Raw genomic sequence first — 58,695 nt, forward strand, 5'->3', positions numbered from 1 at the left:
GGGAAGAAATGATGAAGCATGTTACTGCCCCGTTAAGGAAGGGAGCCAACACAAGGGAACATAGTTGGAGTCGGAAAAGCTGCATTTTCAAGTTATATCTTTTAGGGGAATTAGGAGTTCATATACTTGGTGGTAGTCCCATCATTCCTCTCATCCTCAAGAGAAGAAACAGGCCTAGAAAAGGGGAGGAAAGCCATCAGGTTACACAGGCAATGAATGGCAGAGACCTAGATTCCCCAAAGTCCAAATTTCTGGCCCTTTCCATTATATACTCCCTACTATGCCTCCCTCTGTCTAGCTGAATTCTCTTCTCTGAATTGGCTGGATATAAGACTGTCACGAAAACTTTAGGGTGGGGCAGGGGAAAAAAAAGGTCAGCAAGACTGGTGGGTTGTTTTGAGGTTTTTAGATAGAAATCTGTTCCTGCGCATTGTCAGAGTTGATCACATCATGGAAGCTGCTCATCTGCCCCTTTTCCTACAAAGAGAAGGTAACCAGAGCCAGAGCCCGAGGAGTCCCAGCTGTGTAAATAACTACTTAGTGTAAGTAACTAAGGGTAAGTTGTCCTTTGGAAGAACGAGGACCCCCGAGGACCCCCATATCCAGGAGGTAGCCGTTGTCCCTGGGGCCAAGCAGCACAGGGTGAAGCCCAGAGTGTCAGGAGCATGGGGACTCCTGGACTGGAAATGGAGCCAGAATTTCTTAGAGCTGGCAGGGACCCTAGAACTCCGCTCCACCCCTGTCATTTTACAATTGGGGAAACCATCTTGCCCACAGTTAGAGTTAACTGCTGTTCAGATACAAGTTCTTGTTGGTTTCCTGACTCCTAGTCGGGAAAGTTAGTTCCTGTAGAGAATACTGACCCAGGGAGTAGAAAATTTATTTTCAAAAAGAATAATAGGGAGAAGGCCTGGAGTTGGAGAGGAGAGGAAGGGGGGAGGGGTGGTGGAGAGAGGAAGAGAAGAGACTGGACAGAAAGGAGACAGAAGTGCTGAGGGGGATAATAAGAGCATTCCAGCCCGGGGTAAATTGTTGGGGCCCCTGCAGACCCATGACTTGCTCCGGCGCTTCGGCAGTAATTCTAAGGAGACCGAGGAGGGTGTGCTCTGTAGACACCCTCCAATCCCCTCCCCCCACCAAGTGCCTGGACTGCGAACGGGGACATGAGGAGCAGTCATGGGCCCAAGTTCACTCCAGTTCCCAGGAAAGAAGTGGTAGGCTTTCCCAGAAGCCTGCAGTGGGGAGTGGGAGGGGGGAGGGGGCAGGGCTGAGGAGGAAGGGAGCTTCGCTGCTGCATGGGTCAAAGCGAAACTAAGCCGGCACACAATGGAGGCCTCCAGGCCTGCCTGGGAGAGGCCAGCGCAGGCTTTGGAGCTGCCAAGCTGGGGGAAGCGTTATCGGGCTCCTTAAGTCTGCCTCAGCCCCAGCCGCAGCCCGCCGGGGCCGGGGGAACGTCAGTGCTTCACCCCCGCTCCCCACGAGCTGGGCTCCAGCAGAGAAGGGACTTGTCCGAGGACACACGTCCAGGCCAGGACTCCCGACCTCTCTGCGTGGCCCAGGGCCAGAGCCAGCGTGACCTTGCAGAGAGCCAAGGCTAGCGGGGAGGACGCATCACGGGGGGAGACGAGGAGAGAGCCACTGGGAATGATAGAAGCCTGATGATCTAAGGGCTTTGGGGTGGCCGGTTTGGGCAGCAGGCCCCGGAGGTGGAAGGTGCGAGGCTGAAGCTTCCAGTTCTGCCACAGGGCTGGGCTCAGGGCAAGGAGGGGCTGGGAGAGCAGGGAGCAGAGGGAGGAGCCCCGGGTCCAACAGCCTACACATAGACCAGAGTCCCCAGTGCCGGGAAGTGACTTCCAGATCAAAAGAACAGCAGCCGTAAATCTAAGTAGCATTTTGTAATTTAGACCTGGAAGAGCCTTGGAGATTACCTCCCCTTTCATTTTTCATTTTATAAATTCAAAAACAGGCCCAGAGAGAAGTGGTTTATCCAAGGTCACACAGCTAATAAATAGTAAAGATGGCAATAGAACCCAGGTTTTTTGACCCCGAGTCCAATGTGCTGCCTCCTGGAATGTGAAAGAGCTAAATGGCATTCAAGGAAACTGAATGTAGAATGCTGGATGTTGGAGGTGGGAAGGACTTTAAAGGACATTATCCCTATTTTGCAGATGGAAAAGCTGAGACCCAGAGAGGTTAAAAGTGATTTGCCTAAGACTACAAGGGGAATTGTAGGTGAGTGAGTAAGGAGTAGGTGGATCTGGAGTCAAGAAAACGAGTTTAAATCTGGCCACAGTTATGTGATTCTGTATGATCCTAGGAAAGTCACTTAAACTGTCTTAATCCATTGGAGAAAAAATGGGAAACCACTCCTGTGTCTTTGCTAAGAAAACCCCAGATTGGGTCACCAAGAGTCAGCTACAAGTAGACAACCAAATAACAATTATACTGGAAAATTAAGGCATCTCTCCACTCACCAGACATTAGGGGTGATAAAAGTCAGATCTTCTGGGATAATGGAGACAGTTTAAAACACCTGGTTTAGAAGCCATTTCTCCTTGGTTTGGGAATGTATTATTCTTCCTTGGGTTGATTACCTTTTTAATTGTGTTTTCAGTCTATCAATAAATAATAGTAATAATAACTAGCACTTATAGATCAAGTGCTTAAATTTTTTTTTCAGAGCTCTTTATCTCATTTTGTTTGGTATGTACAAATGCTCAGTACACTTCTAAGCTGTTTAACTTCCTTTGACCTGTAACCAGGTACTCTGAAAAAAAGAAATGAGATTCTGGGAAACCATCATACTCTGAGATTATGGAGCAAACACTGTAAGAGACTGTGGCAGGTAGAAGTTAATAAACTTTTATTAAGGGCATATTAGTTACCTGCTGTGTGACCCTGGGCAAGTGGCAATAATATTTGTCTCGGTTTCCTTATCTATAAAATGATCGTGAGAAAGAAATAACAAACTACTTCATTATCTTTGCCAAGAAAACTCCAAATGGAGTCATGAAGACTTGGACACAACTGAAATGACTGAACAGCAAAAATGTTCCAAGCCTTTTGTTAAGCACTTCGCAAGATTCAAGGTATTATGATCTCCATTTTATAGGTGAAGAAACAGAGACAGAGAGGAGCTTAAGAGCTCAGGACTAGGCGGTAGGGGCAGCTAGATGGTACAGTAGATAGAGTGCCAGCCTTGAAGTCAGGAGGACTCAAATCTGGCCTCAGTTACTTAACACTTACTAGCTGTGTGACCCTGTCTGGGGATACAAAGAAAAACAAAAAATAACTCCTGACCTTGAACTTACCATCTAATGAGGGAAGCAACATGCAAATAACTAGATACAGAGAAGATAACATATAGAGTAGATCAAGCGGTTTTGAGTTTTTTCTTATAGACCCCTTTGTCAGTTTTGTGAAACATGCATCCTTTCTCAGAATCATGTTTTTAAATGCACAAAATAAAATACATAGGGTTACAAAAGAAATCCATTATATTAAAATAGAGTTAGCAAATTAAAAAATAATAATAAATTTAGATTAAAATTAAGAGCTTCTGTAGTAGATGGAGGTTGTTTGAAAGGTGAAGGAATTAGCTGCTAGGGTCTCTGTCTTTCAATAAATCCTTCATAGAGAAGACACCCAACACCCTGCTTCTCAGACAGGTCAATATATAGGCCTGATTCAATGGCTTTCCTGCCCCTCCAACCGAAGGTCACCATTTGGACAACATTCTTTCTTCACTTACTGTGATTCAATTATCCACACTAGAAAAACAACATTTTTTCTTTTTAAAATTATTTTTCAATGAAGAAAAAATGTACCTTTTTTGCCCTTCCCTAATGAAAAACAAAGAGAAACAAAATCTTTTTTTTTTTTTTTTTTAAACAAATATCCATGGACAAGTAAAACAAATTCCCAGCCTGTTAAAGTCCAGAATTGTTTATCAACACTCTATACTGAGTCCATAACATCTCTGTTAGAAGATGAGTTTCTCTGTGAGTCCTCTGGAATTGTGGTTGGTCATTTCTTTGATCAGACTTCTTAAATCTTTCAAAAATTATTTTTGAATCAATTCAGAAAAGTCTTCCAAAGTTTCTCTGAAACCATCCCTTTCATTCATTCTTTCCATTTATTCAGTTTTATTTTGTGTATGTCTTTTTTTTAATGTGTCTCTAAAAGAATAAAACTCAAAGACCTTGAACATAAACAGATATATCAACAAGAAAAATACAAACAACTAACACAGCTTCCAGATCTAGTAAATGAATTCAAGTATCTATGATTGAAAAGTTTTGTTTTCTTATTCAATCTATCACTCTTTTTTTTTCATTGGATCCTTTAATTCATGAACATTTAAAGTTACAAATTAAGTTTATATTTTCTTCTGTTTCTAATACTGAGATTTTTTTCATATACTGATTCCCCCTCTCCTTTCTGCTGTAAACACAGCATTATATTCCTTCAATTACATTAATCTTGTTGTTTTTTTTTTTAAGTGACTTTGTTCTCACTGGATTCATCAATGCTAACCTCCTCCCAACACCAAATCAAGATCTCCTTCCTTTCCCTCCTTTTCAATCTTTCCCTTTTCTCCTCATCCACTCTCTTATAGGTTCTTCTCTTTCAGAGACTACAGAGATCACTTTCCTCTTATTGTTAATGCTTGATTTGACTCTAGTGCATCCCACACTCTACTCTTTGCCCTTGCTCTCTCTTCCCCTTTCATGTCCCCAGAATGTTGTAAGGTAGTTCCACAAAAAACAAACAACCCATTGATTTACCTGTACGCAAAATGTTACCCGATTCTGCTCATAATGGTTCCTGACTACCTCATCATTGTTACCTCTGCCAGATTTTCTCCTTCACTTCTATTACTTTTTTTACATCTAGAAAGAAATCTTTTATTGGTCTCTCTGTTGTCACTCTATTGCTATCCTTGCCTTCTGTATCTATTGGCTCCTCCACCATTTCTGTTGTTTGGGGTATTCTAAAAGCAAAAAATCTCTTCACTTCTGATATACTTTTAAAAAATGTTTTAAACTCATCTTTCATATTGAATGTCCATCTATTTCATATGTGATTAAGCTCAAATTTGCAGGAAAGTCACCGTAGGCTGCATCTTGAAGTCCATTGCTACTGGGAACACATTCTATTCCACTTACATTTTTAGTGAGTACAGAATAATGTTATATTATTTGAACATCCTTTACTTGGTAATTGAAGTTCTCTTGATCAGTTGCAGAATTTGCTGTTTCCTATTGAATTATTAAATTTAACTACTATGTGTTTTAGAATGTGAAGCCTTGAGGGTTTTTTCCTGGAAATAATCTTTGAGTTCTTTTGATTGATATTTTATTTTCAATGTTCAGAAGCTCTTTTCTGTTATTTCCTTCATCATGGTGTTAAGTTTTTTTTTTGGCTTGTGGGAGACTTATAATCCTTAGGTTGTCTCTGTGCATCCTGTCTTCAAGATTAGTATATTTTGCTTGCATAGTGAACATAATTCTTTTTATTGTTATTGGTTTTTGTTTCTTTTCTTCTAGATTGTGTTTCATTTCTATGTATTTATATTCTCAATATATTGTTATCTCTATTGTTTCTTTACTAAGGCTTGCCATTACAGATTCCAGTTTTTCTATTCTATCCATTATTTTTGCTACAAATTCTGCTTTCATAATTCTCATTTATTTTTTGAACCACTCAGGGATAGGAGTGTTTCCATGTTCTCTTCAAATTCCACAGGATCCTCTTCAATTGTTGAATCATTTTCTTTTTATTTTTTTCCTTTATTTTATTCATAGGTCTTGAACTCATTTACTAGATTCAGAGGCCATATGTTAGTATTTTTCTTGTTGATTTATATGCTTGTTTCAGGTCTTTAAGTTTTATTCTTGAAATCTTTGATGATTTTAGTCTTTGAAAATTTTTCCTTATTTTCTTCTGTTGCTCACTTTCTGACTCTCTCCTCTCTTACTGTGATTTCCTTAGGGGCTGGATCTCAAGCTTCATCCCACACTGGGCAATACATCATTCACCAGCCTGAGACTGCCCCAACTAGATACTTTGCTCTTTTCCCCACAGGCTTAGTGGAGTATTGCATACCACCTCCCCTTGGTCTCTCCCTGTTGTCTTGTTTTGGTTTTCTGTGGCGCTCCCTTTTTTTTTTTTTTTTTTTTTTTAATTATTTGACTCAGCACTAGCAGTTTGGTGCTTTGCAGCACTGGCACTACATGATTCTTCATCCTGGCACTGGTTCTGCTAGTTTTACAGGTTGTTGTCCTAACTCTGGCTCTGCTGATTTTACTGAGTTGTCTACTCTGTCAGTAGAACTTCAAAGATTTGAAGCACTGGTGCTCCAGGACTTTGGTTTCTGGAAGGCTTTTTGTTACTAAGGGACTTCAACCCACTGCCTGACTGTTGTCACCATAGGTACCATAGGAAGAAGGGTTTGGGGACTAAGTTTATGTCTAATAGTGTAGGATTACTACCAGTATTGTAGGAGATAGAAGGATGATGCTTGAACTCAGGGTCAATGAGTATCAATTCATAGTTTCATAGTTTTATTTATTTTATTTTTTACCTTTTTTTAAGAATCTGGATGTCCTAAACCATAGAGATAGCTGAAGTTGCTTTATCTTTGACACAAAATTTATGTTTTAGAGAAGTTTGAGAGGCTGTTGAGATAAAAAAAAAAAAGTCTAGTTCTCCATTTTGTTGCTCATTCAGTCAATCAATCAATAAACAAGAGCATATAATCTGTGCCCTCGAGGAGCACATGTATAATCTTGTGAACTTTCCATTTTCTTGAAGGAGTGATTTGTGCTGTCTCCTTAGGTTTCTTCAAGTCATGCTTAATCTTTATAATTCTGCTACCTTTTTTTTTTTTTTTGGTGTGCAGTTATTCTTTCCATTTACATTGTTTTAGTTGTTGTGTATATTATTTTCTTGGCTCTTTTAATTTCACTTTGCATCAGTTCATATAGATCTTTTTGTGTTTCCCTGAATTCACCATATCCATCTTTTCTTACAGCACAATAATATTTCATTATATTCATGTGCCACAATTTGTTTAGCTATTCGTCTATTTGGTTTACAATTTTTTACTATCACAAAAAAAAAATGCTGCTGTAAATATTTTAGTTTATATGAAGACTTTATTCTTATTGCTACCTTTCTTGGGGGATAAGCCTAGTACTGAAATCTCTGGTTTAAATGGTATGGACATCTTAGTTATTTTATTTGCATTATTTCAAATTGCTTTCCAAAATGGTTGTATCATTTCATAGTTCCACCAACAATGTATTGGTCTGCTTATCTTCCCCATTACTTCTAACATTGAACATTACTATTTTTGTCATCTTTCCTAATTTACAGATTGTAAGATGAAATCTTAGGGTTATTTTATTCACAGTTCTCTTATTATTAGTGATTTGGAGCATTCTTTTATATAGCTGTGAATACTTTGTAATTCTTCTTTTGAGAACTGTTTGTTCATATCCTTTGACATTTGGATCATTTTCAAAAACAATCTTTCAAATGCCTGTGAATTTTACTGAAGAGACCCTGTAGTACCTCATTTATATTATCTCATTTGTTCTTTTCAAAAACCTTGGATATATCCTTGAAAGTATTACAATCCACATTTTACAGATGAGGCAACAGATTTAGAGAAAAGTGACTTGTTCATGATCACATAGGTAAGAAAGGGTAGAGCTGGAATTCACAAATCTTGGTCCCCAAAAACCAATGCTTTTTTCTACTGTGCCTTTGAAAACTAGGTCGTTGAACCCCCAACCTATTGTTTGTTATAAGCCTTGAGTATTTCAGTTGTAAAAAGATTTTAGGTTCCAGATTTGCAGAGTTAATCAATTAGGGTTTATAGAACACTTAGGCATTATTAGAAGCTATGAAAAAAAATTACTATTTTCAATAGCTTTTCATTTTTCCAAAAATATGCAAATATAATTTTCAACATTCACTTTTGCAAAATCTTGTGTTCCAAATTTTCCTCCTTCCATCTCTCCACTCCCTCCCACAGACAGTAGGCAATCTGATATAGGGTAAACATGTACAATTCTTCTAAATATATTTATCATGGTCACAAGAAAAAAAATCAGATCAAAAAAGGTGAAAGGAAAAAAATGAGAAAAAAGCAAAAAAATCACCAAAAGTGAAAATTCTATGCTTTGATCCACATTCAGTCTATTGAAAAAAAATTATTAAAAGTTGACTTTTATGGAGCTTTCAGTAGCTTAAAAAATGAATTCCCGAGACTAGCCCTATGAAATAGGTATCTCAAAAAGGATTATCCCCATTTTACAGATGAGGAAATTGAGGCATAGGAAGGTTTTGTTTTTTTCTATTGGATTGCATCTAGTAAAATAAAATCTAGTAGGGATGAATATAAAATCTTGCACTTGGTGCAAGAAAATTGTTTTTAAGTGCAAAAGAGAGAAGACACAGAAAGCTGGCAGTTTGTCTGAAAATGACAAGGAGATTTTAGTGGAATGAGTTGATGTTGATATATTGGCAACCCAAAAAGTGATAATGAAACTCTCCTGAACGCACTATTAAAAGAGGCATGGTATCCAAAACAGGAAGGCGATACTTCTGATACCCCCTCTCCCTTTGTCAGACCCCATGACGGCTGTATGATCCTAAACAAGTCACTTACCTTCTATCTGCCCCAGTTTTCTCAACTATCAGATGGGGATTAATAAAAAAAAAAAAAAAAAAAAAAAAAAAAAAAAAAAAAAAAAGCACCTATTTCGTAGGATTGTTGTGAGGATCAATCGAATTAGCACATTGTGTGGCATATAGAAAGTACTTCACAAATTCTTATTTCCTCCCTGTACCTGCTTTTCCAGTGGACATATCTTCCAACGTCTGAGTCTAGCCCTAAGTATTCTCTTCTCCAGGCTTACACATTGCTAGTTCCTGCCTTCAATTCTCATATGACATGGTCTCAAGACCCTTTGCCATCTCAGTTGCCCTGCAAAGGAAGCTGTCTGGTTTACTAATGTCTGTTCAAAAATACGGCACATAGAACACCACAATACTCTTATGTGGTTTAATCACATCAAAAAACAACCTTCACTGGGACCAATGTAGAAAATTCTGTGACATGTAAAATGTAAATAAACATTTCTGTGACGTGTGTAAAACATGTAAAATTACCATGTGAGTAACATTTTTGTTTTTATTTTTAAAATGTTAACTTTTTTTTTGTCTGAATCTGTGATTTCATCTATGTAGGGAAATGTTGGTGTGGAACTTCCTTTCCCTAGTATAGATCAGGAGACCTCTGTAACTTATAGCTATAAAGGCTTTCCTGGGGAACCAAGAGGTGAAGCAGTATGCACATGGCTAAACAGTGTCCACATGCTAAGATATGTCAAAGGCACAACCTGAATCCAATTTTAGGGCATCTCTCTAAAATCATTGCCTAGACTATCCATACTTTCAATTTTTAAAAGCAACTTGAAGTAAACTGTACTTTAGTATAGAAAAAAACTGAACTAGATCTGGTCTATTTATCTATTTATTTATGAGCCCTTATTTGCCTTATCTACAAAATGAAAGATGGGGAAATCCATATCTTTTGAATTCTTCATCCTCTCAATATACATTCATTTTTTTAAAAGTATTTTATCTTTCCAAATACATGCAAAAATAGTTTTCAACATTAAGCTTTTCAAAACCTGGTATTCCGAATTTTCCTCCCTCTCTTCCTTCCTTTTCCCCTGCCCAAGACAGCAAGCAATCTGATATGGGTTAAACATGTTAATGCATATTTTAAATGTCACCTCTTCCATGAAGACTTCCTCTTTTTCCCCATAGGTAACCATCTTTCCCTTTTCTGATTTTATGTAGTACTTTGTGCTTTGCTAATCTTTTCTGTCTAATTAGGTTGTTGTCTGTAACTGTCATATTCCATTAGTAGTTTATGAGCTCCATGAAGACAAGGATGAGTCTTACTTTTTTGTATCATCTCTGGGGGCAGCTAAGGGTCCCAGTGGATAGAGCACCAGCCCTGAAGTCAGGAGGACCTGAGTGCAAATCTAACCTCAGACATTTAACACTTCCTAGCTGTGTGACCCTGGGCAAGTCACTTCACCCCAATTGCCTCAGCAAAAAGCAATAAATAAATAAAAGGATCATTTCTGCTTTGGCCAGAAACCCTGAGGGTCTTTCTTCCCTTTCCAAATTTATTTATTTAGAATATTTTTTTTCTTGACTAGGTGAAAGAGGCCATTCTTTGCCTCAGTTACTGGATGGGTGCTCTCTCAATCAAACCGAGACCTGCTGAAGAGCTTAGCTTAAAAAGAAGATGGTCTCCCACTGCATCCAAGATGGTCTCTAATTGTCCTGATCTGTATCTGATCACTGGACCCAGATGGCTCTGGAGGGGAAGTTGAGGCAGAGGATCTTGCATAGCCCTTCCTCATTAAATCAAATTCACTTGCAGTCATGCATCCCCTCCCTGATGTCATGGGTGTCTTGGAGAGCAAAGGACAAATAACAACAATAACAATTTTCCAAAGTAGTGTGGAATTGTGAAAAATTCAGGCTCTTCTGAATTAAGTTGGGGCTGAGTCCCAATAGTCTGACTTGAGCAGGTCACAACTTCCCTGACTTCTTTGACAAGGATAATATTCCTACTCCCCACCTCATGGGCTTGGGGTGATTTACAGTGTAAATCATTAGGTTTGACCTAAAGAGGATTGAAGGGTCTAATGTCCTTTCCAGTTCTGACCTTCAAAGATGCTTCTTCCTCCTCTCACCCATAACCACCCCCATTTGCAATCAGCATTAAGGCAAGTCACTGGACAGTTCCGTTCTGTGGAATGACTCACCATGAGGGTTAAAATGTTCTTACCAGAATTTTCACAGCCCCTCGGAAGGCAACCTCATGAAAATGGCAACTCACATTTCTGTATGACTTCAGAGGGCTTTCCTCATGAGCACGTGAGGTGAGTTGTTCACCTACTGCCACCACCCCTGTTTTGCAGCATCTCAATCAGTTTCCAAGAGGCGAAGTGTTCGTTCGTGATCATACAAGAAGCGAGCTGGATTCAAACCCCAGCCTTTTAACTACAAGTCTGGAGCTCTCTCCATTATATTCCGACACCAGTTCTAAAATTATGAAAAACCTCCTTCCAAGATTATTCCACATACCTCTTAAATTGAACTGAAAATATTTCCAGGATATGAGGTGTCATTCTCTCACTCATGTATAATCATGCATCCCAGAACATAGAGCACAGAATATTAGAACTGGAGAGAACCTTGTAATGCAGAATCCTGTGTGACAGAGCTGGATGAGGCCCTTAGAACCTAGGATGTCAGGGCTGGGAGGGCCCTTAGAACCCAGGAGGTCAGGGCTGGGAGGGCCCTTAGAACCCAGGGTGTCAGGGCTGGGAGGGCCCTTAGAACCTAGGGTGTCAGGGCTGTGAGGGCCCTTAGAACCCAGGGTGTCAGGGCTGGGAGGGCCCTTAGAACCTAGGGTGTCAGAGCTGTGAGGGCCCTTAGAACCCAGGGTGTCAGGGCTTGGAGGGCCCTTGGAACCCAGGAGGTCAGAGCTGGGAGGGTCCTTAGAACCCAGGAGGTCAGAGTTGGGAGGGCCCTTAGAACCTAGGTAGGGTGTAAGAGCTGGGAGGGCCCTTAGTATATTGAATGTCAGAGCTGGGAGAGACTTTAGAATTAGAATATCAGTGCTAGAAAGTACCTAGAACATAAAATATTAGAGCTAGAAGAGCCCTTAAAACCTCATTTTGTCAATCACTCTCAGGAAAATTGAAATCGAGAGACTTTTTTTTTTTTTTTGGACAAAGGTGGGTTTAGTATTGGGTTTTTTTGGTGACCAAAGCAGCTGATATCTTGTTCGGTTCATAGATGAAAGATGACAAGATTGGGGAAGGACAGGGAGAGCAGAGGAAGAGGAACAGTGGTTGGGGAGATGAGGAAGGAAAAAGGAAGATATTAGGAGGCGGATGGAGCTTTTCTTAGGGAAGGCATTATGGATTAAGCTGTTGCTGCTGCTGCCCTGACAGAGACAGACACACAGACACACACACACACACACTCCTTCCTTCCTGAAAGTGAAACTAGCATGATACCAAAATGAAACTAAAGCCGAGGATGGCCTCCTGGCCAAGCCCAGGCTGAATATGACCGGCCCACGTGGCGGTGGCTGCTGGAAGCAGGCAAGAAGGAAGGAAGACAGAAGTTAGCTTTTTTTTCATGGCCGTTTATAATGATAATACATACTATATAACTGGTTCAGTCTGAATCCTGACACACGAATTTTCTTTCTGGGCCCCAGGTCTTTCCTCCCTCAGAATTCTCTTTGAAACTGAGTCTTGATTCTGGGATAGTTCCAAGAGAAAGTGGGACATGTGCTCACAGAGAACTATTTTGAAGGTTCCGCCCCTAACTTTCGGAAGGGGTGTGGGTCATGGACTAAGCTATTCAGCATGAAGTCAGGAGATCTGAATTCAAGTCTCAAACATGACACATAAGCTGTTAAACTGGGAGGGAGCAAGTCATTTAATCTCTCTGACCCTCAGTCTCCTCATCTGTAAAATGGAGATAAGAATACCCATATCACCTATGTCTAAAGGCTATGGTGGTGCTGTTGCTGCTCCAATGAAAAGATGTATTTATAAGATAAATAAGATTTATAAGAGAAGATGTTTTGTAATACTAGGTTTTGAAATACTAGGTAAATAGCAGCTGTTATTTTTATCTTCTTTATTATTCTCAGTCTCATCTTATATTCAATGGAGTTCAGATAGGAATGTTCCAGGGACAGGTCACTAGCCTACTATTGTTCTTTTATATTCAAGGTTCAGTGGCCTGTGTGGCAGGGGGATGAAATGATGGCTCTTTGTAGTTGAATATGAGCACTGGGATTGGAGCTTGTGCAGACTTACTTAAAGCATCTTTGGGATAATTTACTGACAACAGGAGAACAACACGAATGTTCTGTGTTCTAATTATTTCATTGTGGTCCCATGTAATTTTGATTTCTTCTGCTGAGTTTCTATGTTATGGGGAGTTTTTCATTTCAAATGATTTGAAGGTTATGAGTATTCATATGACACCATCTTATGGAAGAAGACTGTAAGATCTAGAAAAGCTGATAATTTTGCCTCCCACATGAATTCTCACTTGATTTCCCTCTATTACCAATAAATCAGACCTCACATAACACTTTATTTTACTCTTCTCTTATACATTTAACTATAATATAGGCAAATTATAGGCAGCCTAGAATAGCGAATGGGGAGCTGGGTTCGGGGTCACGAAGACCTGTGGACTCTTCCCTAGCTTGGCTCTATGGTCTCTTACTGATCCAAAGCAAATTTCTAAAAATTGGAAAGTCCAGATATTTATTGGGAGAGTAACTTCCCTACCCAGAGCTCCCTGCACTGATAGAATCATGGGTCTGGTAAAATAAAACAAAACAACACAAAACAAAATAACAATAAAATTACATGATATTGACCTTTATAGCTTTCTCCTACTAAATTTCATGAGAAAAGATACTGTACCTAATTCACAGAATCTAAGAGTTAGAAGAAATCTCAGTCATCATGTTATCCTATCCATTAATGAAAGAATTCCCATGATAATATTCTGGACAAGTGGTCATCCAGATTCCATTTGAAGATTTTCAAGGGGGAAAACTGTAGTCTTTCCAGGCGAGCCATGCTACTTTTGGACAACTCCTATCCTTACAAAGTTTTTCCTAATTCCAAGCCTAAATTGGCTTCTTGTTCCTGGTTTTGCCTTTTGGGCAGGACAGAACAAGTGAACCCCCCACTCCTTATGATCAATAGAATGTAGGCTCCTTAAGGAAGAGATCATTTTATTTTTCTCTTTTATCCCATGTGCCTGGCATAGTAGCCGCTTTGTACATAGTAGGTGCTTGATTTGACTATAAACTTATTTTTAGTACTAAAATATTTAGTACCCAACAATGGATTTTAACAAAGATTTGTCAAATTTAATTGAAAAGTAGCTGAGGAGATGGATGGGTCAGAGTCACCTAAGAAAGTGAGAAGCTTTAAAAGATGTAAGAATGTGGTGGGGTATCAGTATTCTGATCCTTTCCCTCTTCCCTTTCCATTGAGGACAGAAGACGGGGAGATTCGATAATAGTGATAATAATTTTGTTGATAACTAGTTTCTATGTAGAACCTTAAGGTTTATGAAGTTGTTTCATTTGATCCTCACATCTAACCCGTGAGGTATTATCTCCATTTTACAGATGAAGAAACTAAGTGTAAATGAGTTTTAACTAACTTGTTCAGGGACATACAGCTAGTAAAGGGAACTCATCTCATCCTATCTCTAGATCCAGCACTCTATCCACTGCGTCAGCCCCTATAACATGAAGGATTAAAGTTGGATCTAAGTAAGTTCCTTGGTACCACATCAATCTGTGGACTGTCAAAACTACAAGATTACGAGTCAAGACCAGAATAGGTGAGGCAGAAGCCATGGCATGGAGGGACAGAGTGACTAAGTAGGAAATCCCTGGAAGTCAAAGGTTGAGATGGAATCCAGGGCTCAATGGCAACCATGCATTCATGAGCTAGGGCCATCCAAGTCATGCTAAGGTCCAGGTAAGTAAGTGGACACTGAGACATAGTTCATCAGTGGGAAGTCTTTTACACTGTTCCTATTAAGTGTTGGTAACTTGCAGGGGCCAGAAAGATTAGCAAAGGGAATAGAGGGGACCTACTCCCTTTACAAGAAACATGAAGTTAATAACCATGTTATAATAATCATGTAGTCCTCCCTACACAGGGGGAGGTGAGGCTTGATGTTCCTTCTGAACTTACAACAGAACAGAGAAGATAGAAGTTTGGAGCTGGGAGAGAACTTTGAGATCATCAGATCATAAATTTAGAGCTGGGAGGGACCTTAGAGGTGATTAAATCCAACCTTTCATTTTATAGATGAAGAAACTGAGGTTGGGAAAGAGAAAGGGATTTGCTCAAGCTCTCACAGTGAGTCAGTGGGAGAGGCAAGTCTCAGTAGTCTACCTCCTGTACCAGGGCTTCCTTCATGACATGATTTAAATCAGAAGGGAAGCAAACTTTGTGATATAATATGATTTTGTGGTCCCCTGATTTTAAGGGGGCTTCTGTTCTAACAATAATCCAGGAAATCCTAATTCTTCTGGTTTTGAAATCTGCCTCAGGGACTTCCTACACTCCCAGTCTAAGAATAACCCTCTGTCTGATTCTGAATAGACCACTCCTCAATTCATTGCAGACTGATAATCTTGTCAATGATAATCAAGTTCTGGAGACCACTCCTCAATTCATTGCTGATTGATGATCTGGTCAGTGATAAACAAATTCTGGAAGACCATACCTCTGGGCCATAGAATTAACATATTAATGATACAAAGCTGGATAAAAAGGGTCTTTTCTCTTTTTTAGGACTTTGCTATTTCTTTTAGAACTTAGCCCGCTTATAATGATGTTACAATTACAATAAAACTTTGCCCCTTGACTTGGAATGGGTTCAAGCCTGCAAATTCTTTTGAGGCACCTTGTGACACCAGTCTATGACCCCAAACTTTTGGGGTCCCCTTTGCCAACCTCAACATTTGCACATCCTCAAGTACAACTCATTGTCTCTTGAGATTTGAGGATCATGATTCTCCTTCTTTCTTTCCTCCTCCATCCCAGAAAGAAAGATAGAGGGGAGGAAATAAGAAAGAGAAAGACAGGAGGAAGGGAAGAAAGAAGAAAATAAGGAAAGAAGGAAGGAGGGAAGGGAAAGTGAAAGAGAAAAGGAAGGAAGAAAGAAAAGAAGAAAAGAAAGAAGGGAGGAAAGAAAATGAAGGAGACCAGGGGGAGGAAGGAAAGGAGGAAAAAAAGAGATGAGGACTGTAAATAAAAACTGAGACAATGTTCCTCATTCGAAAACTTTTTACACTGTTTGTATCAAGCTTTGGTAACTTGACACACTAGACAGATTCTGACATCTTGAGATAGGGGAGGAGGAAAGAAATAAAGTAAAGGGCATACTTTAAGTGCTTACAATGTGTGGGGCATGGTTTTAAACAGTGGTGATACAAACATTAAGCAAAACAAAACAAAATAAAAATTTTAAAAATAAAAATAAAACATCTCTGACTCCAAGGAGCTTACATTCTAATCAGGGAAGGCAATACACAGAGCGGAGTGGTGACCTAAAAGGAGTGTTTTGGACTGGGAAGTCAAAGGCTATAGTGATTGGAGTCATAGGGCAATGAATTCTCATGTCCTTGTAGTTTCTTTTACCCTTTGGAGCTGACTTTAGGCAAAAATATGAATTAGGTGATTCTATAAAATTCCTCTGTAATTTAGAATTAAACCTTATAAAGTACTTTCCTAACTATTCCTCAGAACAAGGGCTAGGGGACCTTCAGAAAAACCCTGGGAGGAAAGTCAAAAACCTGAAAAAATTAGCTTTGGCCCTCTCACTTACTAGTTGTATGACTTGAGAAAGTTGTTCAGTCTCCCTAAGTCGATTGTAATTCAGGACTGGTAATATTTGTATTGCAGTCTTTCTCCTCTAAGGACAGAGCTAGAGGAAGTGGAGGGGGGTTGCACAGGATAAGATGATAATATATTTAAGAAGCTTTGTAACCATACTTCTCCAAAGTGACTGCAGTCTCATTAGTGGAGGTGCAGATGTCAACCCCTCTTCACCTTTTAATAGGTGGTCTTCAGGATTCAGCCCACCAGTGGCCAACTTGTGGAATGACTTGGTGATGAGCTTTCTTACCATAAGGCACTATGTGACCATTATTTTCCTCAATTTTGTTTGGTTCTCACAATAACCCTGGGGAGTGCTTAGGATGAGGAATACTTTGTAAATCTTCCAAACCATTGATTGGGGGAAATGACTGAATGAACCATGGCAATTTAATGGAGCACTATCATATTAATCTAAGTATTGAGGGATAAAGCAGCCCAACAATATTTGGGGATCCCCAGGGCGGTATCACAGGTATAGTGAAAGAATTCACAGACCCAGTCTCCAAGTTAAGTGGGAAAGGGTTTATTAATGCTGAAAATATTGAGCTAGGTTCCAGAAGGGAGTAGCAGAGTGCTAAGGGGGAGAGGACAACTTTATCCAGCTTTTTTTTTTTTTTTTTTTTTTTTGCTGAGGCAATTGGGGTTAAGTGACTTGCCCACACAGCTAGGAAGTATTAAGAGTCTGAGGTCAACTATGAACTCAGGTCCTCCTGACTTCAAGGCTGGTGCTCTATCCACTGTGCCACTTAGCTGCCCCTTTATCCAGCTTTTTATCATTGACATGTTAATTCTATGGCCAAGAGATAGAATGGAAGAGTGGTCTCCGGAATTTGTTTCTCACTGACCAGAGAATGAGTCAGCAATGAATTGAGGGGTGGTCTCTAGAATTTGATTATCACTGAACAGATCATCAGTCAACAATGAATTAAGGAGTGGTCTCCCGAATTTTATTATCACCAAACTGAGGGGTGGTCTATTCAGATTGTTGTTCTTAGATTGGGAATTGTGGGAAGTCCCTGAGGCAGACTCCAGAATCAGAAGATTTAGGCTTTACTGACTTATTGTTAGAACAGAAGTCTCCCTATAAAATCAGGGGGCCACAAAATCATATTACACCATAACATAATGGACCCTATAAATGACTTTGTAAAATGGACCATGTAATGACTATAGTCATCAAATATGATGACTATAAAAAATTTTGAACCAATATGGAGAACATCTGTATAGGATTATAGATATTGAAGTGGAAGAGACTTTAGTGGTCATCTGGTTCACCAACCTCCTCTCCCAGACAAGTAAGACAAGACTTGGAAAAGTCAAACGTCACATAGGTAAGTGGCAGAGATGGGATTTCAACCCAAGTCTAGCATTCTTTCCACTAGACCATAGTCCAAAGATGTCTCCAGCGAAGGGGCCATTACTCTGCCCTTGCTTTTCCCCACTGTCTCCTTCTTTTCTCTTTCTCCTCTTGAATATCTGTCAGTTCATCCTCTGATCAAAAAACATTGGTGGCTCCCCACTGCCCTTGGGATACACTACAAACTCCTTACCCTGGAATTTGCCTCCCACCAGGATCTGGTTCCAACCTACTTTCCCAACCTTATTTCGTATCATTTTCTTTCATGCATTCTACATTCCAGATACACTAACTAGACTACTAGCTGTTCTCCATCTCCTTCCTGCCTCTGTGCTTTCAGACAAGCCCTCCCCCATGCCTGGAATGCAATGACGAACAAAGCAGAGCTAAGAGAACAATATGCACAATTACTACAACTATGTACATGAAGACAACTTTAAAGGGCAACAAAACTCAGACTGAAAATATCAGACAATGTTGGTGCTAAATTAAATAGCATGGATTTGTCATTGCTTTTAGCAAAGGGATAACTACTGGAGTATAATTTGCCTGTGCTATTGGCCCTAGACTCAATTTCAAGATGTTTCATTTAACAATTTTGAAAGATTGCACATTTTGGGATTTCAATTTGAAGTACTGAGGACAAGTGGGGGGCAGGGATTCAAAATTGATCATAACAAACATAATTTTAAATTCTATGAGCATCTAAAATATTATTATCCCTGTTCCACAGAGGGGGTTAAATGACTTACTCATGTGTCATATAGGCAGGCAAAGGAAGGATTTGATTCTCACTTTAACCACTGTCCCACATCATTTCAGATCCCACTTCCTCCCTGCAAACTTCTTTGGCTCATTGTAGGAATGGGTGGGAATTCCCAATGCCTATAACACAACTCTGAATGTATTTTGCACTCATTGTAAATACTGCCCTTATTAGGCAGCAAACAGCTGGTGCTCTTAAACCACCGAATGTTAGCTCCTTGAGGGCAGGAACAGTTTTTCATAATTTTTTTTTCTTTCCTGGGTACCCAGTACACTGTCATGAGCAGAAGATGCTTGAGATATGTTTACTGAATTGAATTGAATGGAGATGGTTCATGCTGAAGAAACAACTCATAGCCTTCATCTTAGATGGGGAGAAGTGGCCATCATATTCTTTATACTTAAGGAAAAACTTATTAAATAATAATGAAATATTGTCTGTCTTAGCTTAGAAATCCTTTGAGCAGGGATTCTTAACTTTTTTATGCCTTGGGGCCCGTTAGTTCTCTTTGATGAAAGCCATGGACCTAAAGAATATTTTTTAAAATTTTCAAACAAGATAGGATTTAAGTAAATTTAAATAAAATAGGATTTTAAAAAGAAACCAATTATATTGAAATGCACTTATCCTGATATTAAAAAAAAAAAAAGTTTATGGCCTATAAGATAGGTCCCATGGTCTGTTCTCTCCATTCATTGTCACTTAGCATATCCAGACTTGTTTTCTTAATGTGACCTTTCTTTATGTATCTTCTTATCTCTTCAACTAGACTGTAAGACCTTTAGGACAAGGTCTCACTTGTCTTAGACACAGAATCAAATATTCTTGGGGATAGTAACTTAGACATCCTCTAATCCCTTTCTTCCATCCCCAGTATATTTCTGAAGGGTAACAGTCATCACAACTTTAACTTGACCATTTCTGATAATAGGGAACTCAAAGCAGCCCATCACCTTGTTGGACAACTAGGTCTTGGCCCTTCTCATTAGTTCTTCTGTTCCCTGGGGCCAAAAGGGACAAGTTTCATTCCTTTTCTCAACATCTCCAGATTCTTCTACAGCATGGTTTCCCATCCATTCAGTCTTGCTCATCCTCCTCTGAATATGCTTTAGAGGGTCAATTCCTTTCATGATTGACCCAATAGTGGACAAGAAGTCTTTTTTGGTTGCCCCAGCATATCAAAGGTTCAGTCTTATTAAAACCTTCAAGTATTCTTCACAGGAACCTACAATCAAGTCAGGTTGTCTCCATCATTTACTTGTATAATTGATTTTTTGTAACCAAAATAGAAATCTTTACACTGATCTTTGTTAAATTTCAGTGCATTTGGTGTCAGCCTCTTGTCTTAGTCTGCTTGTATCTGAACTCCCTTACCCAACACATTTAGAGATCCCTCCTAGTTTCTTGCTATCTGATAAGTGGATAAGCATATCATTTATGTCTTGCCTCAGAATTTTTTAAGGATCTGTGTTTTCTTATGTGTATGTGGGGTAGGGATGGGGAAAACATAATAATTTTCCTCTACTGACACAGTTCTCAACCTTTGCAGATAGTTTTTGAGATTCACTGTGGCTGACTTGGCGATTCATCTGCTGGTGATGGGCTGACTGCATTTGGCTGGGCTGGCCCCCAGCCTGCAATCACAGATCATCACTGGGCCCACACTTGAAGTCTTTCTGGCTTGGTGGAACCTGCCAGAGCTTTGTGCTTCATTAGCACAGTCTCTGAAAATTCAAGGTCATATCCATGCTTTGATGGAGGATTGCAAAAAGAGCTTTAATGGAAGTTTTCATTCCTCATGAAAATATTAAATAAAGCAGGGTCAAAAACAGATCTCCCTTCAGGTTGATACCTATTCGTTCATTAACCAATACCTTTGAGGTATACTTATTCATCACCTAGACATCCATCTACACTTAAAGATAGCAGAATGCCACAATGGATAGACTGCTAGGGCAGGAGTCAAGAAGACCTAAATTCAAATCCAATATCAGATACTTGCTAACTGGTCAGATTTCTTAATCTATGCCTCAGTTTCCTTAACTGTAAAATAGGGATAATAATAGCAACTCTCCCCCAGGGTTGCTGTGAGGATCAAATGTTGCAAGAATCACTGTATTTAGCACAGTGCCTGACACATAGTAGGGATTGTGTACATGCTATTGTTATTCTTTTTCTTAATGAACCCATGTTAGTTCCTAGTGATCCTTCAATGATCACCAATCATCTAGTGACTAACATACTGTGGAATTTGGCAGGTAACAACATTTATTCTGCCAGTCTGTTGTTTCCTGAATCCACCTTTTTCTTCTGAGAATTATGAAGGTTTGAAAGATGTGTCTGTCCACATTTTTTTTGGCACATCTAAGATGAAGTTGGTTGACACACAGGTTAACAAGATCAACATTAGCCAATTTCATTATAATCTTTTGCTGACATGGAAATTTCCTGGTCATATGATAGATATATAGAGGATTCGCCATAGAGGAAGCTTAAGGAAGGCTTCATTATGACAATTTACTCTCAGTCCATTAGCTCCCTTGTACTAGAGTATGTTGTAGATGTACCTGCTTTCACGTTAGTAGAAAAGAAGGCAGGGCATGATGTATTCCAAAATATTAGATGATCAAAAATTCCATTATAATGTAATTTTTGAAAGCAATTAGTGATTACTTTGCTTGTACATAGACTGAACTCCCTAATTGTATTTGCCTGTTTCCTATTCAAAATGAGTTTACATTCCCTGAGTTGGAAAGGAACATGTAAAGAGGAAGGGGAGTTGCTTACAGGGACAGGGTCAAGTTCTTCAAATTCATTATTTTGCCCAAAGACAATGCTTACCTGGCTGTTTAAAAACTCCTCATTCCCCCATGGTGATCCTGATATTAATACTTTTATCTTTCTCCTGTCTTAAAAAATTATTTCCTTCCTGTTTCCATCCTCTCATATTTTTTTTGGCCCATCCTTTCCCTGACACCTTGAAGCTAAGTGAGAGTATTACAGAAGGATAAATTGAGGCACTAGAGGATGCTTGCCTGTAAGTGACAGTCAAAACTGATACTTCCTGGGGTAGAAACATAGACCATCTGCCAATGAGAGTTTTGGTTATTGTTTGAATAAGGGGATTGTAAACTCTTGATTAGATTATCAACTCCTTGAAGGCAAGAAAAATGTTCTTTTTCTATCCCCAACACTTAGAACAGCACATAGTACTAGGTGCTTAATGTTGACTGATTGGAGGAACAATTCACCTAAGCTTCTCTTTAGCCTTCTATTTCTGAGGCTGATTAAAAAAAAAAAAAAAAAAAAAAAAAATTAGCCCTTCTGTCCTGATCAGCACAGTTCCTAGAGGAAAATATTTTCATTTCCACAAAATTTGGGTATTCACAGCAGAGAGTTGAGTTTAGTCAATACTCTGGGGTGGCTTCCCACAGCAGAGGTGGGGCTGGACAAGTGTGGAATAAACTCTTGTCTTGGTAGAAGGCAAGGAAGCCTGAAATGGTAGTGGCCCCTGGGGGTGCCACCTGGCACAGTGGAGAGAGTCTTTGCTGGACTCTGCTCTTCAGCTTTCTAAGTATAGCTCAGAATAAGAGCCTGAGCCTAGAGATTATAGCTTCAGGGATGCTGATTTCTCTTCCCCCCTCCCTTCCCACTCTCCCCTTCCACTCCCCCCCTCAGGCCATCTCAGGTGGTATCTCTCCGGAGCAAATTACCTTCTTCTCTGGATCTGTTTTTTCCCCATCCAAAAAAAGGAGATAATGGTTTCTTTTCCCTCCCAGATTTGGTGTTGGGATAACTAAGTCAGTCAAGAGACCACAGCACTTTGCTTATCTGGAAAGATGCATCCAACATTTAACATGTGACTGGACGTGATTGGTCCACCACGCTCAGCCTCAGTTTCTTGAGGATAACAACACTTTCCTTCAGGATCGTTACAAGGATTAAGTGTGATCTTTTAAGGACCTTAAATAGCTCTATAAATGCTAGTCCTGAGTCCAGAGATCCAGGTTGAAGCCCATTTATTAGTTGTTGCACTTATTTGTGCAGCCCATATCACAGAGCTGGGCATGAGGAAAGAACTTTGTAAACTTTAAAGTGCTATAGAAGTGCATTATTATTCTTATAGACAGAGTTAGGGACTGGGCTTGTGATTTTTCATATAGGGAACTCCTGCTCAAGAGTACTCTGGCTCCCAACGAAGCCTTGCAGCTTCTCTGTCTCCTGCAGAAGAAACAGTAGGTTGCATAGATCCCTACGAACTGAGATGCCCAGAATCACTCAGCAATCCTGTGACAGAGCTGACCCAAGTCTTTCTGGCATCAAAGGACGGCTGCCTTTTTGCCACTTTATGTTGCTCTTCTGTCAGACTCAAATTTAAGGTTGGTAGCGCTTCACGCTTCCTTTTACATATTGGGAAACTGAGGCTGGCAACTTTGAGGAGAAGGGGCTCGGTAATATTAGCAGAGGTTATCCCAGGTCTGAGCTTCTCATTCTCACCCTGTTACCTTCCACCTTCTTCCAGGGCGCTCATCCCTCGAACCCCTACTTCCAAGAATCTCAAAATATCTGTTGCTTTTCCTAAGGTCTTTCACACCTGAGAAGTTCTATAATGTTAAGGCTCTCTGTGTTTTCCCGCAGAAGGCATTGCAGGGTGAGGCTTTTTTAAAAGGTACCGACGGGGAAGAAAAGCTCAGCTGGGAGGTGAGTGCCTCGGCTTCAACCTGCCTGACCACTTGAAAGAAGCCGGAGAAATCACCGGCAATAAAGGTGCCAGATGACTCCGACAGCCGGGGTCTTAGCACTCGGAGCCGGGAGTTCGCCGGAAAGGTTCCGCCCTCCAACCCCTGGCTTTCGCAGTTAGTGAAATGAGGGAGCCCCGCGAGCAAACGACCGGTCCAAGGTCACCCAGGCAGCAGGGAGCGAAGCGGGGATGCAGTTGTGAAGCCCTCTCAGAAAGTTTGCAGACCATCTTTCCTTTCCTCCTACAAATCCGGCACCTCTCCTCCCCATCCCATAGGAAGTCGGGCTCGAGTCCTGGCTCTGCCACCGACTCGCTGTGACCTTCCCTGAGGCAACGCCTCCCCTCGGCCCTCAGTTTCCCTCTCTGTAAGATTGGTGGCTGGATAGGAAAGTCAGTCCCCAGGGAAGGCTCTTCCAGGGCTGACATATTGTGGAGTCGATAAACTGCTGAGTCTTGGGTGAGCAGAAACATTGAGGTTCTTGGTTTCTGTCCCAGGGCACCAGGGCCCTCCAAAGGCCCTCCCCTTCTCCCCCACCCCACCCACCAGTGGTTCGGTTGGGTGGGGGAAACTTTGAAACCAGAAAGCCACGAGGCCCGCCCGCCGCATCCCCCTCCCCTGTGCTCCCCATTCCAGTCCAAGCAAAGGTGGGAAATTTTATATAATCGCGGGAGACCAGCTCGGGGCTGGGTGGGGGGATGGTAGAGTCCTTGCCCGCCCCCCCCCCCCGCCCCGTAGATGTCAAGGTTGAGATGGGGGGAAGGGCCCCGAGCCGAGCCGCGCTAACTTGGAGTCTTTTCTGCCCAGCCTGTTTATCGGCAGGGCCCGGCGCGCCCCCCCTCCCCTCCCCCGAAGCCAGATCTGCCCCCTCCCCCCGCGCGCTCAGGGGGCAGATAAGATGGCAACATGGAACGGAGCCACGGAGGGAAGCCGGAGGTCAGGGAGGAGGAGGCGGCCGCGGAGGGGAGGAGGAGGGGTGCAGGAGGCGGTGGGGAGGGGGCAGAACCCGGCTCCCCGCCACCCCGGCTTCCCCCCTTCCCTGCCCGGCTCTCGCTGCACCAGGAGCCCCACCGGGCGCCGAGCGGGAGGGCTAAGACGTGGCAGGAGGGGGGTGTCCTGCCCTTGGCGAGGGACCTGCAGAGCCAGTTCCAGCCTCCCCGCCGGGGGGGGGGGCATAGAAAGGGGGGGAGGCGCGGGGGCCGGGAGCGGAGCTGCGGCACCTTTAAGAGAAGGGAGGACCCCTCTGCCCTCGGAGAAACCAGGAAGGGAGCGGAGAGCATCATACGGGGCTCCGCACACCCCGTACAGTTACAGTAGGGGCCGCGGCGCCGCCGGAGCGCGAGAGGGAGAGCGGGAGGGCGCGGGCGCAGTGAGGGACGGCACGGCCCGGCCCGGCATCCACTGACCGGGGGAGGCAGCCAGGGCCGCCCCCTCCCCTTCTCCGGCCCCCTCCCCCGCCGGACCCCCGCTCTCCTCCTGCTTCTCCTCTCCTCCTCTTCCCGGGACCGGCGAGGTAAGAGCGGGGGGCGCGCGGCGGCCGGGGCGGGGGGTGCATCGCCCCCCCTTCCCGTGCCCTCGCTCTCCCCCTCCCTCCGCGCCCCGGGGGCAGGGGAACAGCCAAGTCTTTGCCCGGAGACGGGGGGGGTACCCGTAAGTTTGATCCCAAGGTTTTATTGGAGGGAAGGAGGGGGGGAAGATAAGCAGCTGCGCGGCTGGAGGGGGGGGGGGGAGGTTCTGCTCAAAAGTCTAGGCGCAAGGAGAGTTGAAGGCTTGAGGGGGAGGGGTGTCGCTAGGACCCCGGCTCCTTCCTCTGCCCCGTCTTCGGAAGAGGGGCTCTGGCTGCATTTCGGAGGCTGCTGCCCGCGAGGGACAGGAGTGTTTGCATCGAGGTGGTAGTGTTAGTAGGGGGCTCGGGTTAAGTTTGCAACTGGTCTATTTTCTAGGGGGAAGTGGAGGTGGCCTGCGGGAGCCCCTCAAATGCTTATTCTGTGCTGCGTGCATACGTTGTAGTTGGCTGGACTGAAGCTTCATGGGGGCCGAGGGGGGAAGGGGGGGCAGAAAAACAGGGAGGGGGGCTTTGCAAAGAGGGGAGGGAGGGGGTGGAGGGTTGGGGGTGGGTGATTGGAGTCGGGGGGTCTCTGGGTGTTGTAGTTCTTCCGCCGCCTCCCGCCAGCAGGTGGAAGGGGTTGTTCAGACTACCAGTCCCAGGGTACCCCGCAGGGGCGGCCGAAGCCCAGGCCAACCGAGGCTCGGGGGAAGGGGCGGTGCGGAGGAGGGGCGGTGAGCGGCGGATGAGGGGTCCAATTGGCGTAGAGGGCCGGGCTCGCCGGCCGACCAATGACAAGCTGAAGGGGGCGGGGAAAGCGGCGGGTCACAAGTCCCAGGGAGAGAGGAAGGAGGGGAAGGGGAAGGGGAAGGGAAAGGGAGGGGGCGGAGCTCACAGGCCGAGTTCCTCTCGCCAGAGGCCGGTGGCGGTCCCTGACTTCCGGCTGTGCGGCCGCGGGCCGGCCCCCTCCCCTTTGCCCCCTCCCCCGGGGCCCCTCCCAACCCCCCCCCTCCTGCCTGGTTGTGTAACCGTCCTCAGCCGCCCCCCCGCTCCTCCTCAGCCCCGGGGGGAGGGGGCCAGTCCCCCGGCGCTCCCCGGGGAGGGCCCGGGCCCCCCGGGTCACGCCTCTCACGCGAGGCCGGGGCTTCGCGGCCTGGCGCGGGGCGCGGGGCTCGGGGCGGGGGGGGGGGGGGGGGCGAGTGCGGGCGGGATTGGCCGCCGGCGGCGGCGGCAGCGGGGGGCGGGGGGTCGGGGCCAGCCCCAGCCCCGGCCCCGGCCCCGGCCCCGGCCCCGTCCTCAGCCGCTGCCTCCCCGAGCGGGCCCGAGCAGAGCTGCTGCCGCCGCCACCGCCATCACCACCGCCAGGGAAGGAGGTAGGAGCCCCCCGCGCCTCCCCTCCTCGGGCGCCCCCCCTCTGCGGGGAAGGGGCGGGAGGGGACGCCAGGGGTGGGGTCCCCAGGGCGGAGGCCCCGGCCTCCCTGGCCGACGGACGGCGAGGCCACTCCCTGCCAGGCAGCCCCTGGGCCCGGGCACCCTTTGGAAAGGGGGACCATCGGCACGGCCCCGGAGGCCTGGGCCCAGGCCTGCTGCGTGGGGGTGGGGCCGGGGCCGGGGCCTGGGGCCAGACTGCTCTCCGCCGGGACGCCCCGGCCTTGCCCCTGCCTTGTCGGGGCACGTAGGCCCCGCTGGGATCGCCAGGCTCCGGCTCGCGGGCGGCTCGCCTAACCTTCACCTCCGCGGCCACCTCCAGTGGACCTCAGTTTCCCCCCTTCTCCCCCCGTCGTGCGAGGGGCTTGGGTTAGGCGAACTCCGAGGTCTCCTCCAGCTCGGGCCGTCAGTGTTTATAGCTTGTTCTGTGTTCCGAGGCCCTCCGGGCTCCGGGCTTCGGTGTTCTGTGTTCTGTGGGTCCTCCCAGCTCTGACATCTGGCATTCTACGCTCTGACCCTAGTGGAGGTACTTGCTGCCCCCAGGCTTCCTTTCTCTTTTCCTTTCCTGCCCTCCCCCACCTCAAGCCCTTGCGCCTTGGTTCTAGCCCCTCTGACTCCCGTGGGAGTGACCTCTTCCTTTTCCATTCTGGACCCCCGAAGTTCCAGCCCTGGTGGGGGTCCTCGGCTCCCTAGCTGTGGCCCTGATTCTGCCCGGGTGGCTCTGCGCTGACATTAGTGTGGGAACCTCGAGCCCCAAGTGACTCAAGAGTGAGGGGGCTGGAGCCTGGCAGCCGTCCTCTCCCTCAGTCCTAGGCAGCTCCGGCAGAACCCATTCCATGTTTTTGAAGGTTGTCAGACAGACCCTTGCCTGAAGAGCCTTCTTCTCCTAGGGCCAGCATTCATTCCGCCTTCCCTCCCTTCCACCCAGTGCTAGCAGGATGATAAGTCAGGAGAGAAAGGGCAGGAACAGCTCAGCTCCATTCCAGAGACTTGAGAATATCATGTTCCTGAGTCAAAGTGGGTTTGAGACACTCAGTTAGGAATTCTAGATCCTCTGCTTCATTAGTGCCCAAACATTGTATTCCCCCAACCAGGTTACTGGAATTCGCCAGGTAGGCAATGAAATGTGAGGGCCGTGCTTTTTTCATGACCCATTCCGAGAAGATCTAGGTAATGAGATTTGAAGTTGTAAGTCGCTGAGAACCTTCTGGCTCTCCTGCACCCCATTTTTCAGATGAAGAAACTGAGACCCAGAGAAGTGACACATTTGGGGTCAGTTACATAGATCAGTGGCAGAACCCCTTAGAGCCCCTCCTTCACATTCTTTTCACTTCACCACAATGTCTTTGTGGTTGTGAAATTTTGATATTAAACTGGAGGTTTGCAATTTCTTAGGCCTGATCCTGGAGCTGAGGTTCCAGGTAGAACTAAAGAGAGAGGAGTGGCAGGATCTAGATGGCTGGGGGTGAAAGGGTAGGGAGTGGTAGAGAAGTTGCCCCTTGGTGGTATCCATCATGAAGTTTGACCTCCCCCTTTACTAAACAGGGAGTTGTTTTGTTTATTTGCCTTTTTAAAAAACTGTTCCTCTGTTGGCAGCTTCCAGGGTGCACAGTATCGACATAGCAGTAGAAAACAGGAAAGTCTTCGAGAGTATGTCAGGCCTCCTCTCTCTGTTCACTCTCCCCTCCCTGTGCCCCCTCCCTCCAGCAGCTCCTGGGTGGAGCCCACCTAAGGAACCGCACCCACTCCAGGGGGCCCTCCCTATGGGACCCATCCATTTACTTCCTCTTGGCAAGCAGGTTGATTGGAAGAGGTTGGCTTGGAACACTTTACCCCCAGATGCCACTCTGGGCCTAGACCAGGGCCTAAAGGGTAGACCTATTCTCTGCTCTTGTCATTGTTAAGAATTCTTTCGAGGAGAGAGGCCTCAAGGGACCTCAGTCCCTGGAGGAAATAATAGAATTTACCACCTATAGGCCAGAACTGGAACCCATGGTTAGAAGTTATGGAGAAGTAAATTTCGCTTTGATATGGGGAAAGACTTCTTCCAAAGTTGTGAAATTTTTGGAATGACATCATTAAAACTGGAGGGGACTAATATAAATGGTAATGAGTCCCTCATAACAGAAATCTTCAACATGGGGCTAGATGATCACTTTTTTGGGATATTGTCATTTTGGAGGTTTTTGGATTCCTATTTGGGGTTGGTGTTGGACAGTGTAACCCCTGACGTTCCTTCTATCTTTGAAATTCTGTGATTCTGTGAGTATAGTGGAGTAGTTGAAAAGGAAGATCTGACTCTTCTGAAGCCAACTTGGGTATTACTTAATTGGAACTGGGGGCTTGGTTTTGTGTTTACTAAAAGCTATCTCTGTGGTGACAGGAGCCTAGGGGAAGAAATACCTGTGAATTAGATGATGGATAAATGAGGCCTGAAGCTCTGAATGCTTAATGAAAGGAAGAAGAGCCAACAGGGACAGTGGAAATTTAATTCGTGGGGTGTTTTGGGGGGTATTCATTATTCAGTTCTGATTGGCCAGCATGTTGGCGACCTAGCACCGAGTTAGACTCTCTTTGCCTGTGCCTGAAGCATTGAGTTAAGGTTGGATAGAGTCCAATAGCTATGCTTCTGTGGAAGCAGAAAGATGCTGGTTGTTTGCAGCAAGCTTTTTTTGTGGCAGAACTCCAGATGGGGAAACTGAGACCTGGGGGAAAGTCATTGACTTCCCTTGGAGTATTAAGAAGATGAATAATAAAAGCTCATGTTTCTGTAATGTTTAATTGTTGCAAAATACTTTAGGTACTGTTTTTCTCTGTTAATCCTCAGGTTGGCCTATGAAGTAGCCAGGGTAGGGAAATTATTGTACCCATTTTTCAGATGATTTAATGGAGGCTCCTAGTGATCTAGAGAATGGGAGTAACTTGCTCAAAGTCACAAAGCTAGTAAGTGACAGACCTGAGGCTTGAACCCAAGTCTCTTGTCCATTAATTTCAATAAGCATGTTAGTGCTTGCCTATTAAGTTCAGATTGCCCTTTCCTTCTGCTAGGAGTTGGCAGCCCCAGAGTAGATCCTATGGGTAGGATCAGTACCTATCCCCGCACTGAGCCACCGGCCTCAGACAGAAAGTCTGTTGGTGGTAATAGTGCCATGTAGATAGAGGGTGCTGCATGTGTTTCAAAGTGTTTTTACTCCATTCTCTTTTCTAATCCTCACGAATTCTCCTGAGAAAGACAGAAGAAACTTTTCCCTCATTTCTCAGCTGAGGAAACTGAAGCTTAGAGAGAGAAAGTCACACAGCAAAAAGGAGCCAAGCCCATATAATGTTCTTTGTACCCTTTCAAGCTGCTTCCACCATGAGGATATTGATGGGAATCTAGATGACCTAGCATTAACCCTTAGTTAAATCAGCTTGTTCCCCAATGAAAGACAAGAAAGGTGATTTTCTTGGCCCAGCATTTGTGCTAAAGATACCAAAGTCAAGCATGGTAGATGAAATACAGATGATGGGACCTTTATGAATTTATCATAAAAGAAATTGCTTCTGTGTTTGATCTTCACAATTCTAGGAGTTTGGTAGCAAGGGAATTGCTGACCCCATCTTACAGATAAGGAAATAGAGCCTCACAAAGCTGGAATGGTGACACTAGTGCTCTCTTCTACTAGGGTTTATTTTATGTTTTTTTTTTTTAATTAGAACTTCTGTGTTGCTTCCTCCCACCCTCGCAAGTTGAACTAACAAGAAGGCTTTGACTGAGTTCAAGGCTCAACTATAGACAGGTTAAAATCACCATTCTTACCTCCTGCCTCCCCTCACCCACTGCACTAGCACCCTTGCCTTCCTTGGCTGTGTAGCCAGGTTGGTTCCAGGCGTGATCAAGGGTATTTTATTTGAGTGTCAAGTGCAGGTAATAGCCAGAGAGACAGGACAGCGAATTTAATAGTTAGAGAGCCTGAGCTTGGTGTCTGATTTAATACTCCTCAAGCATGTGTTAAATAATAAACAGCACCAAAGGCTGAACATTCCCCAAACTCAAATATCACCAGTGGCAGTCTGTACCTTTCTGCCTCCTTGTCTCTCTTTTTGATTGGCTATTGTCACTCCCATGACATCTCTGGGACAACAATCATATACCGGTTATGCTGGTTGTGTGTTGTCTTCTCCCTGTTCCCTGATAGTCTGTCTAATTCTCCAGCCTTACCATCTGAAGTCCCTGAAAAAATACCAGTTAGTGAAAGCTTTGACAGTGGGGTCAGTCGTGTTTTTGCCAAGTGGGGTGGCTTGGTTGGGGCTTCACTGTTCTACGGGGCAAGAATAGACAATAGTATGCAATTTAAAATGATGCTGATCTGAACCCAGTGATGGGTCATACTTCTTAATCAGAGAATATACATGTCAGATCGAGTAAGGACCCTTACAATGTAGAATATTAAAGCTAGGAGGAACCTGGAGACAGGATATTAGTGTACTCAGTGTAGAGAACTAGGATGGATCTTGGAGCTCATCTAGAAGTTATTGATGTCAACTAGTGATGATAAACTATCTTAGGTACCCTTGTTTGGTACTTCAGGAATTACAAAGAAGTAAAATTGGACAGAACATTTATCTAATCCTTACAATGTGTAAGGCCAGTTGCATTGCTCTTAGAGCTGCTCGTATAGTGGTAGTAAAACAAGTTTACAATTAAGTATTATAAAAGGTAGGTTATGATAAGGACCAGCTTTGTGGGCTTTTAGAAAAGATCAAATGACCTCTTGATCTCTTTTGGTTGGAGGGAAGAGATAATGGAAGGCTTAAAAAAAAGCCCCTGCTTTCAGTGCAATCACTTCTCCAGCAAGTGGTCTCAGTGTCCAATGCTGGAGAAGGGGGAGGCCTCTGGGAGTTGACCTAGGAAGGTGTAGTAAAATTCAGGATTTAGATTTTGAATTCCAAACAGTCGTAGAGACCATCTAGTTTCAGTGGTCTCCTTTTTCATTTGAGGCACATGAGGCTGGAGAGAAAAGTGATTTGCTTATAGTCACACAGCTTTTTAAGTATAAGGTTTAGTCTCAAATCCAGTCTCTCTAACTCCATACTCACAGAACTCCTGGGAACAGTGTAGTCGACTAGGAGAGGGGGCTACGGTCATCTCGGGACAAAAGGCAAAAATTGTGTAGTCTTTCAGTTTCTCTTCTGAACAGTCCTTAGCATGGGACCAGGTCCACTAGGGGCTCAGTAAAAGTGGGCCTTTCTTGAAAGGACGATTGGAGGAGGAAAAGAAAGGAGTTTTGTTAGAGTTGGGGTTGGGGGTGGGAGGTGTAATAAGCCAGAATCAATTGCCATCAGAAAAGGGAGTGGCTGGGGTCCTTGAGCCAGAGCAGAGTCCTTGGTGGGGGATATACGCTGAGGGTATTTTGGTCAGGACCCTCCCTTGGGGTGGTTGGAATTCTCTTGTGTTGATAGGTGCAAATTGAAATCCTCTCCTCCTTCCTCTTAGTTTCCCTCTCTCTCCTCCTTCCTTTCCCTTCTATCTTTTCTCCTCCACCCTGAAGCCATGTATCTAATTCTGCTCTTGTGGTTCAACTTGGAAACCCGTTGATCATTTCTACCTCCGATTTTCTCTGACTTTGGAGCTTTGAAATGGGCTATAATGCAGACTTGTAGCTACAGGTATCATCTGCCTCCCTTCTAAAGCCTCTTGCCCCAACAGGCCAAGAGAATTGGGGAGCTGATCTGCCCTCCCCTCTTCATCTGGGCTTCTGAGCTTGGAGACTCCTAAGGGGCAGGAGGAGGGGCAGGTGCAGGCTTGTGAACCTGTTTCTCTCTAGCTTGCTTCTCTTCAGACTTGCTAACATTTAAAGAAAGGAAAGTAAGAGGTAATTTCTTGTTATCTCCCTGTCCTTGAGTGAGCTTCTCAGTTCATCCAGGTGCTAGGCATGCAGGACTTTATCCAGAAACCCTAATCTTTTTGTCTTCCCCTTTACCTCCCCCACGCTTTCCCAAAGTGGAAAAGATCTCTGCCCTGGGAGGTGCTGTTCACAGAAAATAGAGTAAAATCTAACTTGAAATATTGTCATTTTTACTGCCAGGGTGAAAGAGAAGGGAGTTGGGAGGGGGGAGACTGTGAGTAGAGGAAGAAAAGACCCAAATTGGCCATTACTTTGGGTCAGCCCATGAGGTCTAGTGGTTATCTCTGAGGAAAAGAGGTCTGTTCTAGCCTGCTCTGTTCCATTTGTGCGCCTGTGTTCGTGTGTGTGTGTGTGTGTGTGTGTGTGTGTGTGTGTAGGGGTGATATTTTGCCCAGGATCAGTATTTCCCCCAGAGATAAAGGATAGGGCTAAGATAGCAAGGTGTACCTAGACCCTAAAGGAGTAAAAGAATTGAAAGGGGAGGGGTAAAAGTAGAGGCCCTTAGAAGGTAGACCTTTGAGGTAAGTCGAGGCTGGGCTCTAGTCTCTATTAAATTTGGTACCCTCACACAGACTAGCAGAGTGGCAACATTTGCCATTGCCCACTTACAGAAGGATTAGAGTCCCAGAACCTTGAGGTAGAAGAGACCTTTATGGGCATCTGATTCAACCTCCTGTCTAGGACAAGACGCTCCTCTGATCAGGAAGCTCATTGTCTAGCTGCACCTTAAGAAGACTTGGGGGGAACATGAGCTGTTAGCAAGTTTCTGAAGGCCTGTCATGAAGAAGAGGAATTAGCTTGGTTCTGTATGGCCCAGAGGGCAAAACTAGGAACCAGGCAAAGAACTCACAGGGAGGCAGGTTTCATGTGGATAGAAGGAAAAACTTCCTAACAATTAGAGCTGTCCAACATTGGAATGAGCTGCCGAAATAGTGAGCTCCCAGTCCCTGGAGGCCTTCAGCAGAGCTGGATAATTATTGCAGGGTCTGGAGATCAGTTGTGGGTTAAATTGGGTGATCTCCAGGACTCTTCGAAATTCTTGATTTTGTGATTAACTCTAAGATGGGAAGGTCATGACCTCTGTTGATGCCCAGGTTTATTGTTGGATAACTCATGAAGTTTTTTTTAATGAGCTGAGTTCTGCCTTCTTCCCAGTTCCCTCTTAGCCCTCTTCTATAGGCCAGCCCTTTGCTCTGCTCTTCCTAAGACTTTGTTCAGCCAATCGTACCTAGACCCTTCAAGTGATTCAGCCTCCAGACCCTTTCTGATCCAATGTTCACAGTTTGACACTGAGAGAACTCACCACCAATTGGCCGACTTTAAGGAGGATCAGTGGGAACCTGCTCTCCTTGCTTTGGAGACTCTTGACTCTTCAAATTGTGTCCTTATTAAATTGGAAGCTCTGAGGACTTGGGCATTCTTGCTGTGGGGCCGTTCTGGGGGTCATCGTGAGCAGGGTTAATAAAGGCCCTTTGCTAGCTCTTCCTGGCTTCTTGCAGAGAGACTCCCTCCCATTCCTGAGGTTGAGACCAACCTAGGTGAGCTGAACAGGTGGAATTAAACCCAAGGGCCTCACCCCACCCCTCTGTCCCCACCCATCTCCTACCTTCTACTCCAGGTGGGTTCTACAAGTTCCCAGATACTCCTTCCCTTTTCTCTCACCCCTTCTCTTCCCTCCCCTCATCAGTACTGGATCTGCCCCTTTAAGGCCTGGGGCAGGAAGCCCCTCCCCATTTGGTTGCAATAAATCTGCAGATAAAATGTCTCCCTGGTCTGTTTGTTCTGGGCCCTGCCGGAGGCCTCCTTAATAGGCCAGGCCAGGCTGGCAGGGACAAGGGGAAGGGATTGCTACCCTCAGTCCCCCACCCTCTACGACCCCCCAACCCCAACCCCCACTCATCAAGAGGCATTCCTTCGTGATTAAATGTAGTCCTGATGACACAGTTGGGAATTGGCTCGGAGGTCAGGGTGGAGTAACTAGTTAGGAGGAACCTTGCAACATAGGAGAGTTTAATTATGAAGGGGGTGGAGAGGGGAACAGGATGGAAAGACTGAACCTGGGACTGTGGGGGTGGGGTGGATCCTTTAGACTTCTTTCCTTCCCTACCAAACTCTTTATATCCCAGGACCGGTGTCATGATGCAGCCTGCTGATTAGAGATCTGGACCAAGAAGCCCCACGTAACATGGAGAGTACTATAACTAATGTGTATATTTATGAAGGGTTTTCCTTCAGCACCCGAAAAGTATAGGCATTCCCCGTTTTATAGAACACAGTGCCTGGCACATAGTAGGTGCTTAATAAGTATTTATTGACTAACAGTATTTATTTTAAAAATCCTTATTGACTGATTAAATCCATTTGCCTATCGAATAATCAGTAAGTGGCTGAGCCACAACTTTGTTCTATATCCCCCAAGTCCAAATCTAGTGCTTTTTTCCTTACATAGTACTCTGATTCTCATTTGCTGGGTGGACTTGTAACTAGGTGACCAATCCCTAACTTCTGGGTCTCTATTTATCTTGCTTCTAAGTTGTTTGTGGGAGGAATCCCTGTCTAATTTTGGGGAGGGAAGGAGAGAAGGAAGGAAGGAAGGAAGGAAGGAAGGAAGGAAGGAAGGAAGGAAGGAGGGAAGGAGGGAAGGAGGGAAGGAGGGAGGGAGAGAGAGAGTGTGTGTGTGTGTGTGTGAGCGCGCGCGTTCGTGTTCTGAGCTCTAGGGTTAGAGGCCAAATAGAGCCAAAGTGGGTAGGAGGGAGCAATGGGAGCAAATGGACAGAATAAATTCCAACCGTTCCTGTTCTAGGTAGTTATCTTGAAGATTTCTGTCCCCAGCTGCCCTTGGTTCTAGATCCAGACATATCTCTGGATCCACTTATTGGAGGATACTGGAAAGGGGAGGGGGTGGAATAGAGTGAGCCTTTCTCAGCTTCTTGAAGCCCATTTACCCAAGCTGCTGAAGCTATTAACCTTACTCCTGGGAGGTGGTCTTCGAAGAGCCATGGGTCATGGTTCAGTGGAAAGATTAATGAGCTTAAAGTAAGGCTTCTTGCTTTCAGTCTCCCAATTGTGACCTTTAACAAATTCCTCATTTTTGAGCTTTGCTTTCCTCATCTATGAGATCGGCACTACTCACCTCACACAGTTGTAAAAGCATTTGCCAATCCCAGTTTCTCATTTAACCTTAACAGTCTCCCTAGAAGGGCAGTAGAACAGGAGTTACTACTCTCATTTGACAAATGGGAAAACTGAGTCCCTCCAGAAGAGAAAGGACTGGACCAAGGTCAAACATGTATCTATGTTGGAATCAGGACTCTTGACTTCCAGGGTACTTTCTACCAAGGAAGGGCTGCTTTATTCACCATTCTAACTCTGTTCTGTCCCTCTGTTTTAGGGGAAGTTGTCCCCAACCCTTTCTGTACTTGTTCTTCAGATCTAGGGGTCAGGAGATGGAACCCGGTATTTTATTTCTTCTCAGTTCTGGAGGGGATGTAGCTGGGTGACAGTTTTGAGTTCCCTTAACCTTTCATTAAGCCTAGGCAGAGTGCCTGAAAGACCAGCTTTCATCAGGGAGGTTTGGGGAGGAAAGGGAATGCAATTATCAGCTGTCATCTCTGGGAAGAGGAGGGTAGGAGAGCCGAGTGGGTAAAAGCCAGGGGCTGCTGCTGGCTTTAATTAGCCCTGTTTTTCTAGACTTCTGAAAGCCCCTTCTGGAACCACTCGTTCCTTGTGCCAGGAGGACCCAATCCCCCCTTCCCTTCCCCTGCCCCCACTTTCCAGCTGTCTTTCCTCCATGAACAGAGTAGACTACTCTGCCACCAGGAAAATGAGATGAGTTTGAGCTACAGGCCCCATGGTCTAGGCCTTTGAAGCTTCCTGGGGGTAGGGCATTTTTACTGGGATGAGGAGAGAACTTGGAATGTAATGACTCACCCTGGGGGTCTTGAGGCTGTCCTGTTCCACCCCTGCCAGTGATTTGCTTTGTGGACATTGTCAAGCAATTGCTTGAGTAAGGCTTTCCCACTTTCGGGGCCTCCTTTTCCCCGTCTGACAAATTACTAGATTAGGCTTTATCTTCTCCAAAGTCCCCTTCTGACACTGTATGTGCTGTGTTTCAAGGGCTGTTTCAGATAATTTCGGATTATGGCCCTAGGGAATATAATAATAGTAGATAGCTCTCATACAGTGTTTAAGGTTTGCAAAATGTTTTACAAATATTATCTCATTTGATTCTCACAAGAACCCTGTAAAGTAGGTGCTGTTATTAGCCCCGATTTACATTTGGGGAAGCAGAGGCCAACAGAGATCACAGCCACTATCTGAGGTATGATTTGAACCCCAAGTTTTTCTGCCTCCAAGTCCAGCACCTTTCTCTTCTGTGCCATCTGAAGGGCCCTGAAAAGGTACTTGGGAGGTAGGAAAAACTGGTGAGGAACTTTCGAAAAACAGGGTTACAAAGAAGTCTCAGGGAAAAGCATAAAAGGCAAAGTAGACAGGCTGGTCGAGCAGCAGTGGTTATGGCAGGGCAGGTGGGTAGCCAGCCTGAGTACTTGGGGACACATCAGGAGAAGGCGAGGAAGACACGGGATCTGCACTGCCATGGATGATTTTTGCCAGCAGCATTGTTCGGTGGCACATGCCAATCAGGGAGTCCCAGATCCATTTGCGCTCTCATAGATGCATTTGTGTCCATTGGATGAGGATGAGATGGGCACAGCCCTGCTAAGAGTTCCTGCTAAGGGGAATGGAATGAGTCCACTTCTCCTGGACTCTTCCTGCCCCTGGAGGTTAAAGGCCAGTGATCATTCTCATATCTCGGGATTGGTTGAGGGAAATTTTAGGTTTTTCTCTACTCCCTCCTCCTCCCTCCACCCTGTTCCCATTTCCTCTCCTCCATTTGTGATCTGGGGAGGGGATATTCAGAGCTGTATCAGCACTGTGGACCCCTCTTCAGGCTGACCCCTTAATGGAAGGTGGAACTTTATATAGGCAGGCAACATGCACATCCACAGCTTCGACTACTCTGCCCCTGACCTTAGCTTCTTAGGTGGGCATAATCAGAGAATGACTTTGACTTCCCACATCAAATTTGGGCCTGACCCCATACTTCAGGGAAGCCAGGTGGAGGAGGAGGTCTGGGTTCTGACTTGGGAAGAGAGTCAGGGTGAATTAAATGCTAATCTGATATTAAAAAAAAAAAAAAAAAAAAAAAAAACAAAACAAAACCTAGGCTGGAAATTGCTTTAAAAAATGCAAAGCACTTGCCTCAAAGTGCTTAGATTATTCCCATCTTACAGATGAGGAACTGAGGCTGAAAGGTAAAAGTACTTAGCCAGATCCTACAGCTGCTAAAGTAGCAGAGGTCAGGGCTTCTGGTCCCTAATTCAGTGCTCTTTCCACTATATTATATGCTCTTACATCTTGTTGTAGATTACTGCTAATAAAAGCTTGGGCCATTGCTGCTGTGGCTTGTAAGAGGCAGAACCAAAAGTCCTGTCTGGTTCTCCTGGACTCTGGGGCGTGGGGTTAGGGGTCAGAATGAAGAAGAGCAAGTGGGTCCTATGGCCTGAGGCTAAACTGCCAGGACCAGTTTACTGGAAGAGATTTAAACTAGGCCTTGGAAACCTGGGGAGGATTCAGGAAGGATGGGGATGGGGGATAGCACTCTGCAGACATTGAGTCAAGGTCACCAAAAATTTTTAAATTTTTTCTTTAATTTTCTGAATTTACCAAACACAAAATAGGATGAATGTTTGCACATACACAGTAGAACAGAAAAAGAGAATCATACTGCAGTGAAAACAGCAGGACTGTTGTGTAAGGCATGTTTTTCAAGAGAACAAGGTGAACCTGGAGCTTCTAGGGCCTGCTTGCTTCACACAATACTCCCTCATCTTTGTGAACAGAAGGACAGGGGGACAAGGCAATGGGTGGGTGGCCCAAAAGTGGAGGAAGCTGCCTGGAGGAGGAAGTGGCCTCATAGGTACTGAGGGGACAGGAACGGGAAAGAGAAAGTCCTGGTTGGAGGGCCGGAGCACCCATCTTCAAATTGCAGTTCTGCTGCTTAATAGCTGTATGACTGTGGGCAAAAATCTTCCCTTCTCTGGGTCTGTTTTCCATGTGTAAAAAGAGTTGGACTGTCATTCTGTGATCCTCTCTCATCATAATTCCCTTTAGAGCCAGAAACCAAGACACACACACACACACACTCACTCTCTCTCTCTCTCTCTCTCTCTCTTCCATCTTGTCTGGTATCTCATCACCAGCTGGGGAGATGCTCAGGTGGGGTTGTAGCTGTGGCTTGTAAGAGTCAGAGCCAGCAGTCCCTTCCAGCACTCTGGGCAGTGGGATTAGGACTCAGGGGTTGGGGTAGAAAGCATATGACAAGGAGCAGTTGTGGTTTACTGGAGAAGCCCAAGCCATTTGCCCCATAGGATTTGCTGCTGACTGGCCACTCGCTAATCAACAATTGACTCTAGATGTCTATGGAGGTCACCTCTCCTGATGAGTTCCCATTAAACGAGGACTCGGGTACCCTGGTCCTGTCATATTTGATGGGACGGTAGACTCGGGAGGGGAAGTGTGTGTGCATCTGCCTTTGCTCTTTCTGAATACCAGTTGATTCCTCAATTTCTCATCAATCAGAAAGTCTTTACTGTGCCCTGTGGGGTATGCAGTCTAATGCTAGGTACCCTTGAGGGTGACAGAATTGAGACAAAGCCTAAGCAAGGGAAAGAGTCCCAAACCGATTACTGTGTTCCCTTGGGCAAAGATCCCTAGGAATAATAGTGGGAATAACTGTTACCTCCTTCTCATCCAAAGGACTAGTAGGATAATGGAAGGGAAAAAGCTTTCCCAGAATAAAACATCAGAATGGAGCTCAAGGCCTCGCTCCAAACAATTGTGCTCCTCTGCTGATTGGTCCCTAATCTAGGCTAAGTACATTGAATAAGGGGAGGGAGGGAAGGGGCAGAAAGAAGAGTTTGAAGGGTCCAAGACCCTGGGGCAAGGCCGGCAAATAAGGCTAATATAAGGATGGAGTCACATTTTGGGGGGGGGGGACATTTAGACCTGCAATGTCCTTTGATCCTAATCTTATTGGGGTAGGTGAGAAATTTGGGTATTAGAGGGTTTTACCCTGTTTTACACACCTACAAAATGAAATTTGTTATCCCAGCTGAGGTCTCTTGACTCCAAGCATTTGTTCCCCAACGCCACAGTTGAGATTAGTATGGGGCTTAGCTTGGGAAAGAGTGTTTATGAATCTCCTGGCCTTCTTTTCCTGTCTTTTGGGCGGGTCTACCAAACTGCTGGGCCTATCTTCCCCAACTCTGACCTGGGTTTGGTCTAGGGAGGGTGGTGGTGGGGTGCCAACTCAGCTTTATTGGGCACTGGAAGTGGCGCCAGGTGCCAGTCCCCTCCTCTGCCAACTTGCTGTATGACCTTGCAAAGCTCTTCCATTCTCTCTGTCTCAGTTTCCCCATTTATAAAATGAAGGAGTTGCTGGCTTTTAAGGTCTTTTCCAGCAAGTAGATTCTATGAGTCTCTCTGGTCTAGAATCTGGGGTTGAGCCAGCACACACACCCTGCCCCCGGCCCCCATCCTCTACCCTCTCAAATTCTCTCACCTTCTGCCCCCAAGTAGTATTGCAGCAAATTGCCAACTCCCTTCTTCCCCACTCCCCATTTTAAACTGGAGGAGAGGAGGAAATTAGAACTGAAAGGGAGGGGAGTAGAAAGAACCAGACAGCCTTGATAAACAGCCAGGATGAGACAGCAGGGATGGAAGGGGGAGGCAGTAGAGGAATGGACTCCTGGGAAGTGTAGTCTCCCATCTTGCCTATTCTGGGGCTCCCAGAGGCCAGCCAGCACAAAAGGCACTCTGTGCATCCGCCTGGGCTGCTGGGCAGGGTAGGGCAGGGTACAGCCCTCGTGACCTGCTGGCTAGCTGGCCCTCCCCCCTACCCCTTCCCCTTTTTGTAGCTAAGCTATGGCTACTGAAAGTAATAATTGCCAACATTTCTATACTGCTTTAGAGTTTGCAGATCCCTTGATACTGTGTTAACTTGTGAGCTACAAAATACTTTTGTGGAGAAGAGACTCGCTTGCCCAGCCTCTCCCTCTCGTCTTGTTATCTTTCGGGAGCTCCTTCTACCAGACTTCTCACTGGGACATTTGAAAACCATTGTTTGAGGGATCCAGGTTAGCCCCTGGGATGAGCTTCCTGGTGCCACAGTTATTGCTAGGTCTAGGGCACAGAGACCCCATCAGCTCTCTGCAGTGTTAGGGCAGAGAATAACTCATCTCAACAACCTCAGGCCTTGGGGCCTGATGCAAGGACTTCTTTCAGGGAAGGCCTTATGGCCTGCTATTTAGTCCTGGCTCCAACTAAAAGGAAGATTGGGGGTCCTTGAAGCCCTGAAGCAGGAATGGCTTTGCTTTCATGAAGCCTGTGTCTGCCTTTCCTGTTGGCTAAGGGAGGAGGGTTGGCAGGGCCCTGGGGGAGGCAGGAGGGGACAGGGCCTTCTCGCTCTCCCCCAGCTCTGGGTGAGATTCCATAGGGAAGGGAGCTGGGTGGGTGGGTGGATGAGTCATGACCATGCAAGAAAAAAGCAGGGAGGGAAGAAAGAGAGGGAGGGGCAGAGAAAAAGACCCAATTCTAGAGAGCCCAGGGGGGAACCAAATGGAAAGACTAAAATTTAGAGTCTTAGAGCTGGGACAAACCTTAGGGAGCAGAAACAGGCCCAGAGAGGGCCAGGGCCTCATCTGAAGTTACACAGCAAGTCCATGCCAGAGCCAGGCTGCTGGCACCACATTTGACTTACTAGTCAGGGTGCTTTCCACCCTACTGCCCTGCCTCCCAGGCACTTCTGGCCCATCAAGAATTGACCTTTCCTATAGCCCTGTGCAGAGCTTGAGGAGATGGGGGAGCTGGGGCAGAACCTGCTTCTCTAGGGGGGAGCCTTTCATGGTGGGAAGGGCCCTATCGGGGAGTTCCAGATGGCAAACAGCCTGATTTCCCCATGATTACTCACAGGGAGGGCCCAGCACCGTGTCCTCGGGGGCTCTTTGTATCCAGAAAGCAGCAAGTTTATCCTGTATGATTACTGAGGCAGTGTCATCTGTGGTGTGTGTGTGTGTGTGCATGCGCACCTGTGTGTTGACAGGTCTTAGGAAGCCCCTCTCTTAAGGGAAAATCAGAGAGTAGACATTGGGATGCAGGCAATAGGCCACCCCTTGGGTGGCAGAGAAGGAACTATTCTTCCAGTATCATGACCACTTTAGACCCACCACTTCCTTCCTATCCTGCCTCCTCAGCCCAGACCCCACTGGAGTCAGAGAAGCTCCACTGTATTCTGCAGCTGCTAGGTCCCTAGATATCGGTAGTAGCCAGGGTTTTCCAAAATGGACCCTGGGCCTCAGGGCCCAGCTGGTGACAGGCTCCCAGATGAGCTGCCTCAATCCTTTCTAACTCTTGGTTTCTGGGACCCAGTAATCCTGTGCCCCCACTTGGGTTTGACTTTTTCTTTCATTTCTTCTATTGGTAGTTGAGCCTCCCCAACAGGGATGAGAAAAATAGAGGAAGGGCCTCGTCATTCGTGCTTTCTGGCTTGACTTGTCTTTTGGAAGCAGTGGAAAGAGAGCAGTGAAATCAGAAGTCATGGGTTCAAGTTTTGACTGTCATTTTCTAGCTTTATGAGTACAGTGAGTCAGTGGATCTCACTGACATTCACCTTGCTCAGAATTTGCTGTAAAATGAGGGAAATAAGTTTGTTTTTGTGAAGAAAGCAGTTCACGCACCTAAAAGCTCACTAGCTTCATTATTCTGTTAGTCTCAGTTCTGTGTTCAATTTGCTTTGTGACCTTGGCTAAGTGAGTTCCTCTTCTTAGTCTTATGTGGTTTTTTATGTCTCTTCCAATACTCCTCCTTGGTTAGCCTGCACTTGGCTGGGCCCTGACATGGCTGGAGGTTTGGGATGGGGTCTCAATGGATCTACCTGTCTCTAAAGGGGCTTAATCTTGGGGTTCTTTCCATTTTCCCCAGGCCAGAGGATCCTCTGTTCAATGAAGGAGTTTTAAATAGAAAGGGCCCATGTAACTCTGCTCTGTTCTCACTGAAGAAGTCTTTTAGTTTAGCAGTAAGTCTTTCTAAAGGCCTCTCATGTCTTCCACCTAATGCTGGGGACTTGGGGGATAGGAATAATTATGAGTGTTTTTTATTGGTCTAGTGGGGGCAACAGACTCTAGAGAGAAGCTTGTCAGGGGGCCATGAGGGTTCTGAGGAGGGGGGAGTCTGAGGACCAGAAGATGTACCCCGAAGGAGCTCATTGGCTTGGGGGAGGCAGAGGGAGTGGCAATGGGCCTGGTGGATGTAGGGGTCATTGAGGAAGTAGGTTTGGCCCAAGTGAAATGGGCCACCTTGTTCTACTCTTCCTGAAGGTGGTGGTTGGGGGTTCCATGGGCACAGCTTCATTCTCCCCTCTCCCTCACCTGTCCAGATCTTGGCGTGAAAGATGGCCGGTGGTGTGGATGGCCCCATTGGGATCCCCTTCCCTGACCACAGCAGCGACATTCTGAGCAGCCTGAATGAACAGAGGACCCACGGCCTACTGTGTGACGTGGTCATCCTGGTGGAGGGCCGAGAGTTCCCCACGCACCGCTCCGTGCTGGCCGCCTGCAGCCAATATTTTAAGAAGCTTTTCACGTCGGGGGCTGTGGTGGACCAGCAGAATGTCTATGAGATCGACTTTGTGAGTGCGGAAGCCCTCACCGCCCTGGTGGACTTTGCCTACACAGCAACCCTCACCGTCAGCACATCCAATGTCAGTGACATCCTCAACGCTGCTCGCCTGCTGGAGATCCCGGCTGTCAGTGACGTGTGCGCCGACCTCCTGGACCGCCAAATTCTGGCCAAGAATGACCAGATGGATTTAGTAGATCAAATTGATCAGCGGAACCACCTCAGAGCCAAGGAGTACCTTGAATTCTTCCAGAGCAACCCCATCAACAGCCTCCCTAACAACTTTCCGTGGACCAACCCCAACTTTGCCGGCCCAGAGGATGAGGAGGATGAGGAGGCGGCAGCAGCTGTGGCGGCCGCGGCTGCGGCCGCCACAGCGGCCGCTGGTGGTGAATGCAATGGCTTGGACTTCTATGCCCAGGGTGAGCGACCAAAGGCCAATGATGGTGACCCAGACAACAGTCAGGGCCTGTGGCCCGATCGTGACGAGGAGGCAGCCCCAGGGGCCAGCCTCTTCCCCCCCTCACAGAATGGGCACTATGGAGGCCGCAGTGGTGGTGCTGGGGGTGAGGAGGAAGCTGCCTCCCTTTCAGAGGCTCCTGAGCCCGGGGACTCCCCCGGCCTTGTGTCGGGGACGGCCGATGGGGAGGACGGCGACGGGGCAGAGGTGGACGGGCTGGCCGCCAGTGCCCTGCTACAGCAGATGATCACCTCAGTGGGGCGGCAGGCTGGTGGTGGGGGCAGTGAGGAGGATCAGCGCAAGGAGGACGAGGGTGTCATGGATTATTACTTGAAGTATTTCAGTGGCTCCCATGAGGGCGATGTCTACCCGTCATGGTCCCAGAAGGTGGAGAAGAAGATCAGGGCCAAAGCATTCCAGAAGTGCCCCATCTGTGAGAAGGTGATCCAGGGGGCAGGCAAGCTGCCCCGTCACATTCGTACCCACACTGGTGAAAAGCCCTATGAGTGCAACATCTGCAAAGTCCGATTCACCAGGTGAGGTGCCGGGGCCGGCTGCCCAGGGCAGGGGGCTGGGATTCAGGGAGGAAGAAGAGGATCTATGGGGCTAAGGGTGTTGGTCGAGGAGTGGGACTGACTGGCTGGGGCTCTCAAGGATGCTCTAGACCAGGGAGGGGGGCTGAGCAGAGGCTACTAGACTGGGGGCCAAGCCCTGCCTCTGATACCTCCTGGCTCAAGTCTGTCTCCTCTGGGAGGGGCTCTCTTTCAGGTCTTCATGTAATTCTTTGGGTTTCTCTGAGGCCTCTGGGTGGCTGTGGAATGAGTGCCCTGGGAAAAAGGGCCAGGGGAAGTGTGCTCCCTCCCGCTCTCCCTCACAGGGCCCAGCCAGCTTCTGCTACCGCCATCCCTTAGTGGCCTTCTCTTTCCCTGAGAGCTTCTCCTCCACCCCCACCCCCCCCACTGCAGGGCCGGTGACTCAGCTCTCCCCTGGGCCCAGCCTGGGGTTCCCCCAGCCCCACCCATGTGAAAATGGAAGAAAAATGCCGTTGTCCCAGGTTCTCTGTGGGCCCTCCCTACACCCCTGGCTGGCCCTCTCCCCAGCTGGGGAGAACAGGAGAATCAGAGCCCTGGGGGAGAGGGAGAATGCAGAGACCCCCCCCCCCCCATCCCCTTCATGCTAGGAGACAAGTAGGGGTGTGTCCCAGTGGAGAGGCCTGGAATGTCACTTATGCCCCAAGAGCCAGCTCGTGTGGTGGAGAAAACCCAGCCCGAGGCAGGAAGCCCGGGTTCTGGGCTGACCTCAAGCAGATCACTTCCTTTTCTTGGCCCTCAGTTTCCTCTTCGGTCCAGAAGGGGGTCAAGCTAGATTATATTCAAGATCCTTTCACCCCTAAAATTAGAGAAGAAAGTGGTCTGATAGAGGCTGCTCTTGTCAAGGCCTACCAAGCCCAGTGGCAGCCATTAGACCCTTGATCCAAGGGAAGCAGAAGCCCACGTTCCCTGCCCAAGTCTGGCCAGACTGAGCCCCCTTGGGGTGGTCAGGATTGTGTTTGGAAGGAGTGGGTCCAAGGAGGTTTCCAGATACCAAAGGAATTGGTATCGGGGGACACAGCTGCCAGACTGGCAATGCTTAGAGAAAGATGGAGGGCTGGGGAGGGGGGAAGGGGAGAGCCACCTAAGAGGCTGAGTGACAGGAATAAGAATCCATGCAGACTTTTGTTAAGATCTAGGAGTGCTTTCTTTACCTCGATCCATCGTGGGCCTGTGTAGCCCTGAGTGTGGTGAACATGTGGTTTATTCTCCCATCTTACACATGGAGAAACTTAGGCCCAAGTGGGGGAAGTGACCTTTTCAGGGCTGTCTAGCTAATTAGTCAGACTGGGCAGCAAGTCTGCAAACTCCAAGGGTGACTTTACAGGTGACACCACTTCGAACCAGCATTCTATTCCCGTTCCTCGGGATGCCAGGGAAGAGTAGCCATGTCCCGTTCTCTCCTGAGCTGGGGGTCCCAAGTCTCCCCTGCCCCACTCTGTGCTGCCCCTGGATCCCTGGGGCCCGCTGGGGACTTCCCCCCAGCCAAGAGCTTGGTTTCACTCTGAATCAAAGGTGGCTGTGCCGCAGGGGGTGTGGGTGAAGGCTGGCTCTCTTGGGCAGAATTTCCCCCGAGGGCAGAAGCCCCAGGTCTCGGATGCCCTCACTCACCTGAGTCTGGGGATCTTTCCAGGGGACTTTTTTAGCCCGTGACGGGGGAAGGAGGGATGAATCTGGATGATGGGATGAAGGGGGATGAGGGACGCAGGCCTGTCCCTGGGAGAGCTCACGTCCCCTTTTGGCCTCATTTCCTCAACAGTAGAATGGGGACAGTGTGTGTATTGCTTGCTGTGAAGAAAGAGCTTTGCAAGACATAAAAAGAAAGCGCTAAAAAAACATGAATTATTATTAGCCCCATGTCAGTTATGGGGAAATCGAAGCCCATGAGGGGAAGTATTATGTCCCTGGTCACATAAGGGAGCAATGGAGTGAATTCAAAGCCCTCTGACTCTGGGACCTCTCAGCACCTTCTTCTCTGCCCAGATTTCTGTTCTCTGTGCTCATGGGTGAGCACGGAGCCTTGTCTGTAGTCAGTCCCTTTGCTGCTCCCCACGTTGGCCCCTCAGGCTTTGGGGCCCAGGGAACCCCTCTTGCTCTGAGACCTTTTTTAGCATTTGGGGCTGGGACTACCCCGGGCTTCCACCTCCCCAACCACTCTGGCAAGGGGCTTGAGGTGTCCCCCTTGATCCCAGGTCTGCTAACCCCCTGAGCTCATCTCCTCCTTCCTACCCTCTCTTAGGACCAGGAGTCAGCAGGGCCTCCAGTGAGTCACCAGGCACATTGAGTAAGACAGGGGCCTGTGGCAGAGACTGGGCCGTAATTATACATCGTCACCAAGGGCTTAGGAAACCCACCGCCTCCCACCTCCAGTCCCAGCTCAGCAGGGACAGCTGGGAGAGGGCCAGGAAGGGACCCTGCCCCTCCCAGGCTGGGCTGAGGTAGCTGTGGCGAGGGCCCAGGACCCTGCCTGCCAGTGGCTGAGGAAAAGCAGGAACTTCCTCACAGAGCATGGAGGCAACCTGGAGAGCCTCCTTCTAGGGCGGGGATCTTGGGCAAGCTGCTTTCTCTCTCGGCGCCTCACTTTTCCCATCATTAGCCTTTCTTGGCCTTCCTCTTGGCTGTTGGGACGGCCCCACTCAGTGTGCGAAGTGCTGATGGTGCTGCTGCTGCTTGGCCCTGGCTAGTCGGACAGCGCCCTGCACTGGGGGAGGCTCGGTCACTCAGTCAGCCCACAGGCCTCGAGTACTCAGTCACTGCCCATCTGGCAAGGAGGGACCTGGCTGAGGCAGTGGAGGGAAGATCCGGGGGTCCCTCAGCTGCTGCTGAAATAAAGGAAGAAGTTGTGAGGTGTCCTGCCTGGGGACAGGAACCCCCTTCCACTCAGTAGACAGCACTCTGGGGTGGATGAAGGGGTGTTCATGCCTCGGTCTCCCTGTGGAATAGGGCCTGGTATCTCTGCCTAGAGGCCTCTGGGAGCACTGCATGGCAAAGCAGCAGCTCCAAGGATGATTTGGGGTGGAAAGGGACACTTCTTGTTTCCTCCTGAACTAGGGGGCTGTGTGGCCACTTGGAGCTCTAGATATGAGATTCTCTGAAATGCTTCTTGTCTCATACCTCTGTAAAGTTTGGGGAAAGATGGGCCGGCAGTTTCTAAGCAGCTCTAGGAAGGGAAGGAGCACCTGCAGAGCCCCCGTTTTCCTTTTGAGGGTGATCAGGGCCCCGAATCAAACCCCGAATGCTTTGAGGTTCCCTTGTCTCCAGAAGGCAGCCAGGTCCCAGGTAGCTCCAGGCATGGTGTGAACCTCTGAAAAGCCACCCACACCTTCCTTGTGCAGTGTAAGGAAAGGGGAGATGTTTGTGTCCTGGCGAGAGGGGGCCCCGCTGGCAGGAAGGGGAATTCTGGCCCTCTGGCCCACGCTGGGGTTGCTGACCCCGTCCCATGCCTTTGCTCGGAGGCCCCGGCCAGGGGCAGGAAGAGGGTTCCCTTAGAGTGAGTCACTCACCACGGCTTAGTTCTGAGGGCCCTGGCTGTGGAGTCTTGCCTCCTCAGTTACTTGCTCTGTCACGTCTGCGGCCTTGTCCAAGGCTCTGTCTGGTTCAAAGACTTATTCCTTATTCCTAAAATGACTTCGTTTCAGAGGTCCCACTAGGTGGTCCCCTCAGCTGTCAGTCTGTGCTCCCAGACCCGTTCCCCGCTCAGAGCAGGGGTGGCAGAGTTGGGGTGGCCGGTGTGGGGAAAGCCCTCTCCCCTGCTGGCTCTGGTTGTCCTGGGGTTCTGGTGGGGGTCGGGTGGTACCTGGGCAGGGAAGGGGCCTGGCCTGCCCCCACTGAGCCCTGCTCTTTGCCCCCCACAGGCAGGACAAGCTGAAGGTCCACATGAGGAAGCACACGGGGGAGAAGCCCTATCTGTGCCAGCAGTGCGGGGCTGCCTTTGCCCACAACTACGACTTGAAGAACCACATGCGGGTGCACACGGGCCTGCGGCCCTACCAGTGTGAGAGCTGCTTCAAGACTTTCGTCCGCTCCGACCACTTGCACAGGCACCTCAAGAAGGACGGCTGCAACGGAATCCCCTCCCGCCGAGGCCGCAAGCCACGGGTGCGCGACTCGGGGGCGGGGGCTGCTCCGGCCCCCGCACCAGTGGCCCAGGACGGCCGGCGCCACCGGCCCGAGAAGCACTTTAAGGAGGAAGAGGAAGAGGACGAGGAAGAAGAGCAGCCCCAGCCTGAGGCCCCGGGCAGGTTGAATGTAGCGGGAGGGTCAGCTGACGGTAACTTAACGACCGGACTCTCCTAAAACCAAAAACACAGAGAAAAATTCTATCTATATACAGATCTCTCTATATACATATATATATATATAGACATATATATATATGAAGCGTCACAAAATCTAGTTAGTTCTATCCTCCGATTTTCTCTTTAATGATGTTTTCTCCCTCCCTCTTCCAATCCCCTTCCCTTCCAGGACCCCATGATTTTTGAGAAGACTCTTTCTAGGCCTGCCATCCCCCTCTCCACCAGGGAGGGGACCCAGGGATCTGGATTTTGGCCCATCCAAGGCCATTTTCGAGGTGGCATTGGTGGCAGGCTCCAGGCCCCAACTCCAGGACTTGATTTTGGGCCTGGTTGGGCTCTGGAGGGTTCAAGGTGGGGTAGGGGTGATTGACAGTTGGGTTTTTATTTTTCACTGGTTGGTTGGTTCCTTCCCACTCTCCCTCCCCCCAAGTAATGTCATGAGGGGTAGTGGGGAATGGTAGGAGTCCTTCTTCCTGAGTCTTTCAGACAAGACCTTAAAAGATGTCCGTCCGCTACTAGTGGACGTTAAAATAGCCCCTTCCCCACCCTGCTCCTTGATCTTGCTCTGCACACCGCTGACCCCTTCCCTTTCCTCAGGGCACTTATTGGGGGTTGTCCCCACCCCCTCCCTCGCACAACTTTCCTATTCCCCAAAACCACCCTTCCTTCCTCCCCCTCCAACTCCTGCTTTTACTCTCCCGGGGTGTGGGGGAGGCTGAGAATGGGGGTCATGGCTCCTAGATGCCTACTTGGGCCCCTTCTCTCCTGGCCTTTGAAACCCAAATATATTTATTTTCTTGGGCTAATCAAGGAGGAGAGGAGGCCCAGGGATGGGGGGAACTGGGGAAATGGAGTGGGGTACACTGAGGGGATCCTCCCTCCCTCCTGCCTCTGCACTTAACTACTTAGTGTGAGTCCCTGCTCTGTGGGCTTCCTCTCCATCTCTGCAACCCCCCCGCCCGGCCAGGGTGAGCCGTATCAGGGACCCCGTCATCTCACCCTGCCAGGGGAGGTGGGGGGGCCACTTAACAGCCTGCGTGGCCTTGCCAGCCCCCCTTGGGGAAAGAGATGTTTAGAGATTAAAAGCCCTTTCCCTCAAAAAGCACTTTTTAGATTATTTTTAAAACACCTTTCCAGAGAGGCAGCACAGGGTGAATGTCGGCAGAGAGAGTATGGAGGGGGAGGCAGGGTGGTCAGGGCAGCTGGTGCCAGGACCAGAGCCAGGCAGGTGGGGGAGGGGGAGGAGAGAGAGTGGAGATGTTTGATGCAGTGAAAGCAATAAGTAAAAAAAAAATTATAAAATGGAAGAAAAAAAAGTAGAAAAAGACAAAAAAACCAACCACGTTTGAAGTCTTAGCACTTTGTGATGGAACGGGTACTACACTTTATCTGAATTCTTAATTTAAAAACATGTTTACAAGTTGCAACCAACTTCTATGGAAAATTAAAAAGACAAAAAAAGTGATTATTACAAAAAAAAAAGAAAAGAAATTCCTTTAAAAATCAATTTATTTTTGTAAAAAACAATAAAAAGAAAAACCCACTGATGCAGAATCCACTTCTGTTTCCCGCAGTAGAACCAGGAACTGGGCTTAGGGGGTTCTGCGATAGGACTAGAACCTTCTAGAACATTTGCCCATTGCAACAAAGCTTGAATCTCAGGCAGGAATATGGGGTTTTGTGTTGGGATGATTTTCTTTCTCCTTCCCTCCCTTTTGTTCTCTCTTTGGTTCTCTCATGGTTTTTCTCCGTATCTTACTTACCCTTGTTGGCCAGAGAGGTGGCCCCTGGCCCTAGTGGGTCTCCTGAGAGGAGGGAGTTCTGAGAAAGGGCTCTGTCTAGATCACACTTACATTACAACCAGCTAGACCAGTCCGAAAGGTCTTTCTGAAATGCCTGCCTCCCGGTGCCCTGGGCCCCTCGTGACCCTGCAGCCCCATTTCCCACTCTTTGCCCATACTCCCTCAGGACCTGCCTTTTGGCTTCCTTCCAACATGGTGGACTAAAAACATGGCTCACAGAGTCTGCCTGGAGCGGCCATCTTGAAAGGCCTGTTACCATTCAATGGGGCCCCAGGACGGGGAGGTGCCCGATTTCAGGGCCTCTTTTGCCCGACACCCTTGTTTTTATTCTAAGGCACTGACTGTCAAACGAGGGCCTCTCCCTGGGATGCCCATCCCATTTAGGCCATGACTGGGGAAACGGTGTTGGGGGAAACCTCTTCCAGAGACCAGACCTCGCCAGGCCCTGCGGACAGGTCCCTCTGAGTTCTCACCTGTCGGCACAGCCCTGGTACCCAGCCCATTCCCCCCCTCTCAGGGGCTTTCGGTAGTCCCCTGGGAGGAGGCGGCTTTCGGGTACCCCAATCCCGGGCCCCGGGCCCCGGCCGCTCTAACTCCTCTACTCCTAGAGGGTACCTCTGCTTAGCACTGGCCCCCCTCACACATATGCAAAAACCCGGTGCGGACTTGTAAATAGACGCAACTTTGGAGTTCCTTCTGGTAAAGCCCCAAGCGGTGGTATCTGTTTCCCTAGCTTCAGCCGCCAGCATCCCAGCTCCTGAGCTCCCCCTTCCCTTTCTCCGCACACCTTCGAGAAGTTTAAAAAATTAAAAAAAAAAAAAAAAAAAAAAAAGGAAGTTTTCATAGAAGGTGGCTTTAAAAAAGTCCCCCTCTCCCCCTCCTCAGATGTCTCAGGCCCACCGGGACAGGGACCCCCGCTTCATCTGTCCCCCAGGCGGGAGCTGGAGCCCAGCCTTGGCTGACTACTCTTGCCCCTCCCAGCCTCAGCCTGGCCTATTTCACACCTGAAAAATCACAGGGTGAGCTATTTTGGAATCACCATCTGCTCCAGGGAGGGAGGAGTGACAGGCTCCCCAGCAAGGGGGAGGGGAGCAGAGGGGGGCATTTCGGGGGAACGTTTCCCCAGGTGCGACCTCAGGACCTCCCCCTCCTCCCTTCCTGGGGCCCCTCAGCAATAAAACCAGTCAAAGCGACTCCCCGGCTGAAGCCTCTCCGCAGGCCCAGGGCCTGACTCGTCCTGGCAGGGCCTGGTGGGCAGCTGCATTTGGGGAACACAGATACCACCCCTTCATCTGCTGACGACATTAAGTTAGAAGGGGGGGAGGGGGACAGGACTTGTAGGCAACACTTTAACACGAACCTCGAGAAGGTTTGCACTAAACCCCAGCTCCCCTTCTCCTGCTGCCTGCCTGCGCGCCCGCCTCCCGCCTCCCCCCGTGACCCTCCTGTCCCCAGGCCCGTTCTGCCTTAACCTCCTTCCCTGTGCATGGGACCTCAGACAGGCTGCCCGGCTCTCCCTGCTCATTCACATAGTGTATATAAACCTGGATTGATTTTATTTTTATTTTTAAATTAAGGTTGTGATAAAGTGTTGCCAAAGAATTATTGCATTTCAGGAAAAAAAAAAACAGAAAAGCAAAGTGTGTGTGTGTGTGTGTGTGGTGGTGGTGGTGGTGGTGGTGGTGGTGGTGGGGAACATGTGACGCGTCAACAGAAACAGCAGGATTGATTTGTTCCATGGTTTTGTTTTTAAACGACAGCAACAAGACAAAATTGTTCCTTCCTTGCATCGTGGTGAAGCCGTGTTTGTGCGTCCGCTACTGGGCCAGGGCTCGCCGTCGGCAAGGGCCCCGGGGGATTGGACGCTCTCCCCAGGAGCCAGGGGTCTCAGGGGACCAACCCCAGGGGGATTCGGAGGAGGCCTCGGCCGGAGGAACTCTCCCTGTTCCCCTGCTGCCGGTGTCTCTAGACAGGGTCAGCCAGAGGGGAGCTCACGGCCGGGCTAGGGGCTTCGGGGGGATGTGTGGCCATGTTCCTGATGCTGCTTCTCCCCTCCTCTCTCCCTCTGAGATTAAAACTATAAAACTATCACCAAGACCATGCAAAAATACTATTTAAAACAGGAACCAGTGAATGTAATGTGATGGACGAGAGGCAGGAGCAGGATTGGGGGGGGGGGGGGGGTCTGCACTGGCTCAGCTGGCAGTCCGCTGTCAGGCAGTCGTACCAAAGTGTGCTGTCCCCTCCTCCGATAGGCAGGGATGGGGGACAGCCAAGGGCCAGGGCCAGGAGGCTTCCGGGCTTCCCGACGCCTGGTCCCGTCAGGGATACCTGTCCCTGCCTCCATGTTTAGGGTCCCCACAGCCATTCCACAAACCCAATCCCCCCCCCAACCTCCTCGATTACCTTTATAACTAAGCTTCTATCTGTCCCTCTAACTCCCCTCCTTTGTGGGGGTGCCTCCCTTCTACCCCCGAGGTCAGAATGGGATGAGAACTGGGCAAAAGCCCCACTTCCCAGGACAGAGGTACCTTAGAAGGGGTAGGGGGGTCGAGGATTGGGCTGTTGTTCTTTGCACTAATTAGACCCACTGACCACAAAGGGAGTGGTTCTGTTGCACATGGCCAAGGCTGGAGGTCAGCATGGAGGAAAGGGTTCAACCCAGGGATTTGAGGGCAAGAGAGAGGAGGAACGAAGCACTCAGAGATGACAGGGAGTCGGGAGGTGGGGAACAGGGGGAGGAATCTTTGTACTCTGGGGAAGCCATTCCTTCCCCCCCCCACCCCCCAAGCCAGACACTTCCTTGCCCAGCCGTGAGCACCCCAGCTCCGGAGTTAAAGATTGTTCAGGCAGCCGGATTGGAGAATAGAAACCTATTTTTTAAGAAAGAAAGATATTTATATTTGCAGTTTATTTTAAAGAGTTATTTAAGCAGAGGAAGAGTGCGGCTGAGTCCGGCTTGAGCCTGGGGGAGCATAGTGTCTGCAGGACGACCGGGTCCCCAGAGCCAAGCCTAGCTCTCTCTATATATCTATATATACAGATTTAAACTTTATTGGGGCGTGTGGGGGAGTGGCTGTGTGGAGGGGGGGAGAGGCACACAAGAGCTTCCGGCCGATCCCTTCCTCTCGACAGTGGAGGAAGGGGGGCTGGCAAGGTGGTCAATGGGGTTCAGAGCCCTGGGGTCTGGGGGGGTTCCCAGCCAGCAGATTCAAGCACAGAGAAGACATTCCATGGACTGTATCTGAGTGTTTATAACGTGTGGGAGAAAAAAGAAATGGATAAAAATGCACTTTTGGGGGAGGGGGGCTTTAAAAATAATTTTAAAAACCCAAAAAAAGGACAAAAATGAAACGCAAAACATTCATTTTTCTTGTATATAAAGACCACTAAAAACAGCTGTAAACACCCCTGTTGGTTGCCTCTTTTGTCTCATTCTGCTTTGGAGGGAGGGAGTGGTTTTGGGGTGCTGGGCACTGCTGCTTCATGACAGAGTGGGGGGCAGGGGGGAGTGTACCAAACTTCCAGGAAGGAGATGAAGTCCCAAGGCCCCAGGTGTTCCTTTATTTCACATTCCAGGGCTGGGGGATCACCCCGCATCTGGGGGATCAGGATTAGATCTGCTGGAATAGATCCATTTCTGGATGGGAAAGTAACTTCTCTGAGACTTTTGTCTCTGAATCAGTCCCACTCTGCTGGCCCACCTCCTCCAGACTGGCTAAGAATTGTTCCAGCCTCAGGGAAGGGGCCATGGGTAGGGGGGTCGGAGGGCAGTGATAGAACATGGAGCGTGGTCCCCCATCTCTGGTGAGATAGGACTGGGGGTGCGGGGGGGACCCACACCATGCTCATTCTGCTGTGGGGCAGGACCTTCCAGAGCCCACCTGCCCTCTTGGCCTCCCGGGGGTGAGCTGGGCATCTCCCTTGACGGCTCCACATCTTTGGTCCAGCTGCTCCCTTCCACTTCTGAGTGCCTGAAGTAACACAAGGAGTCCCACTCCTAACGGGAATGATTCTTCTAACATGACAAAAAATTGCCCCCAAATCCATTCTCTCCCAGATTGCCCTGGGCCTAAATATAAAAATCCTCATCACTCTTGCAGTCTTATCTACTATCCTAGGTGGCTGAGGAGGACTCAACCAAACCCCCTGGTTTGGCCGACCCCGGGTCAGAGGATGGGAGTTGGAGCCAGACAATCAGAAGGAAAAGACGGCCTCTGGCTCAGACTCCCTTTGCCCACTTATCTAAAATGGTGTCCTAGCAACAAGCCTGAGCATCCGTCTCACACCCATGCAGATGGGCTAAGGGGCAACGGGATTTCACACAGTGAGGGCTGAATCTTTATCTCCAGGGCCTACTGTGCACCCTGGCATGTGGGGGGCACTGACACACTTCTGGCATGGAGCCAGGAATCAGACTTGTTCATCTCTTCGCTCCTTGGCCCATCCCAGACCTTAGGCTCTGACGGTAGGCTGCACGAGGGGGCGCCTCTTGGGGGTCCCTTGGGCTCGGTTTTCCCTCTTGGCCCTTCACCAGACCCTGTAGGAAAAGGTGCCTCAAATGTGGGATGGCACCGACTGGCCCCCTGAGGGGCCCGCCTTAGTCTGAGAGGTGAATGATAGGAGTGGGGGTGCTGGGCCGCTGAGGGGCCCTCCCTCACCTGACTGCCCCTGTCTCCTGGGCCCAGAAGGACGGTGGAAAGGAGAGAAGCTGAGTCCTCTCAGTGGGGGCTCCTCTCCCCTTCCTCCCTCCCAGATAACAGGGCTCGGGCAGGGATGCCCACATTGCAGAGGACTTGAGAAGATACCACGACCATCTCCCCATGTTTGCTTTCCAAGAAGGCAGAAGCTGTGGAGCTTTGGGAAGGGGAGGGAAAGGGCCCTGATGAGCAGCTCTCTCTCCAGGAGCTTTGTAAATCTCCCTTTGATCCTCACAGCCCCTCCCCCCTGCCCCCCAGGAATGTTATCCCCATTTCACAGTTGAGGAAACTGGCCCAGAGTCACACGGCTGGTAAGTGTTTGAGGGTGGATTTGAATTCATCTTCCTGACTCCAGGCCCAGCACGATCCGCTCCAGTGCTGGCCAATGGACACCGGATCAAGGAGTAAAAATAGTGCTGGGGCTAGGGCAGGTAGGGGACAGGATCAAAGAAATCCCTCTACAGAATCCCTGAACGAAAACAACGTGGAGGCCGAGGGGAACGCCGGGAATCGTCTAGTCCCAAGGCTGCGTTTTATAGATAGCTAGAGCAGCTACAGCATGAGAGTCCAATGGTGAGGTGGTCCGGGGACTCGCCAGCGGCCCCCTGAGGACTGGGGAAGGGGCTGGCCCATGTGCAGCCAGCGGGCTGTCTCCCAGACTCACCCGGGCTCCTCTGCAGAGGTAGGGAGCAAGGTCAGGTCCTTGGCCAGGAGTATCTGGACCGGAACACCCCCTCCAGGCCTTCTAAGCCAGTGCTAATTGCCAGTACCTCACCGGCTAACCTGCCCTGACCCCCAAGCCCAGGGACCACGCCAGGAGATTAGTCCGTGTCATAAGCCTCCTAGTTTTTAAGGCTGAAGGGAGATTTGGGGGCTCATCTCAGCAGCTTAGGCGATCCAGTTGTTTCTGGGTGGGGGTGGGGGAGAGGGGACCCTAATACAAGCTTCCTGAGACCTGAGCTGGCTCTTCCACCAGAAGTGGAGGAGGAACTAGGCCGTGGGTTTGGGGGAAACTCCCAGGCGAGAGCTGGCCAGACCTGGCAGGCACTGATAGGCCCTTTCGGGGGTCAGAGGACTTCATCTCGCCTCTTCCTTCCCAATTATCTCCTGACCTCATTGCTGTGTGGCTCCTATTGGAGCCACCAAGGTCTTTGAAAAGAGCTCGGGGGACGGCTCACAGCACTGCTTGGGCCTGTTGTGGAGGCTGGGGGGAGAGCGTGGCTGCTTTGAGGAGGGACGGGTGGGTGTAACACTGGGACCCTGGAGGCATCCAATCCGGGGAGACAGCCCGAAGCATCATCTAAAAGTGTGGGCTGAATGCGCCTTCTGAGAGTTTACGGCCCCAGCCCCCCCAGACTCACTTTCGGCAGCCACCCCTTACCCAGGGAAACAAGGGGCCAATTCTCCCGTCGGGGCCCCATCCCTCGTTCCTTGGCTAAGGCTAGCTCAGAGGCTTAGTGCTGCAAGGTTCTCTGGGAAAGCATCTAGTGCACCCTGTTTTGTAGATGGAAGCCGAGGAGCCCAGAGCGACTCCAGCAGGGCCACGCAGACCCCCAGGTCTGCAATTTTCTCTCCACAAGGGCGGCAGCCTTGGCCTTGAGCCACCTCTTAAGAGCATCTGCTTTTTCGTAGCCAACTTGTGGACCAAAAAGCCTAGGCGGCTGCCTTGGGAGGAGGCTGTGGGATGCGGGCATTGGGACGTCCTGCCCAGATCTCCGGGGCCGCCAGTTAGTCCCGCAGGGCCAGGTGAGGAGGGAGGACAAGATGGGGAGGGGGTGCACAGTACTTTTAACCAGACTGGTGTAAGTGGGGTTTGGGGCTGGATTCATCTTCCCGACTCCAGCCTAGCACAATCTACTCTGCTGTTGGACACTTCAGATTAAGGAGCAAAAATAGTGTTGCCGTGTGGAGGGCAAGGGCCTAGTCAGTGACAGAATGTACCTCAATTGTGGGAGTTCTGACACGCTCTCCACCCCACGGCCTAAAAAAAAGGAGACAAGCTCACATCAGCGTGCAGAAGGGTGTTAAGTTGGGTCTCTCATCCTGGGACCACCCGAAGTCAAAAGTGCGGTCAGAAGGCAAAGGTCAGAGGTGATACAGTCAACCCTGAGGGGAGTAAGAAAGGCCCAGCGCCCCAGAGTCAGGGCAATTCCCTGAGAGAGGAGACGGGGAGTCAGGGATCTGAACTCAGGAGCTGACTGCCGTTTTAACCAGGATTTGACCTGCTGGACCATTCAGTGGAAGGGGAAGAGGCTGGGACTCGGGCGTCATGAGACCCTGCTTCCATCTGCCCAGGGCTTCGGTGCCATACGTGAAGTGAGGATAACCCAGCCCCTGCTTGGGTCGGTCGTGTTACAGGGGGCCTGGGAAGCCATCGTGGCTGATCCGGGCCAAACTAGGCCCTTCTGGAGCATCATTAACAAACGACTCAAGCTCTGGGAGCATTTGCTGTGAGGACCCATCAAGAGCACACTTCTTCCACCGGCTGTTGCTAGTTCTCATGGGAGTCTTCCTCTAGTTTTAGCCCAATGTGAGGGACAGCCTGCAGCCATGCCCCGAACATTATATGCACTCCTGCTCCGCATATGGCACAGTGTGCAGGGGGATGCACCCAAAGGACACCTGAAGCCCTTCCAAACTCATGGGATCACCGGTTAGGGGTTCAGCTTGTTGGAGGCCACACATCCAAGGCCATCCAGCTGTCAAGCAGCTCTGAATCTGCAGATTTCTGAAGCTTTGGGCTCTTGTGGCACATACCAGACACGGCCTTTCCAGCAGGCCAGCCAGAGCCAATGTTTAGCCAATTGCAGACAGACTTGGTAGGAGCAGTCTCGTGGGGTGCAAAGAACACCGTCCTTGGTGCAAGTTAACTTAAAACCCAACTAAGACTTTTTTGGACACTTGCATTTGGGGCCATGACTTGGATGCAGATCCTGTCTCACATCCTTCAACAAGCTGTGCCCCATTGGTAAAATGGAGACACTTCTCTGCCTCACTTGGCTGTTGTAAGGAGTTTTTTAAACCAGTAAGTGCTAGAGAACTCTCGACCTTTTCTCTGGCCGTGGGGCAGCTGGGGGAGTCCATGTTTGAAGTAAGCCAGGAACCGCTGAGGAAGGAGTCCGATGCCTCAGCTCTGTGTCCAGTCCAGCTTTCACCCACTTACATCACGTGTTAAGGGCCAGAAGGATTGTTAGGAGGCAGTGGGTGGTGCAGTGGATGGAGTGCCGGGCCTAGAATCAGAACACCCATCTTCCTGGATTCAACTCCGGCCTCAGACACTTATTGGTGGGTGACCCTCGGGGAGTCCCTTAACTTAGTTGCCTTTTTCCTCAAAAATTCCAGTAACTGCCAAGAAAACCCCAAGTGGGGTCGTGAAGAATCGGACCAAAAGTAATTTAACAAAGGATTGTTCCAAGCTGACAAAAAAGAAAACGGCCTTAGGAGGGATATAGTCAAGTCACAAGCAAGAGAAGGGAAGTTCGTAGACCTAGGACTCCTATTACGCAGGACCTCAGAGTCTGATCTTTCCCAAGCTCTTCAGTTCTCTGACCCGAGGTTCCTACTGACATTGTGAGTCGGCAAGAACACCCTACTACTGTGGCAGCCGCAGCGCCCGAATGCACCAGCTCCACCTGCCAAGATGCTTTTGCCTCCTCCAAGGTGGCGGGGCGGATTGTACAAAAATGACCTGTCCACTGACTTCCTCCAGCCTCAACAAAACCCTCCCTCAGGCACACCTCGTGTCAGTTGCTCTTCTCCTGAGGGAGGGGAATGGGAGCCAGAAAAAGCCCTCTTTGTATTTACAAAATGTTTTCCTTACCACTACCC

The 58,695-nt window shown here is 48.0% G+C and overlaps 1 protein-coding gene across 6 annotated transcripts; it reads left to right on the forward strand.

Moving 5' to 3' along the window:
- The first annotated feature begins 23,981 nt into the window (after positions 1-23,981).
- On the forward strand, positions 23,982-50,973 carry ZBTB7A (zinc finger and BTB domain containing 7A). Of its 6 annotated transcripts, XM_031947849.1 has the most exons (4): positions 26,205-26,337; positions 42,322-42,415; positions 42,776-44,013; positions 47,922-50,973. In XM_031947849.1, the coding sequence occupies exons 3-4, from the start codon at positions 42,791-42,793 to the stop codon at positions 48,361-48,363; spliced, it is 1,665 nt and encodes a 554-aa protein (XP_031803709.1). In that variant the 5' UTR covers positions 26,205-26,337; positions 42,322-42,415; positions 42,776-42,790; the 3' UTR covers positions 48,364-50,973. The 6 variants fall into 6 exon arrangements, with proteins under 6 accessions (XP_031803712.1, XP_031803711.1, XP_031803708.1 ...); XM_031947852.1 differs by lacking the exons at positions 26,205-26,337; positions 42,322-42,415 and adding an exon at positions 23,982-24,065; XM_031947851.1 differs by lacking the exons at positions 26,205-26,337; positions 42,322-42,415 and adding an exon at positions 24,277-24,354.
- The last annotated feature ends 7,722 nt before the right edge of the window (positions 50,974-58,695 follow it).

The sequence above is a fragment of the Sarcophilus harrisii genome, chromosome 1, assembly GCF_902635505.1.
Source record: "Sarcophilus harrisii chromosome 1, mSarHar1.11, whole genome shotgun sequence".
Taxonomy (NCBI): Eukaryota; Metazoa; Chordata; class Mammalia; order Dasyuromorphia; family Dasyuridae; genus Sarcophilus; species Sarcophilus harrisii.

What these genes read in the sequence shown, in the direction of transcription:
- ZBTB7A (XM_031947852.1), top strand. Translation starts at nt 42,791, where the DNA reads ATGGCCGGTGGTGTGGATGGCCCCATTGGGATCCCCTTCCCTGACCAC. An exon ending in TGCAAAGTCCGATTCACCAG is followed by an intron (nt 44,014 to 47,921) that starts GTGAGGTGCCGG and finishes TGCCCCCCACAG; the next exon opens with GCAGGACAAGCTGAAGGTCC.